Consider the following 72,089-nt stretch of genomic DNA (forward strand, 5'->3'; position numbering starts at 1 on the left):
GTGACCACACATAATCAGCAACACTTGTTGGGTTGGAATGGCCCCATCTGACAATAGGACTGCTCTGCCCCTTCCCAGAATGGCAAGCCCATTGGCAGCACTGCTAAAAATTCTGACAAAGGTATATTCTGCAGGCATTAAATTGGATCGAGTCATTTCTAATTCTTGTTGGAAGCAGTCAGGGTATAAAGTATAAATAAATTGAGTAATGCAATCAGATTAATTTAGCAAGTTAGTGATTATAGCAATGCATTTTTAAAAGTCACTTAAGGAAAACAACTGGATTGAATGGGAAGGGCTGTATAATGAGAATATAGATCAAATCTTGACTTTGTCATCAACTAGTAGGCTAATTCACTCAAATTATTACTCTCTTTGACCTTAGTCTCCCCATCTGTGAAATGTAGATAGAAAATAAAACGCTCACTTATAGAATATCTTACTGAATGGCAGGCACCCTCACAGGTGGCACCCCCTTTATTCCTCTCAAAGGAGAGGCATTATTATGTTACTGATGAAGAAGCTGCAGCTCTTCATCATGCAGAGAGGTTCCACTGCGTGCCAGGCAGCAGCTACCATGCGGTGGAGACAGGATTTGAACCCAGGTCTATTAACCCCAAATTCCATCATCTCTTACTCTTCCACAGTGTATCAGACATTACCTACTCTGATGACCTACAGCCACAAAGAGGAAATGCAGTAGTAGAAGAGAGAATACTTTATAGATGGCTATGTTTATTATTATGACTCGGGTCTGAAAATCAGTTTTATTCAGAAACAATTGTCTATTAGGAAAAAAATATTAAATACCAAAAAGATATTAAAACACAACTCTTAGATTTGTTCACTAATCTCTCAGCCATATTTCTGTCTTCCACACTATATAAGAAGACAGTGGTTAGTCTTTAGCATGCAGTCATGTCCCTGCATCCTTTTCTTCCTAACCACACTTCAAGCTCCTAGATTGGTTTCCTATTGCTGCTGTAACAAATTACTACAAGGTGGTAGCTTAAGATAAGACAAATTTCTTACCTTACAATTCTGGGGGTTAGAAGTCAAAAATGAGTCTCACTGGGATGGAATCAAGGTGTTGGCAGGGCTGTGTTCCTTTCTGGAGGTCCTGGGGGAGAATCTATTTTCTTGCCTTTCCAGATTTTAGAGGCTGCCCACATTTTTTGGTTCATGGCCCCATCCTCCATCAGTCACATCTTATTCTGACACTGACTCTTCTGCTTCTCTTCCACATTTAAGCACCCTTGTGATTACACTGGGCCCATCCAGATAATATAGGAGAATATTCTTACATTAAAGTCAACTGATTAGCAACCTTAATTCCTCTTGTCATGTAATATGACATATTCACAGGTTCCAGGGATTAGAAGGTAAACATATTTGGTAGGGTGTTATTCTGCTTAACACAGTTCTCCAAGGGGAAAGCCTGGATCTTAGACATCATTGATTAACTCTAGAGGGCTAACCATATCATTGGGCACTGCAATAGCATGGGCCATTGCAGAAGAGTATTCTGATTAAGAGTGTGGTTCCTAGAGCTATACACCTGGGTTCAAGTCCCAGTTCCGGTACTTTCTAGCAGTGTGACCTGACCAATTACTTCTATATGCCTCTATTTCCTCTTCTGTAAATAAGGAAAATGAGAGTAATAAGAGCAAATACTTATATAGCACTTACCATGTATCAGGCACTGCTCTAAATCCTTTTACATATATTTACTCTTTATTGATCAAAACAAGCCTCAAAGATAGTTTCTATTATTATTTCCACTTTACAGATACGGAAATCAAGGAACTGAGATGTTCACTAACTTGTCCAAGGTCACAGAGCTAATAAGAAACAGAATTAAGGCTTGCGCCCAAGCAATACTGCTTCAAAACCAACACAGCAAACGTTATGCCAACGAAGATGAATTTGCATTGTCCTCACCAAGTTAAGGTCTATCAAGTACTTTGAAATTTTATCTGTGGGAAGCAGCTTTCAGTAAGTTCTCTCTAATTTACCCGCTTATTCAAGTCTCAGCTAGGTTCCCCTTACCTTGAAGCCAACCTTTGTTCAGGAACAATTCTGAGATATGCACAATAAGGGAGAACATGAGGAGACAGAGAAGTTTACTAAATCAATGATGTTCAAATACCTTAGTACTCTCTAGCACTAAGATATAAATGAAAATTTAGACTTGGCCTCTGCCCTCCTGGAATTAATGTATAGAATTTTCATTCATTCATTCTTTCATTCTTCATATGCATTTAGTCAGCTCTTGGCACTTAGTGAGCCCTCTGGGGAAAAAATAAAAATATTTAGTACAAAGTGTTTGCCCACTAAAAGCTTATAGCACAGTTGACACATGAACTGATCATGGTGCAATCAGACTGAATGAGTAACATTTGTTTATTTAATGGAATAGAATGATACATTATGAAGAGCAGCCCCTTCAAAACTAAGCTTTGGTTCCCAAAGCTACTCCATTCCTAGATCAGTGGTTTTGAACCAGAAACCATCTTGCCACCCAGGGGATACTTGGCAATATCCGGGGACACTAATTGTCACAACTATAGGGAGGTGACCACTGACATCTAGTCAACAGAGGAAAAGGATACTGGCAAACATTATAGCAATACAATGCACAGGACAGCTGCCCACAACAAAGAATTATCTGGTCAAAAATGTCACTAGCGCCGAGGTTGAGAAATCTTGCCCTACGTGTCAAGTCCTCATAAGGTTGGTCAAACTAAAGCAATACTGCAGGAGCTACCTCTAACCTTTTATATATCCTTGCTGTATTTTTTTTTTTAATAAATGAATGAAAATGAAGGAAAATCCAGAACTGGAATTTGGCATATCAAGATGCTACTCTTAACTTTTCAAAACAAATCAAAATGGGAGGAGGGTGGTGGGAGAAGGATTCAGTAATTACAGCATTTCTGAATTAGAAGCAAGAGCAAAGACACCCAGAGAAAAGTATAATTTAGTGCTTAATCAACTAGCTGATTGAATTCTCCATAAGATTATGTTTGAGGCCCAAATGAATTACAGTGGTGATCTTGGGCACAGGCTTGAACAACTATCAGTCATACATGAGGTTGGGGCAGTGAGGAGATTTCAAATATTTAAAAGCTTCTGTAATTAATTCAATGAATTATAACAATAGGGGCAAAGTATAAAACTGCTTAACACAAGGCAACTCCAAGAAAAAATTGGCAGATAATTCCTGTCTCATCCTGTTGTGCTTGTGGATTGCAGCACATATGGTCTTGCACCAGGGGTTGTAGAACGGTGAAAGATTCTAACACCATATGTGTGGAAATCCTGCACCTTGCAGAGAGTGAAGGAGTGAGGAAAGCTTGTCCTTGAATCCTGGACCCTTATGGCCATTCTCTTCCTGGCTCAATAGCAGATTTTGTCCTCTCCATATGGTATTTTTAACATACTGTATTTCATCTTTAATGTAGTTTTCTTGGGGATTTTAATTGCTTATTTCCAGTACTAATTTCCATTCCTGTGAATACAAAGGAAGTAGATTTGCTTCTCTTTCAATAATATAAAAAGAAAATAATTATGAAAACTACCCAGCATGAATAGTATTTATAGTTTTCCAATGAAAGGTCTGCACTCTGTCAAATATATACACCTGTATGCATATGTATATCTTTAAAATTCTGTATTCAGATTTGTGGGTGTTTGCTGGAAGGAAATGCACTATTTAAATGCACTAAGACTACTGTTATTTATCTAATAGTTTGGGACCTGTGGATTTGGAGAGGACAATTTTCTATCGTTAGAAAACTTTATTCTTTTTCACATTAAGCTGAAATAGTTAAGGATATTATAAAATTAAAAGGATCAGATAGTGGACTTTTTAGGGGATACAACATAGTGATGTTTTAAGAGATTTGTCTATAATAGCATCCTAAAGTAAAAGAGGTCGGAAGAATTAAAATGATAGCTCATTGAAAGCACTTTACCAATATACCAATACTCTTACCTCTATTGGGCCTTCCCTTTTGGCTCTATCAACACCAAATATCACACAATAGTTAACTCTAGATGGTCTGTAAATTCATGGTCTCTAACTTGAGTTGAACTCCTTGGCAGTTTCTACTCCTATTCTCTTTACTTGCCATTCCAAAGCTTTAGCAAGTGTCTCAAACCACTCTAACTTCCATCCCACTTGCATTCTGATAATGATCTCAGCTCTTATTATTTTGAAGAACTGAGGCTGTCAACATTCAGTTTTCCAGTTTTTGGCTTCCCCATCCACACATGTGCTTTTATTTCATAATCAAGCTCTCCCTTTCCTCTAGCCACAGATGGCTGTTCAGGGCCAAACCCTTGAAGTGATTCATTCCCATCTCCTCTGGAACCTGCTGTGCTCCATCAATGGTCTTCTCTCCATCCTACATTTACCTTTCCATCAATGTGGCTCTTTTCCCACAGCCTATAAACATGCTTAGGTCTCTCCCACACTAAAAATTATAATCTTCTCTTTAACCTGAGTCTTTCTCTTTCCCTTCCTTTTCAGCCAGAGTTTTTGTTGAAGGACTGCCACTGTCACCATTTCCTTTCTTCCCACTCACTCTTCAACCAATAGCAATCTGGCTTTTCTTCTCATCATCCCATTGTAGCTGAGTTTGTGAGAGCTGTCGATGACTTCCCTTCTGCTAAATACCATAGACCTAAGCAAGTGGTTATCTTTCTTGAACTCACTGCTGCATTGGCATTGTTGATCCCTCATTCCCTTTAGTTCCTTCATTTGCCTTGACTTCTCTGATACTTGGTGCTCCTGGTTCCCTTCTACCTCCCTAACTATTCCTTCCCAGTCCTCCTCTCTCCTTGGTTCATTGATCTTTTTCTCTTCAGGCTCTATTTGGTTAGTTTCATTAAAGTTCTTATAGAACACTACTCTCTGTATGCTGATGTGTCCCACAATTTTGTCTTAAGTTTCCATACCTCCTGTGAACTTAAGACTCACAGAGTCTTTTGCACAACACCTTTTGAAGTCCCACTGGCTTTTCATACTTAGTATATTCAAATCTGAATTCATTACATGCATCAAGACTCTGTCTTCCTCACCTCTATCCTCCACAAACTTCCTCATCCCCCTATATTCTGACCGCAAATAATAGAGCCTAAATCCACTTGAGCATCCAAGCTAGGTATCAGGAAGTCCCTCTCTTCCCTCTCTACACATCTAATCATTAAGTTCTATTTACTTTACCTTGCAAATATTTCTTGAATATAAACCCCCCCTCCTTTAACGTTACAACCACTCCCATAGTTCCCCCTTTAACCATGGCTCTTGGGGACCACTACAGTGCTTCTATAACTGCCTTCTCCAACCTCAGTTTTGCCCTCATAAATCCATTCTCCACACCACAGCCAAAGTAATCTGTGTAATATGCAAATCTAACTAGGGAGGCTTCACTGACTCTCTACTATCTACAGAATGATGTCAAAGTTTCTGAACATGCCACACAAGACCCTCCATGACCTGGCTCCCACAGATGTCCTCAGAATTTCTTTCTACCACTTTATCTTTTATCTAATTTATCTTTTATGCTCTTATAATAATGATCTGCGCTAGATCTCTAAACACACATGGTGTTTCACACCTCTGGATCTATTCCTTCTTTCAGGATCACCCTGCCCACCTTTCCTCTTTTAACTAACTGAAACCTATCTTTCAAACTTCAGCTCAGTTCTTATGATGGTTAATTTTTTCTTTTAAATAAATTTATTTATTTATTTTTGGTTGCATTGGGTCTTCATTGTTGCGTGCAGGCTTTCTCTAGTTGCGGTGAGAGGGGGCTACTCTTCGTTGCAGTGCGCGGGATTCTCATTGCGGTGGCTTCTCTTGTTGCAGAGCATGGGATCTAGGCACATAGGCTTCAGTAGTTGTGGCTTGTGGGCTCTAGAGCACAGGCTCAGTAGTTGTGGTGCATGGGCTTAGTTGCTCCGCAGTATGTGGGATTTTCCCAGACCAGGGTTCGAACTCACGTCCCCTGCATTGGCAGGTGGATCTTAACCACTGCACCACCAGGGAAGCCCTTATGATGGTTAATTTTACATGCCAACTTGGCTACGCCATAGTATGCAGATATTTAGTCAAACATTATTCTAGATGTTTCTAGAAAATATTTTTAGCTAAGATTAACATTTAAATCAGCAGACTTTGAGTAAAGCAGATTATCCTCCCTAATGTAGGTGGGCCTCACTGATCAGTTGAAAGACTTAATAGAAAAAAGACTGGGCTTCTCTGGTGGCGCAGTGGTTGAGAGTCCGCCTACCGAGGCAGGGGACATGGGTTCGTGCCCCGGTCCGGGAAGATCCCACATGCTGCAGAGCGGCTGGGCCTGTGAGCCATGGCCGCTGAGCCTGCGCATCCGGAGCCTGTGCTCCGCAACGGGAGAGGCCACAACAGTGAGAGGCCCGCATACCGCAAAAAAAAAAAAAAAAAAAAAAAAAGAAAGAAAAGAAAAAAGACTGACCCTCCTGGGGGAAGAGGGAATTCTGCCAGCAGACAGCCTTTGGACTCAAACAGCAACTCTTCCCTGGGTCTCCAGCTGGGTCTCCTGTTCTAATCCTGCAGATTTTGGATCTGCCAGGTTCCAAAATCATGTGAGTCAATTCCTTAAAATAAATCTCTCTCTAACTAAATTTTACTCATAACTCCGTTTTCTCTTTTCATCTCGTTGGCTTAATTAATTTTCATTATAAAAATTATCAAGTCAAAATAAACTAATTTATTTGTTCATTTACAACTTAATAATTTTCCTGTTGGATTATAAACTCCATGAAGCCAGGGTCCTTATTCTTTGCTGCATCTCAAGTAGCTGGCACATAGTAATCATCAAAACTCATTTTAAATGAATGCAATAAGGATTTACTTGTTTCATAACTCCATAATGCTGGTGGGGAGTGATTACAAAAACATAATTTTTAAAAAATTTATTTATTGTATTTATTTTATTTTTGGCTGCACTGGGTCTTTATTGCTGCGTGCAGGCTTTAGTTGCAGCGAGCGGGGGCTACTCTTTGTTGCAGTGCGTCAGCTTCTCATTGCGGTGGCTTCTCTCATTGTGGAGCACGGGCTCTAGGCACACAGGCTTGGGTAGTTGTGGCACGCGGGCTTGGGTAGTTGTGGCACGCAGGCTCAGTAGTTGTGGCTCGTGGGCTCTAGAGTGCAGGCTCAGTAGCTATGGTGAACGGCTTAGTTGCTCCACGGCATGTGGGATCTTCCTGGACCAGGGCTCAAACCCACGTCCCCTGCACTGGCAGGTGGATTTTTAACCACTGCGTCACCAGGGAAGCCCTGAAAACACAATTCTTGCTACTGAATATCTTTCAAACTACCTGGGGTGTTGAGGTTAACACTGATGAAATTCTCAAAGAATAAGGTAAGACAAGAGAGGTGACAAGTTGTGTGATGTGGATCAGGGCTAGAGGATTCAGTGGAAAATGAGATCTGTGAGGCTAGAGACATCAGGCAGGAAGCAAGACCCTGTCCTGGCCTCGTTGAAAGTGTAGAATTTTAATAAGAACAGAGAAAAGTGAATGAAAACAGGGAGACCTACATGAAGGGTAAATTAACCTGAGAATGAAAACATAGTAATTTTGACAGTGGAGGTTAGAAGCACCAGAAAGCGGCAAGAAAATTAGCTTGCAAGGAAAGGTAAGGCAATTGATTAAACAAGTTTAATGTTTGCTTTGGTAGCCAAATAGAAGCCATTGAATGCTTTTGGGAAGAGAGACCTAAAAAAAGTGAGAGGTTGGTTTATGAAAAATTAGCCTGATAGTGCTAGGCAGTGTGGATTGAATGGTAAAAATTCCAGAGTCGGGTAAACCTAACTTATCTCCCTGCGGTCTGTCCTTGCATCAGTTCATTGGTACCTTCTTTCTCACTGCCCATGGCATTGTCGGGAATCTTCCCCCAGGCCTGCTTCACCCGGACCTGAGCTGGGTACTCCTGTTAGGTGAATGAGTGTGTTCAGCAACTTGTCTCCCTTTTCTCCTTTCTTATTTTTGCCTCTTTCTCTAGTACAGTTAACAGGAGCCTCATACCAGCCCAGGGTGAACTGGAGTCCTATCCCAGATCTTTTCATCACTCATTGATATGTAATGTCCTAATCTTCAGGAATCTCTTAATATCCCATTGCCAAGTCTGACATCAACTCACAACTAAGGCTACTTAACCTTAACTCAATGTTTTCTGTTTGTACCTCTTTCAGAGGGTAAGCCTTCCCAAATTCAGGAGGTTTGGAGAATCCTAGTACAATAATCTGTCAGTTCAGACTAAAGTCAGGCTCATTGACAGAGTAGCTATGACCTTAGGGCCCAATTCCTGTAGACGGTTTTTGTCTTCTTTCTCATTATGTCCTGGGTTTGGCAACATCTATCTGTTCGTAAGTGGCGTAAAATATTTAATATTCTTAGGAAAGACTGCTCAACTCTGAATTGGCAAGGAATTATCAGACCCATTATGAGCCATTTTGAAATGACTAGAATACACATAGTCCAGGTAAAACTAAATAATCAAAATAAATAAGAACCATTTGAAATCAGGACTACTTTTCAATAGCATAATTAAGCTGTAACCCAAAGGAACTAGCCAGAAACCTTTGCTCTTGTTAAGACAGGTTCACACTGGCTTGCTGGCTTGAAACAATTTGATCCAGTTTTCAAGTGGTCATATTCAAACTAGTTTGATTTAGTTGAATTCAACTGGAACAAAAAAGAACTAGTTTAATCCAGTCAAAACCTCCCTGGGATGTAAAATTATACTCTCTGTAGACATCTTTGAACCTCCAGTATCTAATCCCCACACAGAGTAGGAACTTAATACATGTAGTTACAACCATGGATGACCAAACCTGAACAACTGAATATTAACCTGGTGGACAAGGGGACACAATGCACCCCAAGACAAGGGGCAATGACAAGGATTTTTCTCTCTGAAAATACAGCAATTGCTCTGTACAATACCATAGCCACTAGCTACATGTGTTTTGAAATGTGGTTAATCAGGATTTAGCTGTGCTGGAAGTGTAAAATACACATCAGATTTCAAAGACAATTTAAAAAAGCAAAATATCTCATTAACTTTTTAAAATTGTTTATACAGTCTAATAATATTTTGGATATATTGGTTTAATTAAAATATATTATTAACATTGATTTAATGTCTTTCTCTTTGCTTCTTTTTAAGAGGACTGCTAGAAAATTTTAAAACACATCTGTGACTCATGTTTCTGTTGGGCAGTGCTGGTGTGCAATGTCCTGCCACTGCTCACTCATTAGAAGCATCCATCACCATCTAACCAAAACTTGTGCTCACAACAGGCCCAAGACACTTTTCCACACACATTAGGAATGTGCACTTGAGTAACTTCCATTCTTGAATTCAAGGACTATCTTACCTGTTCTTCTAAAAACAAAAAACAATGAAACAAAAACAAAAACCTCTTCTCTCCATCTGTCATCAAATTCTCCTGCTTTTTCTTTTAAATATTTCCCAAATCTGCTTTCTCTTTCTTTTCCACTGGATTTGTATACTCTTTGCCTCACCAAACTCCCCACTTCTAATATATTTATACCTTTGATTATGTCTCTTAAAATGGAAAAAATAAAAGCACATTAAATTTAATATCATAGGCAATTTGTGACCTCCATGATACCCAGTCTCTCCCTGGACCACCAATTTTTTTTTTCATATTTCATTTAACCAACAACGGTGATTACTACATGCCAGCCACTGCCCTAAACACTTTTCCAACATCAGCTCATTCAGTCCACATAGCTCCATTATGAAGATCATTCTACTGTCCCCATTTCACTGATGGGGAAACAATACAGAAAAGTTGTCACTTGTTCCAGATCATGGCTGGCAGGGCCAAGATTTGAACCAGGTAATCTCTTTATTATTTACTTAGCATCTTGTGGCAGAGGTGGTCTTCCCTCCTGGTAGATTCATCTCTCAAGGGTTTGCTCTACCCAGGAAAGGATGAACAGCAGCAGCTCTCAGCCATTCCCACGCTTTCCCTTGATCATGATTTTCCTTGCTTTTATGATTCATCTGTTCTCTGTTTCATTCTGCCAGGGTCCTTCCTTTTGATTTCCAAGAGCAATAATCTAATGCAGATTTTAATCCAAATTATGGCACTAATAACTCTAAATAATACAGTTTCTTACACTGTAAAGGGTTTTCAGTTTACAAGGTACTTGAGGTACAATTATAAATTACCAATGTGTAGATGGGAGAAAATGCGTCCACTTTGATCCTGATGTTTTGGAGAAACTTACTTATCTCAGAGAAGTTTTTCTAATGGTGGGATTTCAGGCACTGTGATAGATCACTGAGTGGGAGAACATTGACATCACTGGGATCATTGCTTACCCTCCCCTCCCTGAATTTTTATATAGTTCTATATTTCTTCGTTTATGCATACATATCCTGTTTTGCTCACAAAGGGATTTGAGGCAGTTTTCAAACATAAATACAATGTAACAGGATTAAATAAATTGATGAGGAAACTGCCACTGTTATTCATTTTCTCAGTGGTAAGAATCCAAATCTGTGTTCCAGTTGCCTCACATATCCATGATGGCCTGAAAAACAGAGGCACAAGGCACCCTCCAGGCCCACAGACACTCTTCTCTACTACGGCTTTGCCCCAGATGACCTGGTGAGCTGAACTAGAGTTATCGTGGGTACTGAGTAACCCTGGCTCTTATTTATTTATTTATTTTTTAGTTTTATTGAGATATAGTTGACATGTAACATTGTATTAGTCCAAGGTATACAACATAATGATTTGATATGTGTACATATTGTGAAATTATTACCACAATAAGCCTAGTTAACATGAATCACCTCAGATAGCAACTATTTTTTCTTGTGATAGGGACTTTAAGATCTACTCTCTTAGCAACTTTCAAATATGCAATACAGAATTGTTAACTACAGTCACCAAGCTGTACATTACATCCCCAGAATATATTTATCTTATAACTGGAAGTTTTTATCTTTTGACCACCTTCACCCATTTCTCCCACTCCCAATCCTCCACCTCTGGCAACCACCAGTCTGTTCTTTCTTCTTTAAGTTTGCTTATTTTTTAGATTCCACATATAAGTGAGATCACACAGTATTTGCCTTTCTGTCTTATTTTACTAAACATAATGCCCTCAAGGTCCATCCATGTTGTTGCAAATAGCAAGATTTGTTTCTTTTTTATGACTGAGTAATATCCCATTGTGTATATATGCCACATTTTCTTTATTCATTCATCCACTGATCAACATTTAGGTTGTTTCCATGTCTTGGCTACTGTAAATAATGCTGCAATGAACATGGGGGTGCAGATATATTTTGATATAGTGATTTCATTTCCTTTGGATATATACTCAAAAGTGAAATTGCTGGATCATACAATAGTTCTAATTTTAATTTTTTGAGGAACCTCCAAAACCTCACTGTTTTCCGTACTGGCTGCACCCATTTACATTCCCAACTGACTACTTTTAAAGATGAGCCTAGAGTCCAACATAATCAGCCGATATGAGCTTTCTTTTTTCTGGGCCCTTTTCAGATTCCTACTTGGCCTTCTAACACAGAGCACCTCCTAAGCAGAAGGCGCTTCTAGTCCTTGACTCACCACAGCAATTTCTTAGGAGGCAAGACAGAAAAAAAAGGAAAATGAAGAAATAAAAGTGATACCTTCCATTTTGCTTTGTCTTTAATTTGGTTAGTCCACTCACTAAAATCTCTACCTCCTCCGTCACTATGGTAGCCTAATTTAATTAAGCTGGGAATTACACTTTGACTTTGAACTATTTTAGAGCCACCCCTTCCCTGGGGATGGAGTAAGGCTTCTAGAGTCCCTTTGGAACTGGAATTGTTGGGTACATGGCAGGGACCAACTGAGCCAGCAAGAGAAGAGCTTACACATGAAAAACAAGGATTATGGGAGGAATATAAAAAAGCCACATGGAAGATGAACAAACAAGAACACACACCCTAAGATACTATACACTTGCTGGAAGCGGTCTACAAATTTGGTTCTGAGCTTTCTAGCAGCCAAAGAAAAAGAAACGCAATGATTTATAAGAGTCAAAATGTCCATATTATAAAGTCAACACAGTTACTCAAAGAAATACAGCTTTTTTCTGGAATTGAGACCATTAAAGGGATTTTGTCCCTACATTCTTACTAAGGGGCCTGCATGGTATAGAGTGCAATGTTCTCAATAACATGCCTTTATTAAGTTTCCTAGAACTTATCACATCTCTTGCCGTGAATGCAAATCAGTAAAAGCAAATCTAAAAGGGCTGTTTCCTCTGGGTAAGGTAGTATACAATATAGCCAAAATTTTCTTTCATAACTAATAAATCACTGGACTCACTAATAAATGAGGTTTGCACTTTTACATTTTTAAATTATTTCTATCAGAGAAAGTTAATTAATATCGACAATTTAGGTGCCTCTTTCCAGCCTTTTTTCCCCACTGTTGGAGTTTGCCCTAGTAAGGGTCTTTCTGTCCATGGGACCCTAACCTTGTAATATATCCACAGGTAATTAGATCAAGGTAAGCTAGGCTGAGCTGAGTTAATCAGATTCCTCCCACCAAGAAATTAAATTAAAAACACAAATCCTGCTGCAGTGATTTACTCTGGAGAAAGCAGCTGAAAGCACTAGAGTGAGTTTCATGGACAGCCAAACCAAAACCACACCAAAGTTGTAGAGAAACAGAACCTCTGACCCTTGAGAAGGAATTTAACTTCCATATATTCCTGCTGCATCGCCTGTGAGTGTCTCCTGTCAGAGGAAAGAAGAAAGACATTCTTTTCTCAGACTTTCCACCCTATCATTTCCGCAGCCTCCATATTTTCAGACAAATCCTGCCTTGGACATCCTTTCTAAGAAAATGGCAGGGTACCTAGGGGCCACTGCCCTGGTGAGGGCAGGATAAGGAGGCAGGTGCTGGGATAAACCAGTAAGTGACTGACTGAGGTGATTATCAAACTGGTGATGACATGGGAGGGTCTGATGTTTACACTGTTAAATTTATTTATTTATGACAAGACACATCGAGCACTCTGAAATGAAATCTTCAGGACAATCTCATGCACTGTGGGAGACGATGCCCCAAGATCCAGAAGGAAGAAATGGACACTCAACATCAACAGGATGTTAAGCATTAACCTGAGTTCTTGCAGATTAAGATGGCCATTTGCTACAGCAGGAGACCCAGGGAAATCAATACTGCAACAATTACCTCTCTAGTATTAGAGCACCTGCCAGTAAAGTGCCTTTGAGATCCCATTTCATGCTACAGACCAGCAGCTGCATTTCCTAATGGACAAGCATTTCAGCTCCTATTGCTTAGGTCTTGAAAACAGTAGTATCCTTTCAAAAGAGCCTGTAAGGCTCTTACTGATATCCTGATAGATGGCTATGAAATAGCCTGCTCTGGGAAAGAGTCACTGGCCAGAGTGAGCACTTGCTTTACCAGGAAGCAATGTCTGAGTCGGCTGAGATAATCAAGGCACAGTTGAAGATGCTGCCCAGTCTCCACAACCACTATCCATCTGAGGGTCATATCCCCCTCCTGACAAGGGGCTAAGCAATTCCTCATAATGGTGAGCTTTAAGGATAGCTGCAATGCGCTGAGAGTGTGCCACGACTGGAATGAAGGACACTCAGTTCCAGACAGATCCAAACTGACCACTCTGCCATGTGCCATGGGCACCCCTTCAGTCACCTGACATCCAAACAGCCCCAAATACAGCAAGAAGAGTAAAATGGGAAAATAGTAGGAAACCAGGATAAAACAGGAAAGTTTGGATAATTCACCAAGAGGACATTCTGGTTCCAAATAATGGAAGATGGAGGAATAGAGTGAAGTGTTAGCCAAGTTACACACCACATTACTCTTTTTAGACAGAAGTCTATGTTCTGTGGAGAAAGATTATTTAGTTCAAGTGATAAAGGATGCTAGTTTTTAAGGCAGTCAGTCTTCAAACTAAGATTCCAAAAGATTTCTTTTGGTTTGTGCAAAACTATAGCAGTAAAATGTCTTGAAGAAAGCTCCATCTTTTGTGGAATCAAAGCTTCAAGAAAGAGGTCAAGAGGGATTTACTAGATAGACATGTGTCATTTGGGACTGACAGCCACAGGTTGTGGTTCTGTAAGAAACTTAGGGACTAATAGTTCCATGATCACAACCAAACATACTGGAAAAGAAAAAAACCTGACCCCGCATAAAAGAAAGAATATAAATAAACAATATCAAAAGAAAGTAAACCAGATGCTCTAATTGTAGTTAGAGAGAAAGTATGATGTAGAGAGGAAAGCCTGCTCTGGTTGTACCATGGAGCTAGTCCTGGAGTAACTCTTGCCCTTATCACCTATTATCCCAGTGACATTGAGCACATTACTTAGATCCTGTGGCTATTAGCTACACATTTGTAAATAAGGAGAGTAATATATTCTATACATGACCACTGTATAGATTAAATGAGATCAAGAATATAAAAAGTTTGGGTTTGTAAAAGGCATTCAGTACATGTTTATTTCTCCATTTTGATGTTGGTTTGATGAGGTCAAGAGGCATGAAACATCACAGATCCTAGAATCAAAAGGAATATTAAAGACTGCACTAGAGAGGACAACTGTATACCCTGTTCATCAGTTCTCCTCCACGTTCCCTCTGAGAGACCTAGCTCCTTTTACAAACACTGAGAAAGTGGTCCTTTGTTTTGTGTGGAACTGAACAACGTGGTGACAAGGGCAGGACAAGGGCATCTTCCCAAGTTTTCACTGATGCTTCTTAAGATAATATTCCTATGATTGGCTGCTTTAATTCATAGCATATTTATCCTCCTAGCTTTTTCTGGGATTATCTCCCTACACTTGGTTCTGTCTCCCAGTAGGACACCTGAGTTGAAGGTGTTCATAGTCAGTCTGGGCTGAGAGCCTATAGAATCTGGATTCTTCTTTCTAAACATGGCACAAAGTAACAATGTTATATGCGTAATAACAAATATGTTATTATTTTTAAGTAAAATATTTTTAAAACTCAAAAAACGCAGAAAATATGTATATATATATATATGTAACACACATATATATATGCTATATGCTTACTTTTTGACCACTTACAGGTTGCCACCTATGGTTAGAAATACATCATTAAGCAATGGAATACTAATCAGCCATAAAAAAGAATGAAATAATGCCATTTGCAGGAACATTGATGAACCTAGAGATTATCATACTAAGTGAAGTAAGTCAAAAAGAAAAAGACAAACACTATATGATATCAGTTATATGTGGAATCTAAAATATGACACAAAAGAACTTATTTATGAAACAGAAACAGACTCACAGATACAGAGAACAGACTTGCAGTTGCCAAAGGGGGTGAGGTAGGGGAGGGATGGATGGAGAGTTTGGGATTAGGAGATGCAAACTATTATATATAGAATGGATAAACAACAAGGTCCTACAGTATAGCACAGGGAACTATATTAAATGTCTTATAGTAAACCATAATGAAAAAAATATGAAAAAGAATATGTATATACATATAACTGAGTCACTTTGCTATACATCAGAAACTAATAAGCTAACACAGCATTCTAAATCAACTATAATTTAATAAAAAATAAATTTAAAAAAATATATCATTAAGGAAGTGCTTCCTGAGCAAGTTGGACAGAAAAGCCTCTCCTCTGAGTCCTGTGCTATCTTGTCCTGAGGATGTTTGCTTAATTCTCTGTTCTCAAGTTCAAACCCCCTCATACTCCCTCACAGGCTCTAGATCAGAGGAGAGACACTCTATATGGCCAAGGCTTCTAGGATCTCCAGAATCTGCCCTAGCCACTTCTAATCTTACAGGATTTGGGACTAGGCCATGTTATTAGCAATAGTTTGCTGAACAGCTAAGGAAAGTAAGAATTTTCCAGAAAGCTAAGATTTTGCAGTGAGGTGGGAGGAATCTGACAGATAGTGGGTTTTTAAAACTATTTCTTATATGTATGAATGAAAGAGTCAATAAAGGAGTGAAGAGTTAGAAAGAGATTTTACAGTGTGTTTCTAAGCTTCAGCCAATTTCATTTTTCAGAGTCATTATTATGAAATTTACTACGTAAAGTAGTACACTTGAATGACTTTTTAAAAATCTAATGATTTATGTCTTTCTTTAATTCTGGAAAACTCCCAGTCTATTATCTCTTGTAATAATTTCTCTCCCACATTCTGATACTCACTCGCTCATTGGACACATCAATTATACATATGTTGGATTTTCTCAGTAATCCTCTATAACTTTGTTTTTATTTTTTTATGTATTTATCTTGTTTTACTGCATTCCAGGTGATTTCCTGTTTACTCATGATAGGCTATACTACAATGCACAAGAGAAACAAACAAACAAAAAAACTCAGAAAGCAGAACAACAATTTACTTCTTGCCTATGTCATGGTTTAATGATGTTTGGCGGCTCTTTGAACAGATCTCCTCCAACCTATGACTTAGAAATGTATTGTGTAATGTTGTGATACTGCTATCATCAACATGTGGTCTTCAGTATCTCCAAGGAAGGAGAAATGCCTGGAGGATCACACAGGGTATTTTGTGGCCAGACCTAAAAGTGATACACATTAATCTCACTCATATTCTAATCACATAGCACCAATATCAATCCAAGGGCATTCAGGAGTGGTTTTCTTATGTGCCCAAGAAAATGAAATGCCATTGGTGACTATCAAGCCAGCCCCTACCACATTTATTTAGTTTTCTCTTCCACTATACTCTTTCTCATTTACTTTATATAGTCTACTATTTATCTCATCTACTAAGTAATTTACTTAATTTTAATTTTCAATATTTTTGGTTAATTTGTATATATGCCTTTTAAAATTTAATAAACTGTTACCATTTTAAGAATGCTATTTCTTCAAAAAAAAGAAAAAGGTCACGAAGAACCTAGGGGTAAGACAGGAATAAAGACACAGACCTACTAGAGAATGGACTTGAGGATATGGGGAGGGGGAAGGGTAAGCTGTGACAAAGTGAGAGAGTGGCATGGACATATATACACTACCAAACGTAAAATAGCTAGCTAGTGGGAAGCAGCCGCATAGCACAGGGAGATCAGCTTGGTGCTTTGTGACCACCTGGAGGGGTGGGATAGGGAGGGTGGGAGGGAGGGAGATGCAAGAGAGAAGAGATATGGGAACATATGTATATGTATAACTGATTCACTTTGCTATAAAGCAGAAACTAACACACCATTGTAAAGCGATTATACTCCAATAAAGATGTTAAAAAAAAAAGAATGATATTTCTTCATTTATCTCTTCCAGGATTCTAACCAAACTTATTTTAAACAGGTTGGCCATTCCCTTCATTATTACTTTTTCTTAGTCATGACTTGTCCTATTTGTTGGGTATGCCAAGTGACTCTCATTATTATAAATTTATTTATGCGCTTTGTAATGTTTGTATGAAAGCTGATTGTGCATAAGAAATTTTTCCAATTTCTCCCTCAAGTTAAAGTCCATTGCTATTACAACAATTTTTTCTTTTGATGTGCTGATTTCAAAATTAATATGGAACTACAAAAGGTTAAGAATAGTCAAAACAGTCTTAAAGAACAACAAGAAGTTGGGAAGACTTTACCAAAGAACTTGAAAATTTGATTAATTTGGGGTAAAATTAACACACTGAAAACACTGAGTCTTTAACCTATTGCTACTGAGTCTCCCATATCTTAACTTCCTTAAATACTGTTTTTATAGTTTTCTACATAGAAGTTTATTACATTTATCCTAGATATTTGGCATTGTTATGCTATTGAAAAAGGTGTCTTAAGATTTTACTTTTTGGGAAACACAAAAGATGCTGAATAGCCAAAGCAATCTTGAAAAAGAAAAACAGAATTGGAGAAATCAGGCTCCCTGACTTCAGACTACACTACAAAGCTACAGTAATCAAGACAGTATGGTACTGGCACAAAAACAGAAACATAGATCAATGGAACAGAATAGAAAGCTCAGAGATAAACCAATGCACATATGATCACCTTATCTTTCATAAAGGAGGCAAGAATATACAATGGAGAAAAGAAAGCCTCTTCAATAAGTGGAGCTGGGAAAACTGGACAGATACATGTGAAAGAATGAAATTAGAACACTCCCTAACACCGTACACAAAAATAAACTCAAAATGGATTAAACACCTAAATGTTAGGCTGGACACTATAAAACTCTTAGAGGAAAACATATGCACAACACTCTTTGATATAAATCACAGCAAGATCTTTTCTGACCCACTGCCTAGAGTAACGGAAATAAAATCAAAAATAAACAAAGGAGACCTAATGAAACTTAAAACCTTTTGCACAGTAAAGGAAACCATAAACAGGACAAAAAGACAACACTCAGAATGGGACAAAATATTTGCAAATGAAGTAACTGAGAAAGGATTAGTCTCCAAAATTTACAAGCAGCTCATGCAGCTCAATATCAGAAAAACAAACAACCCAATCCAAAAACGGGTGGAAGACCTAAATGGACATTTCTCCAAAGAAGACATACAGATGGCCAACAAACACATGAAAAGATGCTCAATATCACTAATCATTAGAAAAATGCAAATCAAAATTACAATGAGGCATCACCTCACACCAGTCAGAATGGCCATCATCAAAAAATCTACAAACAGTAAATGCTGGGGAGAGTGTGGAGAAAAGGGAACCCCCCTGCACTGTTGGTGGGAATGTAAATTGATACAGCCACTATGGAGAACAATATGGAGGTTCCTTAAAAAACTAAAAATAGAACTACCATATGACCCACTACTGGGCATATACCCTGAGAAAACCACACTTCAAAAATATACATGTACCACAATTTCACTGCAGCACTATTTACAATTTCCAGGACATGGAAGCAACCTAAATGTCCATCGACAGATGAATGGATAAAGATGTGGCACATATATACAATGGACTATTAGCCACAAAAAGGAATGAAACTGAGTTATTTGTAATAAGGTGGATGGACCTAGAGTCTATCATACAGAGTGAAGTAAGTCAGAAAGAGAAAAACAAATACCGTATGCTAACGCACATATATGGAATCTAAAAACAATGGTACTGATGAACCTACTGGCAGGGCAGGAATAAAGATGCAGATGTAGAGAATGGACTTGAGGATACAGTGGGGAAGGGGAAGCTGGGACGAAGTGAGAGAGTAGCATGGACATATATATGTTACCAAATGTAAAATGGATGGCTAGAGGGAGGCTGCTGCATAGCACAAGGAGATCAGCTTGATGCTTTGTGATGACCTAGAGGGGTAGGACAGGGAGGATGGGAGGGAAGCTCAAGAGGGAGGGGATATAGGGATATATGTATACTTACAGCTGATTCACTTTGTTGTACAACAGAAACTAACACAAAACTGTAAAGCAATTATACTCCAATAAAGATATAAAAAATAAATAAATAAATAAATAAAATTTTACTTTCTGCTTGTTTCTAGAATATGGAAATTCAGTTGACTTTTGTATATTGACCTTGTATCTGGCAATCTCGATAAACCCAGTTTTGATTCCAATTCCAATTCTTTTGGATTTTTTATATATACCATCATATTATTTATGAATAGTGACAGCTTGCTTCTTCCTTTCTCTCCTGATACCTTTCTTTTCTTCTTCTTGCCTTAATGTCCAGCCTAGTATGTTAAGTACAGTTTTGAATAGTGGTGGTTGTAAAAGGCTTCCGTGTCTGCTTCCTTTTCTCACAGAGAAAGCTTCTCACATTTCACCATTAGTTAAGATGTTTACTGTAAACTCACTGTCACTACACTTTATCAAATTCTATTCTTTCTACTGATATTTCTAGTATGCTAATTTTTAAAATACGGGAATGAATGTTTTCCCCAGAGGATCAACTAAACAAAATATTATGTACTAAAACCTGAAAGAGTAGCTAACATTTATTGGTGTTTATTTTGAGTCAGGTATTACTCCAAGTATTTTACTTATATTAAATAATTTAATGGTCATAACAACCACTGAGGAAGATTCTATTAATATAAACATCTTTCAGATGAAAAACCTGAGGCCCAGAGAGGTTAAGTACCTTGCCCAGGATCACACAACTTGTAAGTTGAGGAGCTGAGATTTGAATCCAGGAATCTCTAGGTTTAAAATCTCTATGCAATATTGTCATTTCCATAACCCTCCTACACAGTATTAATATATGAGGTAAATTATATTAAGCCCTGGGCATAGAACCACATGCAAAGTAGGTGTTCAATAAATGCCAGTTCCTTCTGCTCATCTACTGTCCTCTGAACCAGCAAAACAAAACAAAACAAACAAAAAAGTCATATATTCCAAAGTTTAAGGCTTAATTTGAACTGATTCTACTCTAAAGTTTTCACCTCTTGGCCTGTGAGAAGAGAAGATACAATCATGAACTTATTCCAATTAAGCAAATGATCTCAGTTTCTAAAAATTTTTGACTCAGAGAGATGGAGATCCTGACCACACACTCTCCTTCCATCTTTCCCTGCTTCATCCTGAGAACAGCAGACAGGACATGTGTCATTCTAGCTACATTACTGTCAGACTGTTTTATCTTCAGAACTCATGTTCCACCTGAATGCAGCATGATCAAATGAATGATATTTAAATGGTAATACATCAAGCAAGTTCCTGATATTCCATTAAAGTTGGCCAGAACGTCATAATTTCCCCTCAAGCATTCTTATAGACTTTCCTTGCTTTCTCTTTTCTATTATATACACACACAGTTTCAAGTACTTTGTTTCTCGAGGGTTTTTTCCCCTTATGTTCTTATGACTATTTGTGTGCTTACAGTTAAAATTTATACACACTATTTTATAAATATTTTTTTCCACATCTGCCTTTCCCATAGAAATGTGCGTACCTTGATAGAAGGCACTATTTTATGTTTATTTTTGTATCCCTACCACCTTGCACAGAACATGACAATAGTCATAGCTAAATGAATGTTAGTTAAATGGATGGATGGATGAATGAACCTAACCAAGAGTGACACTTTAGAGCTCCATTTTGGGTTCTTCACCGACATTCTTTACTTCTGTTGCCCAGATCTCTCTGGGCATGAAAATACATCTATTTGTCTTTCTAAGTATTACCCCTTTTCTTCATGCTATTATGTTGAAATTGCTTCCCAGACGATGGACAGTTTGCTTTTTTTCCCACTGGCTTACCTAACATGACACTCTGTGGTTTCTTAGACATGTTACCAGTCTCCTTTCCTTTCCTTACTGATTTGCATTGAGCAAGTGAATGAAAGCAAGGAACTGCTTCAAAGGAGTTCAACTTCTAATGCGCTGCTCACAGGGCTGCCAGAAATTACAGGTGGTGCCTCAATGCAGTCCTCTGCAAATAGACATCTAAACACTACATAAGTCCATGCTTCTGTAATTTTAAGGTTTTAAGTCAGAACAACAAGGAACTGTCATTGTTTATCTATTCAACTCCCCCCAAAATGTCTGAGGTTGAAATGCAGCTGGTTGATCATTTTGTCTCAACATCTGAGTCCTGACTTTGGGGCCTGGGTGGATAGATAGAGGGCATCCAGAAAGCAATCCTACCTGCTGTACTTTCAGCCTAACAATATATTTTTGTGATTAAGTGCTTTTGTGGTGCATGTTTGCATGCAGTCATTGGGGGTGTGTGTATGTGTGTGTGCGTGCTTAGTGGAAATATGGATGTTTTCTTTCATTCACCTTGAATGTAAATGCAGCTCCCTGAATCGCCTCGGGGTACTTTTCAAATTCCCTGTGATATCACCCAGTTGGAATTATGCACACTCATTTTCTAAATTCTGCAAAGAAAATTGTTGAATTCTCTGTGACATTTACCATAACTCTGAAAATTTATGCTGTTTTTTTTCTCTTCTCCCACCCCTATCCCCTTTTCAAAAGTGTTCGTCTCCTCCTGGCTCCATCTCCTTGAGTGTTAAATGCTTTTAGAAAGCGTTCATTTTTATTATCAGCCATCTTGCTCTATTTTATTTGCTACAGAATTATTCCATAGTCTTGTCTGTTTCTTGGCTATAAAAAGAGAATACCATTATTTGGTACATCCCAGTCATGAATCGGGGATACCGTATCCGTCTCATGTGTGTTAAGTTTTAACTCAACAATATCAAAATCCTCTATAGACGGATATAATATATTCTAAATTCCTGAAGTAAAGGAAACACAGTGTATGGAGTCTTAATCTCGGCTTTTCTCATGATTGTCCCCACTTAAACATTTCCCTTGGCTTTCTATTAACAGCGGTTAATAGAAAGCCAGGGATTCTCACGCTGTAAGGTACCTTAAAATCTCCCAGATAGATTGTAAAAACTGTAGTTTCCCCACAACCTACTCTCAGAGATTCTGATTCAGAAAGTCTGCGTTGGGACCTTGGAAGCTGCATTTCTAAGAAGTAATCCTACTGGGTTTGATGCAGGAAGCACAGGGATCACATTTTGAAAAGCACTGATGTCTGGATGAAATCCAACCTTTTAACATTGCACTACACCTTCTATCAACTATCCCCTAACACTCTCTTCTCTTTACCTGACACTGTCCTAAATGTTCACAGTCCATCTTTTCTGATCTTCTCACCACCTCTCCAGAGGTCCCCATGCCCATATAACTTCTTCATCTTTGCATGTGCTCAGAATGTCCTTTCCCTCTGCCCAGAGGGATCCCTACTCATTGCTTCAAGATCTATTTGCAATATCCCCTTCTTGGTGCAGCCAGAAGCCAGCAACTTTCTTTGTTATGAATGAAAAAATGAATCAATGAATCAACAACCACTTATCAAATACCTGCTAAGTGCTAAATGCTTAAATATTTGCAATCTCATTTACTTCTCCAATCTTACAAGGACCATTTATCCTTCTCATTTTACAGATGAGGTCACTGGTGTTGGAGATGATAAGTGACTTTTCCTAAAGTTAAAGTTAGTTATCAGGATGGATGATCAAACCCACCTCCAATGATTCCACAGTCAATACTCTTCCCTCCCCTTCACTGCCTTTCATAGCTCCTGTTCACTGAATTTCCTTATCACTTTATCTGTGACTCACTGTGACCCTAATCAGACTCCACTGTACTTATTTCTTTACAGGCTTCCTTTATGTGCTATATGGTATTCTCTTCAAGGTCAGAGGCCAAGCTCTCTGCTCAGTAGCTAGACATAGTAGACATGCATTATGCTAGTTGACTGAATGAATGAATGATACACTGAGTAAATGTAAGCCTATATTGTTGAGCACTTACTGTGGTGGATGTTGTCACTTTAAAGCCACTCAATATGCATTTCCCCTTTAAAATAGCTTCCTGATTTACTACTGGGATATTATCTTTTCCGCATTGTATGTAATTTTGTAGGCAGTGTAATTCTAGGCAACTCTCTTACACAAAAGAAACTGAAAAAGGAGACCTCTTGAGTGGTGACTCAAGGATTGGGGAAATTTTGTTAAGTTCCTTTATTTTAGCAATGGCAACAGTTCAGATTATTGAGATAGCTTCAGGGCTCCTGCCTCCTACTTTCTGGAGCTTCTGTGGTTCCCGTCTATCCTCAAGCCCCATCCCCCAGCATCCTAGAGACCTCGTGAATCCTCCATGCCCAGGCAATAAATTCCCTTTTATAAGACACAGACAGATTCTGCTGCTCTCAGTCAAAAATCATAACTGATATGCCTATTCTTCAGAGAAGCCATTTTAGCTTTCCTTGCTGCACAGTATGATTTTTACAAGCAAGCAAAACCTATGGAATAGAACTAGATAAGTAAAAATTGCATGCTGGTCTTAGGACGTGAGCTGTGATAAGCAACCTGTAACATCAAAAGGCTTTTAAAGGTTTGTTTTGAGTTGATTATTCATGTTGACCCTTCTTAACAGAGTGGAAGCAGGGTTTTTACTCTCATTTTATAAGACAGGCCATTTATGGTGTCCAGAGGCAATGTAAATTTGTGATTCATATTTATAAACGGCAATAGTGGCCACTGAGCTTGACATTATTTTCCCAAAGGGAATAATAAGATTTTATGAGTTTTTGCCAATACTTGCTTACTTGCAGATGTGCTTAGACAAGAGCAAGTGCCTTCCCGGTGCAAAGACTCTGTTAAGGGAAAACAAAGAATTGGAGTTCACAGCATAATAATAATAATAATAATAAAAGCTTATAGAGATTAGTGTACTTTGAAAGGGAGTATTTACATGCCCAGATAAAAAGCTCAGATTTGAAAGGTGTTTTGTTGCTACACAGAATAAGAGATGAAACTATTTTCAATAAACCTAGTGGCTAATAAAAGCTCTCAAAGAAGAGGATATTCATTCATTCATTCTTTCATTCTTGGAACCAACATTTATTGAACACTGGATACGTGCTAGGCGCTGGGAATGAAAAGATGAACAAATACAGTCCTACAGAGGAGGTAATATCTGATCTTCATTTAGATAAATGAGCAGATTGTTTCAGCCCAAGTAGCAATAGCTTGGTACAGTGGAACCATTAATTCTATCTTTTTCTCAATCAATAATTTATCAGAAATATGCAGTTAGCTTCTTCTCTGAGCAAATTATTATGTTAGATCCTTTGACATAGGCAAAAGACACATCAAAGAAGCCTAAATCATGGTTCCTGCCCTATAGAAGTTTATAGTCCATTTAGAGAGCTAATATAAAACTTCATAAAGTAAAAGGGAATGACATGAGAGAATTTGTATCTCAGTAACTTGTGTAGTAAGTGCTGCAAGTGCTGTAAGAGTTCAGAGAAGTCAAGTTAGCGTATGATAGCACGTTTGGGGAAGGAATCATGAAGGAAATGGGATTCAACATAGAACTGAAAGGAAAAAAAAAGCTCAGAACTGGAAAGTGAGCTTAGAGATATTTCATGCACCTCCTTGCCCTTGCCCTGCATCCTCTCTCCTAATTTTACAGATTAAGAATCTGAGATTCAGAAAGGTTAAGTGATTTGTAGAAATGTAGACAGCTAGCAAGTTACAGAGCCAAGATGAAACTTACAATCTTAAAAGATTTTGATAGGAAGACAGAAAAGGGAGAGTTGTTGAGACTGTGTTGGGGAGTAGTGGGAAATTTAAATGGGTACGTGGGGGAGGTGACCATGGAGGTTTTTGAAAGCAGGAAGAGTAGACAAGACTTGAGGTTGCAGGAAGGGAGATGTAATTGGAAAATTCTGAGTGCACAGTGGTCCTACCAACTTGGGAAGCTGGTTTGGAAAGATGAAAAGCAGAAGAAGATTAATTATAGACAAACTGAATTTGAGATTATAGCAAAGTATCAGCAAACAAATATCCAGCTTTTTTCCAATATATTATATTATAACATCAACAGTTGGCAACATTCAAGAGATCTGACAATATTTACTTATCATTTAATGTTTCATTGCAGTCTAACATTTTAATGTTAAAAGACTTCTTTTTCAGAAATCCAACCACAAAAAAATGTAGCACCATTATATAAAAGAAGAATCTGGTAGGCACACTGTATTCTGAGTTCCAGCAACATACCTCCCTAGCCTCCAGCAACAACAAAGTTGGGTTTCCAGGCAAGTCGAGACAAAAGACCAAATTTGCTAACATTCTTATACAGAATTGCTCATGATGTCTTACTGAATAAATAGCCATTTGAATGAATAGGTGAGTGGATGGAGGGGTAGATAGATGGACAGAAGGGTGAATATGAATGAAAAGTCACCATGGCAAAGTCTGGAAGATTATTAAAAAAATTTCTGAAACATTACCTTGCCCTAAGTAGCAAATTTTATGTTTTCCCTCAAAAGATAGAAACCTTTTCAAAAATGTATTTACTCTTCCGATGGATACCCAAAGGAAGAGGAAGAATGAGCTTCATTTGGATTTAGTTGGTGTCTGCTTGATGGCACTCTTCTAGTAAGAGGCAAGAGAGGGGTGATAAATCAGTTGACTGCATAATTCATAAACATAAAATTTGAAATAAGACATAAGTGTTTCAAAGGACACTTTTTAAGCAAAGTAAATGGAGAATCCTTACTACATAATAATTTACTATTGATTGCATTTGAGAATATCGACAGGCACAATGCAATAGGTACACAGGATACACGGAGTTTCTCTTATAAATAGTACAATTTTCCACAAAGAAAACTGAGTATAAAATGATAGTTAAAAAAAAAAACTTAGGCAAGTATAAGCACTTAGTAAGGTATATCATAGGAGTAGGTACTGAGAAACCAATGTTGATGTTTTACCATACTATTTGACTTGTTCATCATAAATATTTAGCTTGTTAAGTCACATTTAATAATCATAAAATGTAATTACACAGTAGTTACCAATGTCATTTTAAGTTTATTTCAAATCAGCCAGATTTACTCTACACTGCATAGATACTAAATCACAACAGAGCTCTTAGAACAATCAATATTTAATTAACTTATAATTACTCATACTAACTGCCTTTTAAATGTAAATTAAATGCTACCATGTGACATTTAAAGGGATTATCATTTTTCCTATTAGGTCACTGTATATTATGTTTATTGCCATAATTTATCCTTATTGCTAGTGAGAGTAATTGTAGTCTCAGAAGATGTATAAATTTGCAGAACATTAAGAAAAACAAGGCACTAATAACTGTGTTGTATTATCTTCTAAAGCCATAATTTAGAAGGAGAATAAATAACACTTTTTTTTATATTTAGCAATTCTGATCTTGTTCACGGGGACATACTGTCTGCTTGCTGCTCAAACTTCCCAGGGGCTCAAAGGAATTCCCCCGTTTACAACAAATGTCCTGGTACCCTGCGGCGACCAGTCAGGGTCCAGGTGTGAACAGATTGCACTGATCCAGTTAGATGATGCTCTCTGCTTATAGATTCTATTCCCTTGAAAACTGTAGAAATTTTTTCAGGCCTCGGGGTGCCATTGAGAAGGAAGCTGTTTCAGTGCACTAAGTGGTACTCTACAGGTTAGAAAGCATCTATTAAGTATGTATCCAGAGTGGCAGGACTAAGGAACAAGAGATAGCTTCAGCTAGTAGATTGGAAATGGCTTCTAATTCGATTGTTAATTTCTGAGAGGGCTAGTAATCAGTCTTATATTTTTGGTATCCTTCATGGCATCTAGATCTGTGACTGGTTTATTGCAAGCACGCTTCTATTACTTAATTTGCTACACAATGGGAAACCCCAATAATTTATTTTTAAGGAAGGTCCCTTACATTCAACACCAAACCACTCTAGCACTAGAGTCAAGCCACAGTTAAGAAAACTGAATTCAAAGATGCCTATGAAATCAGGAGATCCCAGGGAAATGCTACAGTTTTCAACAGGGAGACCCATGCCCTATCTACTAGAACATGAATTCCAATGAGAACAGCACCTGGCTGTAGCTTCAGGAGAGGCTCCATTTGCAGAGATGTCCTCAGGTGACATAAATCTCCAATGGTATGTGGCTACTGACACCGTGTTCCAATATTACAGATGTAAGAGGGATAACTGGAGACCATGGTGACTAGGAAAGCAGGCCTCATCTATAGGGAACAACTGTTACTAACTCTAGCCAACTGTTAGCATACCTTCTCAATTTTTCAAAAAATTATGGAAATCCAGATTTTTATGTGAAATCAGATCATATGGCAACTAATCTGAATTTTTTTCAAGTATGAGTTTCCATTGTACAAGCAACATGAATCACAGCTTTGGATTCTATGTGGCTCATGGTGGTTAGTTAGCAACCTCCACTCTGTTGTGTCTAACACAAACCCTTCACTCCAATCCAACAGCTTCCCAACAGATCTCCAAGCCCCTTACTGCTCCACACCTGCACACCTGTCATTTTTATCCACTACTTCTAGATCTGAATACATCATTCACTGGCTTCAATTTCTTCTGAGCTTCCCTGTTGTCTGGAATAAAGTCCAAATCTTTGGTGAACTCCATTAGGTCCTATCTACAGTCTTAACTCTAACTACCCCAGAGCTCAAGGTTCCTGTATCAAAAAACTCCAAACAATTCACAGTTTCCCAAGTATGCCATGACATTTTGCACACATATGTGAATGCACATGCTATTCTAAGTGCAATGCCTCCCTGCTCCTGCCCCCTCTGCCTGGACGATCCCACTTAGTCTCCAAGCCTCACAGTCAGTGACTCCTTTTCCATGAAGATTTCCCTACTTGTACCAATACTTTCTCCTTAGCTCCTTTAGCATTTATTACATCAGATTGTAAATATGTATTTATTTGCCTCTCCTTATCAGACTGTGAATTCTTTGGGAGCGAAGAATAATCCTTTCCATCTTTGCATTCTCTGTGCCTAATAAAGTGCCTGGTTTTTATTAATATTTTATGAATAAATGCATAAATCCAATATTGACACCTTGATATTTTATTGGCAAAGCACAGATTTTGTAAAATATGAACTGTATTTAGGGAGTATGCGTAGATATGTATGTGTTCATGGAAGAAGTGAGTTAATAAGTAAATGTATCAGCCAAAATACAGCAGATGGGCTCTAAGAAATACATGCCAGTTACTGGACATTCCAGAGATATGCTGAAATGGCATTGAAGCAGGGCTGAAGAAGACTGTAACAGAAGCCTGGCATTAAGGCCGTGAATCAATGGCCATGAGATAGATGCCAATATAAAAGTCTGAGAGATTGAAAAGCAGTCTGTGGGAGAGTGAAATACTGGGTAGTACCCAAGTTTTGACTGCTCTAAGCATTCCACAGCCTGTCATCAAGTAGAAGTGTCTCTGGAATTTTGAACCTGCCCCTGAGACCCACCCATGAGAAAAGGAAATAAGGATGGGTTGGCAGACGTGCTGGGGGAGACAGGGATGAGGCTGGATAAAAGGTGATGATCGTGCTATGGCCTAAATGCTGAACAGGTGATCTGGACTTTGGTCTACACTGACTCACTGTGAACTTCAGGCAAAGCATGCACAGCATGTAAATTCTCTTGGCCTTTATGTCTCCATTTGTAAATAAAGGATGTTGATACAATATTCTGAAGATCCATTCCAACTCCCTAGTCTGTGATTCTATTTAGTCTATGAATGTCTAGTTTCCCACTAGTTTCCCACATCTGGGGGAAACTTCTCTGAGTCTAGAATTGCTCAACCCTAGGGGTTGAAAAGACACAGACGTACTGCAATAATACCAGAAGGTGAGCTCTGTGGGGTCAGGGATTTTCATCTGTTAGGTTCACTCCTACAAGACCTGTATCCAGCATAGTAACTGGCACATACTAGGCTCTCAGTAAACATTTGTTGATTAATGAATTGGGGAAGTATCTCACAAAGACACTCCAAACCCTATTCTAAGCCTGGACAGGCTGTCTATATGCCAGTCTTACCAATAAGCTTGTGTGTGTGTGCGTGTGCGTGTGCACGTGCGTATGTGTGTGTGTGTGTGTGTGTATTCACCTGGAAATCTAGGTTATTCTTTCCTGTACCAACTTTTGGCAAAACTCCTTCTCACTGTGTTTTGGAACAATTCTATGCAGTGTGTGGTTATTTGTGCCACACAACTACAGCATGAATGTGGACACAGCCACGTGTCAAATGAGTCTCATTCTGTCCTAGATCTACCCCCAAATGTCCATCAAGACTCTCCCAGGCATTGTAGGTTCCACTCCTGGAATCAAAGTGAGCCCAGCCAAATGGATAATAGCACCTTCCTCCCTAGAAAGTACGGTCTAAACAATTCCAGCTCAGCAGTTTTCAAACTGTGCTCTTCATGGCCCTTGAATTCCATGAAATCACATGGAGAACTGAGTGGGTAGGGCTTTGAGCTCTCCATCTCCTACACTAACTGGAGAAATATGTTTATCTACCATGTGTTGAGTTTCCCATAAACTTTTTAATTTGAAGAAAGAATTCACTGTTTTAAAAATGTTTGAAAACCCTTGAATGGTCTACTCAAAATATCCAAGTGCCTATAGGTGAATAATGGTAATAGCTAATACTAAGGAGCACTTACTATGTGCTATGTTCTGATCTAAGAACTTTACACGTATTCATTCATTTAATCCTCACAACATCCCTAAGGCATAGGTATTGCTATTACTCTCAGTCTTCAGATGCAGGGGCACAAAGAGGTTAGAAAACTTTCTCAACGTCATGCATAGCTAGTAATTAAATTAGCAAGACTGATATTCAAAGTGAGGCTCCAGAATTCATGCTCTTAACCACTCCATTATACTACCTAGGAAAAGTCAAAAGTAAGCACTCTCTGCCGGCTTCAAAGTAGGTTTTGCTTCTGGAAATCTCTCTAATAATTTTTGCATGATCCTCCTTGATAGACAACAAAATTTTCAAATAAAAATAAAAGCATTATCTGCCCTGGAACTTTAAAACTGCATCTTGCTTCACTTCCCTCAAACTCGTGGAATTAACAAGTTGATATGGAACTTGAATTTGTCCCCACGCCATTTGGACTTAAAGGTTTAACTTAATATGGGGCAGCACCTCTGTCATACACCTAACTGGCTCTGGCCCTTTAAGGCAACCCAAATACTCAGGTACCATATACTTATCAATGAATAATGACAAGCTAAAAATACCCTAAGTTAATCATGGCAATCCCCCTAGATCCTGCTTGCTTGTACCTCACCTGCTGCCTCTCTAAGCCCCATCTCCATTCTGCTGTGAACTCTTGGCTCTGAAACCCTATTCCATCTTGCTCCAGGACCCACGGCCTTAGTGTTGCTTCTTGGCTTGCCAGAACCTGATGGGCTCAGATTTGGCTTGTTTCTATGGCTCTCTCAGCCAAGTACTGTCTCATGTTTGAATCCTACTGTAGTCCCTGTCCTTTGGAATACAATTTCCAACACTAACCAGTGTCCTGGTCTAGGATGCCCAAGCCCCTCTCCTTTAGGGCTGTATGCAGATGTTGCCCTCCTCATTTTAGCCTAAATTCTAGTTTATCCCAATTCACTGTGCAGGAGCTTTTAGCATTCGCCACAGCCAGAGTTGGGTCATTTATAACATGATTGGAGCAACTGAGTAATGACAAGGTGAGACTGAATGAGTCTTTTAGAAACTCTAAAAAATGAGTAAGAAGATTGTAAAGAAAGCCAGGGAAAGGTAATTGTATTGCCTCACTTCCAACCTGTTACAACTGTAAAGAATTTTTAAAGAGGGGTTTCAAAACCGAGGCTCAGAGAATTGAAAACTGAAGATGTGCTATGGAAAGGTTCTCACCACTGGGGGATGGGTCACTGGAGGAAGCCCTCCCCTAGGTATTAATACACTTATACATTTAGTACTTTATGTAAACTCAGAAATTTAATGAAGTTATTTTTTTAAATTCAGATATTTACGATTCACATGGCTGCTACTAATCCTCCACTCTTCAAACAAAGGAGAGCACGAATCATAGAAAATGGCCTGGATGAATCTTGCTGCATGTGGATTTCCAAGAATTTGTAACTGTATTTTCCAGCCCTAAAAGTCATTCAACTTGATGCACAACTATTAACTCCAGAGTCATAGGAAGTTAAACTGGGGTTAGGGTGCTTATAAATTACACTCTATTAGAATGAGAGAGAGATGGAGTGCCCTATGCTCTCCGCTAACCTATGCTGATTTTAATCCAAGTGTAATATTGACAAAATCGATATGCCTGGCAGTTACACTTTAAAGGCATCATCTGAGTGGCATTTTGCAATAAATGATTAGCTGAATAGCTTGCTCCCTGCTGGGCCACTAGAGTTTGTATTGTTTTATTAGTTATTAGTCTGCAACATTTAGAACATGTGACTTCTGAAAGAGACCCAGGATGTACTCATACTTAGAACAAAGAATAGAAGGGGTATGCAAGGGCTTTGAGGATATTTGTTTTTCTTTCAGAAGAATAGGTTAGGCAGAGGAGTCATAAGCTTTTATTGAAGCCCTACTAGTTCTAGACACTGCCCAAGGCATTTGTCACGGTCATGAACATGTCCCTCAGATCTCTGTGAGGAGAATGATTGATCTAGGCCTCAGCTGCTACACTGTGAAATCTATCACTGCCTTCTGTGGAGGTCATGTTTCCCATGAGCTGTTTCTAACCAACTGACTATGGTTGGATATTGAGGTAGGTCCATTTCTGGAAGATGAGGAACTCCTCTGGTGGGAGACTTTGGCTCAAGGACTTTCTTAGAACTATGCTGCAATCTAAGACTCTTCCACCCATGCCTCCTTCCTTCCTTCCCTTTCTCCTTCACAAGAGTCATATCTGCGCTACATTCTGATGGCTCTTCCAACTACACTTCCTTCACTGCTTACCCACTTTCTCTTACAGTCATTCCTCTAATAAATCTATTGCATACCTAATCCCTTTTAGTGTCTGCTTCTCAGATGACCCAGACTTACACAATAGTTTCATATACATTGATTTAGTTTACTCCTTACAAAAAGCTTATGAAATAGTTTATTAATCTAACTAATTTTAAAGCATATATAACTGATTCTTTTTAAGAAGAAAACATGTTCAAGAAATGGTAACAGGTGGGAAGAGGTCTAATTTTTGTGTGTCGGAAAAGTCCAGGGGAAAACCCTCAGGCATGGCTGGGTCTAAAGACTTGATCCATGTCATCAAGAATTACTTTCTATCTTTTGGCTCTAAAGTTCTCTGTTTTGACCCTATTCTATGAGAGCTTATGCTTTTGAATTAACTCCAGGTTTACACCCTCCTCTTAGCAACTCCAATGGTAGAGAGCTTCTATCTTTCCAACAACTCCAGTCAGACTCCTAGACATGGCATTGATTGACCTGAATCAAATCACATATCCGTACCTGAAGTAATCATCGTGGCCTGGAGGATAGGATACACTGATTCTAGCTTAATGCTAGAACATGATCCCACCCTGAACCTGGGGAAAAGATCAGCCTCATTTAGCCACATGAACTGAAAATAGGGAAGAGGTGAGTTCCATAGTGGAAAATTAGGATGTTCTTTTCAAAAGAAGGGGAACAGTTTCTGAGCATCATATGTTGATCACAGAAATATGTTACAGATGGGAAAATGGAAAACCAGGAATGTTAAACCATCTGCAAAAGGAAGTGGTTCTTAAACTTTAGCGTGCATCAGAATTACTTGGAGGGCTTGTTAAAACACATATTCCTGGGCTTTACCCTCAGAATTTCTGATTTACTAGGTGTATATTGAGTCACAAGAATTTGCATTTCTAACAAGTTCCTAGGTGATGTTGATGCTGGTCTGAACCACTGCTCTGAATAAGTAAAAAGTGTTAACCCTTTTGAGTAATTTCTAAGTTCCAGGCACTGTTATAAGGTTTACATACATTATCTCATTTAGTCTTCACAATAATGCTAGGAGGTAATTCCTATTATTATCTCTATTTTAAGATTTTGGGAAGCTAAGGAAAAGCCTAAGTAACTTTACCAAGGACACATATTAGAAAGTGCCAATGCTGGAACTGAAACTCAAATGGTTCCTTAAACTTTCCTAAGACAAACAGCCAGGAGGATGACATCTGCCTTGGGAAAATAGAAACCAACTAGTTCCCCATTATTGGGTTATCCATGGCCTATGTGATTTGAAGTTTAAAAATCAATTAACTACCATTTCTCCAAGATCATCCATGTTAATTATATCTTAAGCACACACAGGCACATAAAGTGATTATAAAAAAAATGGTAATGGTTTCACACCAATTTATAACCCAGACCAGAATCCACACTATGGAAAACACCTAGAAAGAACATGTTTCTCTCAGATATTTCCTCTTGAGTTCCTGCTGCAGTGTGAAATTTTAATATCTCATCAACTATATAGCAGTCATAAACCACCATCCCTTTTTATCTAGTTTCTAATGCAAGAAAAAGCACCTTCTTAATAATGACCTAAACCTATCTCATGAAATAATGCTCAAGGATGATGAACTCTAAATTATGAGTGATTACTTTAAATTCATGGCAACTTTCCTGAGCATTTTTACTACCTGCTTAATTTCTCCAGCAAACCATAGTCATTGTTACCCATAATATAAGCAATTCATCTAGAGGAAAGAATTCCTAGTTTCCTTAAAGGTTTATTGAATTTTAAAGAAGAATTTATCACATCAGACCATGGCACATCCTGCTGTCAAGCACAACCTGTGTTTACCAAAACTGAAACATATAAAATTATTAATTCCAGCCTCCAAATAGCCTGCATTTGAAGCAGGGAAACCACAAAGATCAGACATGAAGGGAAAAATAAAAGAATTCATGACAACTAGGATTTTAAACTCTGAATATTATGAACTATAATTCAATCTCAGGAGCTGCATTTATTCAATAAAGAATTGTAACAAATTTGCTATGCACAAGGCCCTGTGCTAAACATTGCAGAGGATGCAAAGAACATTAAAACATGAACACTTCCCTTAAAGAAATAACAGTCTGATAAGGGAATTGATACAATACCTATGTTTTTTGAACAGCTATAACTAGATGGATCTCAGACTAGATACCTAGTTAGGGTAACGGCTATCGTGTTCTATCAAGGATATTCAAAAATGCAATAGCTCAAACAAGTTCTCCAAGGATGGGTACCTGGTCTCTGCTCCAAGAACCAATAAGGGACCCTGGGCTAAAAAGATACATCTGCCATCCTAACAGCATCTAGAATCTAGGATCTTGCCATCTGCGTGGACAAAACACAAAGGTGCCACTCTGTCCTGGTTCCACCAGGAAGAAAGAAGAAAGAGAACATGGAGACAACAGGCACAATGCCTTAATGCCAGAAGTGGCATATATTACCTCTGTTTACATTCCACTGGAAAGAATTTAGTAATAGGGCTAGGCCTAATCACAAGGGAAGATAGAAAATGAGGGAGGAAGAAATTTGGTTGTCACCCAGCCATCTCTTCTCCAATACTTCACGTTTTATTTCACTTGGTGCTCACAACTATACAACGACATCGCTATCTTTATTTCCACATTATATATGAGGCTTAGAGAGGTTAAACAACTGGTACAAGTTCTCATTAAGCCATTGAACAGAAGAACTGGAATTCAAACCACAACACACCTGACTTCTTGCCCGTGCATGCAGCCATTATGAAAGGGAACAGCTATGATACACCACCTTCTCATCACTCTAAACACGATTGGCATTTTTTTGTTTTGTTTTGTTTTTTTGTTTTTTGGCTGCGTTTGGTCTTTGTTGCTGTGCGGGGGCTTTTCTCTAGTTGCGGTGAGCAGGGGCTACTCTTCGTTGTGGTATGACTGGCTTTAATATTGGGTAGAGTGTGAAAAGAAGTTCTTTTTCTTTTAATGTGAGAGTAGTTAATTAGTAATGATGTATATATGATTTCATAAAAGTTGTGAATCTTGATATGAGGCCAAAAAAGTACAGTCTGTGACCCACCTACCATGGACAGAGAGTCATTTATTTCTCTACAGCTTGTGTCCTGCTAATCTTTTCATCCGGTTTTTGTATTTTACTGGGGATAGTGTCGGGTAATGTTATTATAATTAAGTAGCCTCCAAATAGAAGGTGTTATTTGGCCAGAGCCAAGAGGAATCGCAATCAAGGCAGAGCTGGCTGTGAACGCTAAGCTGAAAACTATAACTGAGCTGCATGACATTTGAAAGATTGGGGAATTGTTTTTATTGTCGTTTTGTTTCACAAGCACCATTTGATTTCTATAGGTTTTTTTATTCCCCATATTTCAAATGTCTGCCACTATGTACCAAAGCAGACAGATATGTGATGCCTGCAAAGGGAATCGTGAGCTGTCTGCCACTTGGAATGTGAAGACAGGCATAGTGGCTCTTTATTTCAAAAGGGTATCTGCCACTTTCTGAAGGTAACTCATGAACATCTGCAGGATTGGGAATACAAAGAGAAAAATAAAAGGAAGGATAAGAGAGGGCATGCTGGAGCAAGGAAACAAAAACTTTGGTAAATGACAGTGTTTAAAAAATATCTAAGTGAGTATTAAAGAGCTGAAGAACCATTTTGGATATCTGAGATTTTTTTTAAGTTCTTTAAGATGAAAGAGAATTCAGAACCCAGTGATTTTTACTAGACAGCTCATCACTTTCTGCTTAGGAATGACATCTGCTAGGCAGCTAGCATTCAGGACTGGAAGGAGTGATTAGCTTGGGCTCACTACACTGTCATACAACTTTACCCATGGCTGGCAGAACACCTATCAGTGAAACAGCAGCAGCAGCAGCAGGAGACCTGTCATCTCACTGAGAAAGGACGGATGGTGTTGGCTGATAAGTGACAGAAAGCTTGACATCTGGCCATATATCATTTGAAAAACTCCACCAGACAAAAGGAAGTGCAGCAGATGTGCGATCTGAGGACAATTCAGGTGAAATAAACCATCAAATCTCCCCCTCCATAGTTCATATATGCATCCAGAGCAATGGGCCAGGAACTACACCACACTATGGTCTTTTCTTCCACCCTGGGGTCCTCCAAATGTCTTCATGGCCGTGATTCACTTCCACTGTGTCCTATCAGGTAGGTACATAGTCTTGTTCTTTCTTATCCCAATATCCTCTCTAAGGCTATGGATCTACTTTAAGAGGCAGAGGAAACATTAGACAAGAAGTAGTAGCTCTTCTCAGATTGATTGAAGTGTCTATACACATTGGAAAATTCATCAGAGGCCAAGATGGGGTAGAAACAAGATATGGATATTATTGTGAGACAATTCTCCATGGATCTCTCACAATTCTGCACATCTTGCCAGCAGAGACAGCTTTTGTTCCAGACTATTTGTTAAATAGTATCTACCTAGCAAAGAGCCTTGGAAGATAGAGATAGTTTCTCCTTATGAAGGAGACAGCGGGTTTGTTTACTGTCCAGTATAATAGAGATAATGTCTACCCTGGGACAGAGGTTGGGTAGGTCTATTTGCAGGCTGTTATGAAGGACTTAGATTTCCTCATCTTGGGGTTCCTCAACTGTGACACAAACCCACTGCATGTACTGCATTTCTTTAGCTTCTGCATCACCCCTGTGAGACTTGGGTGCAAAGAGAAACCGATACCAATATGAAGCTCATGTTGTTTGAAGTGCCATGAGTAAGAAAGTTCTTTGTCTGTAATCCAGGAGTCTTGTCTTTTCTGCTTGCATCCATGAAACTATATAGCAGGCTGACTTGTTAGGTTGTCAGTAGGGTAAAACTGCAGATCCTTCCCAGTCTGGACAAGCAGCTCTCTGTAGTTTTGTCTAACACTTAGTCTCAACTTAATTCCAAGAAGACTTTATTTTTCCCTCATCTGTGTACCACTGTTGTTTATACAAATCCTATTATGACACGATTGAAAGTCAATATTCAAATGAATGTCTTTCCCTCCCATGCTTTCTGCTCTTAAGACAAAGGTCCAGGCCTTAGTCCTTTGTTGTGTGTGTGTGGTACGAGGGCCTCTCATTGTTGTGGCCTCTCCCGTTGCGGAGCACAGGCTCTGGACGTGCAGGCTCAGCGGCCATGTCTCACGGGCCTAGCTGCTCCACGGCATGTGGGATCTTCTCAGACCGGGGCAAGAACCCGTGTCCCCTGCATCGGCAGGCAGACTCTCAACCACTGCGCCACCAGGGAAGCCCCCTTAGTCATTTTTGTAGCTTCAACTACTAGTATAAAATAGATGCTTAATAAATGAATCAAGTTAGGGTATTTGAAACAGCCAACTGGCATTCCTCAGATATTAGTTGTCTTCTTGGCATACTAAACTCTCCATCTGGTTCCTACTTATGGATGAAGTTGTAAGATATTTTTGTCCAATCATAGATTCAGCCATCATGACAACCGTTAGCGCAAGCACTCAATTACCCACAATTTCATCTGGTGGTGGCAATACTACAAGAATGATCTATAGCTGAGAGGCACAAAGAGACTACTGCAGTGATTCTGCTTGTTGGAAAACCCCAGCAAAAAGTCCTGCTGCAGTTGAATATTTCTCCAAATGTCTTTGCCTATATTCTACGGCAAACACAATCTGGGAATAAAGTGTTCTTAGCAGGACTATGGCGTCTTTTCTGAGATTCCAATGTTCCTACCATAAAGAAGGTAACAGTACCATGGTTTCCAAGACTAACTGTGATTCCTCCATAGTTTTCCCAAGAAGGACAAACTTATTTCTTTACCCTCCCATAACTCTTGATTCTCTTCAGCACCCTCCTCTTCCCCTCTCCCCCGACTAATGGGTAGATCTGAATGACAGATGTTCAAGGAAGCAATGATGGTTTCTGCTGTTCCCACCAATAAAATATGGTGTCATTTTCTAAAAGGGGACATTGAGAACAAATCTCTGTGGGAAGAGATTTATAGTTAGAGTGAAATAGGAACCTTTTCTTTTCTCAAGATCTTTTTCCTGAAGGGAAATAAAAATTCCCTCTATGCAAGCATAGTTTGATCATAACTATTGTATTAGGCACAATTCAAAAGCTCATCTTCCACCAAAGTAATGAAATATATTTGAAGCAGCTTCCTCAATCCTCTCACTCTCACTCTCAAGAAAAACCAAAGGGTATAAAATTTTTCAGATTCTACAATACCCTTGAGTTAAAAGAAACTGGACACATGTGTAAAACAGATTTCTAGAGATGTATAAATAAATGTTACTAAATGAAATCAGTCTCCTCAAAGTCTATAAAAGATATTCTTAAGTACTGATGAAAGACAGTGTCTTTATTTCCACCTTTGAAGAGAGATTATATTTTAATTAAACAGCTTTATCCAGATTACCATATTTTAAGAATGAATAATTCACCTTCATTGCTTCTTCTGTTTCTTACCCCTCACTGATAGCACTCTGTGATTTAAAATGATTTGGGACACTGCTTTCTAATATGAAAGAAAAAAGGAACAAACAGTATATTCTAATAACCTAAAGGCCTGTGCTTGACTTTCAACTCAGCCACTTACTAATATGGGGCAAGTTTCTTCATCTGTAAAGTATCAAATATATAGTATCAATATTAAGGGTTTTGTGAGGGTTAAATAAAATAATATAAAAGTGTTTCCACAGTACTTGTTACATGGTGAGTGTTCAAAGGTTAATACTAGTTACCATTTTGTGAGACTTATGACATGCCAGGCACAATGCTAAACACTTTACTATTTAGTAGCTTATTTAATAAAATATGTATTATTAAAAGTCCTATTTTACTAATGAGGACATTGGCATCAGAGAAATTACATAATTTACCCGAGGCCATAGAATTAGTCATTAATAGCACAAGGATAGAAGTCCAGCCACATTTGCTGACTTTGGGTCCAGGACTCTTTCCAATAAATATAAACAACTGGGACTAGATATGAACTGGTTCCATTTCATGCTTCAGTCTAGCCAAACAAACTGCCACTTACTTTCCCACAAACATACCCCAAAGGGTCACATCTTTACAAATTTCATGAATAAGTCTGACTTGGGATAATTTCTGATTCAGGGGCTGAGATGTACTGGTCTCTGCAGTCACCTTTGCTTCCTGAGGCAGAACTTGAGATCAAGGGCACCTATTGTAATGGGAGATAATAACTATCCTTAGATCTGAGTTCAGTAAAGCATCAAACCCCACAGGGGTTTGTTTGACTCTCTCCTCATCTGCCTGCATTTGAGTCTTAGGAATAGTCCACTGTGGACTTATTTCTCCCACTCCCAACCTTTGCATGTTGAATCTTTCCCCCTTTCCAGTCACATTCCTCCAAAGATAGTTCATGCTTCTTAAATGTAAGTGGCTCTTTTCATAGTGAACTTATGGCTGGTACAGATGCCATCCTATACCCTTACTCTGGGCTTTATATTTTCACTGATGTTTGTATCAAGGGTCTAAGCTCTAGCCTGATCTCCATTATAATCAAGTTCATAGTTTCATATTTATATATTTGTGTGTATATTTAAAAAATGCCTAAAGGATTTTTTGGTAGTAAAAATCATTTATATTTCTTGGAAATTTTTCAAACAGTATAGATACCAAAGTGGAAGTCAGCCCTCCTAATCCTATTCTACTTCTTGAAGGTGAACACTATTAATAATTTAGTGTGTATCATTCTAGACTCTTCTGTATATAAACATCTACCCAATTGCATATAAATATGTATATGGTATATTGTATAGTATAAATATATATAGTACATTGTATATGTATATATAGCAAACATATACATACTATATATATTTTATACTTATATAATTTCTTTAGATAGATGGAATCATAGATTCTGCAATTTGCTTTTTTCAATAAACAATATATCATAGATACCTTTCCATGTCGATACATATAGATATACCTAATTATTTTTGATAACAGTATGATACTCTACTATATTATTGTACTATATTTAACCAATTTCCTACTGATGGACATTCAGGTTGTTTCCAGTTTGGAAGCTATTATAACTAACACTGCAATAAATATCCTTGTAAATAAGTATTTAAGTACTTGTTAGAGTATTTTTATAGGATGGATTCCTAGAAGTGGAATTGCTGAGTCAAAGGGTATATATACACAGTTAAAATTTTGATAGACATTGTCAAATCACCCTCTTACCCACTGTATTTGAGAGTACTTATTTCCCAAAATATTCTCCAACATTGAATATAATCAACTTTTTTTTTGACAATCTGATAGGCATAAAAATTTTAATTTATAACTAATCAACTATTAATGAAATTCAATATTATAGTTTCAGTTCTACCCCACCCCCCCATGAAGCTCTATTAGTGCTACATCTTAATTCCAGTCTAGGTATTCTGCTGATGTCCCTGACAACTTCACCCATCACTACCACACTTAAGACAGACACTTTGATCATCTACCATCCCCATCACTTTATACAAGAAACTGACACCCAAAGTGGTCAGACACATGCCAGAGTTCAAGCTGATATACAGTGAAATTGAAACTGAGGAGGGTCAATGAAGTTACCTTCTTACTAGTTACTGTCCTAGACAGATACCAAATTCTTATTCATTTTTATGTCCCTCCATTTGTGTCTGACATGCTGTAGTAAGTAATAAATAATTTTTTATTAAATAAATGAATTGAAATAAAACAAGCTCTTTTGTTCCCTCATGGTAAGGAGATGTATCAGCAGATGTCCCTAGTGATTGCGATATTGAAACCAAAAAGACAATACTAGGTTTTTATTTATTTCCTGTAATGTGATATCTAAATCATATTTGTGGTAATATGGAAAAAGACACATACATATAAAATGTTCAACAGACAAGATTATTCAACCAAGTAGGTAATTATCAATCACATAAAGTGTTACTTTGTAGTTAAAAGCAAAGCTCTCAGAATGAGAACTAGGGTCCAGCACCATAGCAAGAATAATTGGAATAGAAGGATCTGGTTAAATTACTTAAAGTAAGAAATGGTCAGACTCAAATTGTTCCCAAAAGAAAATCAGAGCAACACAGTGGAAGGAATCTAGCTATGAGCAAATGCAGGTAGCTGAGCTCTAGGAAACAGCTCGGAATTGGGCCTGAGAATCTCCTTCCTCTTTTCTTCCTGCACCCATGTAACCTAATAACCACACCATCCTCCATGTCCCATAATGTTCCATCACCCACACCACTCCCCTCATTATAAGAGAACATCAATTAATTGTACTCATTTATATTCCTGTAAAATTACCACAAACTTAGTGATTTAAAACAATACCCATTTATTACCTCATAGCGCTTTAGGTCAGAAATCCAGCCATGGCATAGCTGGGCCTGGGCTCCTTGCTTAGGGTCTCACAAGGCTGAAATCAAGGTGGTGGCCAGGGCTTTGTTCTCATCTTGATCTTGGAGTTTTCATCCAAGTTCATTCACAATGTGGGCAGAATTCAGTTCCTTGTAGTTATAGGACACAGGTGCACATTTTCTTGCTAGCTGTTGACTCTTAGATCCTAGAGGCTGCCCTCAGGTTATAGTTATGTGGCAATATGCCACATGGCCATATGGTAATACATCATATGGCCATGTCACAGTATGGCAGCTCACTTCTTCAAAGCCAACAGGAGCATCTCTCTCCAGTCTGCTTTGACGGTAATATATGTGACATAAGGTAATCATAATGAGAGTGACCGTCATCTTTGTCATATCATGTACCTTAATCAAGAGAGTAACTGCCCCATCATATTCACAATTCCCACCCACACTCGAAAAGAGGGGATTATATAAAGCATGAACTCCAGGGTGTGGAAATCTTGGGGACTGTCTTAGAATTCTGCCTGCCACACAAATATAGCAGATAGAAGCCCAAAGTGACTTTGGTGAACTACTCATAACTAGCAGGCATGACAAAAGATGCTCAGCCCCATTAACAGCCTAGGAAATGGGAGTAACAACAATAAGACTACAACTTGGAAAGGTTTTAAACAAGGAAAGAATATGGTCTGAAAAGTTTGAACGTATTTTGTTGGTTTGAAAATGATCATCTATGATATATCTTAAGACGTAAGTAGTTGAGATTTCAAAGTTTTCAAAACATCAAATAATGGTATTACATCAACAAAAATACCAGTATTTAGTTACTTAAAAAATTCAATATATCAAAATACTAAAAACCAATATTATAATCACAAAATGTCTCCTGGACTTGAGGAAATAAATCAATATCAATCTTTTAACTTATCCTCCTATAAAAATTGCTACCTAAACATTAAGTAAGCTTATTCATTTTCTAAATACATAGGCTTTTTTCACATCCATGAAAACTCTGTCCTATTTCTTAGTCAGCTTACATTCTTTTACAACTGATAATGGAGCACTTCTTTTTTTTGTACTCTTCCGTATTTCATTAAAATTGTATTCTTGGAGGAACCTTCAAGATGGCAGAGGAGTAAGACGTGGAGATCACCTTCCTCCCCACAAATACATCAAAAATACAACTACATGTGGAACAACTCCTACAGAACACCTCCTGAATGCTGGCAGAAGACCTCAGACTTCCCAAAAGGCAAGAAACTCCCCACATACCTGGGTAGGGCAAAAGAAGAAAGAAAAAACAGAGACAAAAGAATACGGACGGGACCTGCACATCGGGGAGGGAGCTGTGAAGGAGGAAAACGTTCCACACACTAGGAAGCCCCTTCATTGGCGGGTGGAGGGGCAGCCTGAGAGGCTTCTCTGCTCCCCCACCAGGGCAGGTGGGGGTTGCTGAGGCTCGGGATTTGGAGGTCAGATCCCAGGGAGAGGACTGGGGCTGGCTGCATGAACACAGCCTGAAGGGGGTTGGTGCGCCACAGCCAGCCAGGAGGGAGTCCGGGAAAAAGTCTGGAACTGACTAAGAGGCAAGAGACCATTGTATCGGGGTGCATGAGTAGAGGGGATTCAGAGCACCACCTAAACGAGCTCCAGAGACAGGAGTGAGCCACTGCAATCAGCACAGACACCAGAGATGGGCATGAAACGCTATGGCTGCTGCTGCAGCCACTAAGAATCCTGTGTGCAAGCACAGGTCACTATCCACAACTCCCCTCCCTGGAGCACATGCAGCCCGCCACTGCCAGGGTCCCATGATCCAGGGACAACATCCCCCGGGAGAACACACAGAGCACCTCAGGCTGTTGCAACGTCACGCTGGACTCTGCCACTGCAGGCTCGCCCTGCATTCCGTACCCTCCCTCCCCCCAGCCTGAGTGAGCAAGAGCCCCCTAATAAGCTGCTACTTTAACCCCCGCCCATCTTGGAAGGGAAGAGACGCCCTCAGGCGAACTACATACCGAGGCGGGCCAAATCCAAAGCTGAACCCCGGGAGCTGTGCAAACAAAGAAGGGAAAGGGAAATTTCTCCCAGCAGCCTCAGGAGCAGTGGATTAAATCTCCACAATCAACTTGATGTACCCTGCATCTGTGGAATACCTAAATAGACAACAAATCATCCCAAAATTGAGGCCATGAACTTTGGGTGCAACTGTAGACTAGGGGTTTGCTTTCTCCATCTAATTTGTTTGTGGTTTTATGTTTATTTTAGTTTAGTATTTAGAGCTTTTTATCAAAGGTAGATTTGTTTATTGATTTGGTTGCTCTCCCTTTTTTAAATACATATATATATATGCTTTTTCCTTTTTCTCTTTTTGTGAGTGGGTATGTGTATGCCTCTTTGTGTGATTTTGTCTGCATAGTTTTGCTTTTACCATTTGTCCTGGGTTTCTGTGTGTCCACTTTTTGGGTTTTTTTTAGTATAGATTTTACACTTGTTATCATTTGTTTTTTGGTTCGGTTGCTCTCTATTTTTTTAAGTACTCTTTTATTTTCTTATTTTTAATAATATTTTTTTAATTTTTTATTCTAATAACTTTATTCTATTTAATTATTTTTTCTCCCTTTTCTTCTGAATCGACTGGCTGACAGGGTCTTGGTGCTCCGGCCGGGTGTCAGGCCTGAGCCTCTGAGGTGGGAGAGTTGAGTTCAGGACATTGGTCTACCAGAGACCTCCCAACCCCATGTAATATCAAACGGCAAAAGCTCTCCCAGAGATCTCCATCTCAATGCTAACACCCAGCTCCACTCAATGACCAGCAAGCTACAGTGCTGGACACCCTATGCCAAACAAATAGCAAGACAGGAACACAACCCCACCCATTAGCAGAGAGGCGGCCTAAAATCATAAGTTCACAGTCACACCAAAACAACACTGGACGCAGTCCTGCCCACCAGAAAGACAAGATCCAGCCTCATGCACCAGATCACAGGCACCAGTCCTCTCCACCAGGAAGCCTACACAACCCACTGAACCAACCTTACCCATTGGGGGCAGACACCAAAAACAATGGCAACTACAAACTTGCAGCCTGTGAAAAGGAGACCCCAAACACAGTAACTTAAGAAAATGAAAAGAAAGAGAAATACACAGAGATGAAGGAGCAAGGTAAAAACCCACCAGACCAAACAAATGAAAAGGAAATAGGCAGTCTACCTGAAAAAGAATTCAGAGTAATGATAGTAAAGATGATCCAAAATCTTGGAAACAGAATGGAGAAAACAGAAGAAACGTTTAACAAGGACCTAGAAGAACTAAATAACAAACATACAATGAGGAACAATACAATAAATGAAATTAAAAATTCTCTAGAAGGAATCAACAGGAGAATAACGGAGGCAGAAGAATGGATAAGAGACCTGGAAGATAAAATACTGGAAATAACTACCATAGAGCAGAATAAAGAAAAACTAATGAAAAGAATTGAGGACAGTCTCAGAGACCTCTGGGACAACATTAAAAGAACCAATATTCAAATTATAGGGGTCCCAGAAGAAGAGAAAAAGAAAGGGACTGAGAAAATATTTGAAGAGATTATAGTTGAAAACTTCACGAATATGGGAAAGGAAATAGTCAGTCAAGTCCAGGAAGTGCGGAGTGTCCCATGCAGGATAAACCCAAGGAGACACAAGACAAGACACATACTAAACTATCAGAAATTAAATACAAGAAAAAATATTAAAAGCAGCAAGGGAAAAGAAACAAATAACATACAATGGCATCGCCATAAGGTTAAGAGCTGATCTTTCAGCAGGAACTGTGCAAGCCAGAAGGGAGCGGCAGGACATATTTAAAGTGATGGAATGGAAAAGCCTACGAACAAGATTACTCTACCCAGCAAGGATCTCATTCTGATTTGACAGAGAAATTAAAACCTTTACAGACAAGCAAAGGCTAAGAGAATTCAGCACCAACAAACCAGCTTTACAACAAATACTAAAGGAACTTCTCTAGGCAGGAAAAAACAAGAGAAGGAAAAGACCTACAAAAACAAACCCAAAACAATTAAGAAAATGGTAGTAAGAACATACATATCAATAACTACCTTAATGTAAATGGATTAAATGCTCCAACAAAAAGACATAGACTGACTGAATGGATACAAAACCAAGACCCATATATATGCTGTCTGAAAGAGACCCACTTCAGACCTAGGGACATACAGACTGAAAGTGAGGGGATGGAAAAAGATATTCCATGCAAATGGAAATCAACAGAAAGCTGGAGTAGCAATTCTCATATCAGACAAAATAGACTTTAAAATAAAGAGCATTACAAGAGACAAAGGACACTACAAAATGATCAAGATATCAATCCAAGAAGAAGACAAAACAATTGTAAACATTTATGCACCCAACAGAGGAGTACCTCAATACATAAGGCAAATGCTAAAAGCCATAAAAGGGGAAATTGACAGTAACACAATAATAGTAGGGGACTTTAACACCCCACTTTCACCAATGGACAGATCATCCAAAATGAAAATAAATAAGGAAACACAAGCTTTAAATGATACATTAAGCAAGATGGACTTAATTGATATTTAGAGGACATTCCATCCAAAAACAACAGAATACAATTTCTTCGCAAGTGCTAACGGAACATTCTCCAGGATAGATCACATCTTGTGTCACAAATCAAGCCTTGGTTAATTTAAGAAGATTGAAATCGTATCGAGAACCTTTTCCAACAACAATGCTATGAGACTAGATATCAACTACAGGAAAAAAACTGTAAAAAATAAAAACCCATGGGGGTTAAACAATACACAACTAAATAACCAAGAGATCACTGAAGAAGTTAAAGAGGAAATCAAAAAATACCTAGAAACAAACTTCAATGAAAACATGACAGGGCCTCCCTGGTGGTGCAGTGGTTGAGAGTCCGCCTGCCGATGCAGGGGATACGGGTTCGTGCCCCGGTCTGGGAGGATCCCATATGCCGCGGAGCGGCTGGGCCCGTGAGCCATGGCCGCTGGGCCTGCGCATCCGGAGCCTGTGCTCCGCAACGGGAGAGGCCACAACAGTGAGAGGCCCGCATACCGCAAAAAGAAAAAAAAAGAAAAAGAAAACATGACAACCCAAAACCTATGGGATACAGCAAAAGTAGTTCTAAGAGGGAACTTTATAGCAATACAATGCTACCTCAAGAAACAAGAAACATCTCAAATAAACAACCTAACCTTACACCTAAAGCAATTATAGAAAGAAGAAAAAACCCAAAGTTAACAGAAGGAAAGAAATCATAAAGATCAGGTCAGAAATAAATGAAAAAGGAATGAAGGAAACAATAGCAAAGATCAATAAAACTAAAAGCTGGTTCTTTCAGAAGATAAATAAAATTGATAAACCCTTAGCCAGACTCATCAAGAAAAAAACGGAGAAGACTCAAATCAATAGAATTAGAAATGAAAAAGGAGAAGTTACAACAGACACCACAGAAATACAAAGCATCCTAAGAGACTACTACAAGGAACTCTATGCCAATAAAGTGGACACCCTGGAAGAAATGGACAAACTCTTAGAAAAGCACAACCTTCTAAGACTGAACCAGGAAGAAATAGAAAATATAAACAGACCAATCACAAGCACTGAAATTGAAACTGTGATTAAAAATTTTCCAACAAACAAAGCCCAGGACCAGATGGCTTCACAGGCAAATTCTATCAAACATTTACAGAACAGGGCTTCCCTGGTGGCGCAGTGGTTGAGAGTCCGCCTGCCGATGCAGGGGACACGGGTTCGTGCCCCGGTCTGGGAGGATCCCACATGCCGCGGAGCGGCTGGGCCCGTGAGCCATGGCTGTTGAGCCTGCGCGTCCGGAGCCTGTGCTCCGCAACGGGAGAGGCCACAACAGTGAGAGGCCCGCATACCGCAAAAAAAAAATAAAAATAAAAAATAAAAAAAAAAATAATAAAAAAATACATTTACAGAACAGGTAACAACCATCGTTCTCAAACTGTTCCAAAATATAGCAGGGGGAGGAAAAGTCCCAAACTCATTCTACAAGGCCACCATCACCCTGATACCAAAACCAGACAAAGATGTCACAAAACAAGAAAACTACAGGCCAAAATCATGGATGAACATAGATGCAAAAATCCTCAACAAAATACTAGCAAACAGAATCCAACAGCACATTAAAGGGATCATACAACATGATCAAGTGGGGTTTACCCCAGGAATGCAAGGATTGTTCAATATATGCAAATCAATCAATGTGATACACCATATTAACAAATTGAAGGAGAAAAACCATATGATCATCTCAATAGATACAGAAAAAGCTTCCGACAAAATTCAACGCCCACTTTTGATAAAAACCCGCCAGAAAGGAGGCATAGAGGGAACTTCCCTAAACAAAATAAAGGCCATATATGACAAACCCACAGCCAGCATCGTTCTCAATGATGAGAAAGTGAAACCGTTTCCACTAAATCAGGAACAAGATAAGGTTGCCCACTCTCACCACTCTTATTCAACATAGTTATGGAAGTTTTAGCCACAGCAATCAGAGAAGAAAAAGCAATAAAAGGAATCCAAATTGGAAAAGAAGAAGTAAAACTGCCACTGTTTGCAGATGACATGATACTATACATAGAGAATCATAAAGATGCCACCAGAAAACTACTAGAGCTAATCAATGAATTTGGTAAAGTAGCAGGGTACAAAATTAAAGCACAGAAATCTCTGGCATTCCTATACACTAATGATGAAAAATCTGAAAGAATCAAGAAAACACTCTCATTTACCACTGCAACAAAAAGAATAAAATATCTAGGAATAAGCCTACTTAAGGAGACAAAAGACCTGCATGCAGAAAACTATAAGACACTGATGAAAAAATTAAAGATGCTACAAACAGGTGGAGAGTTATACCATATTCGATTGGAAGAAGCAACATTGTGAAAATGACTCTACTACCCAAAGCAATCCACAGATTCTATGCAATCCCTGTCAAACTAGCAATGGCATTTTTCACAGAACTAGAACAAAAAATTTCACAATTTGTATGGAAACACCAAAGACTCCGAATAGCCAAAGCAATCTTGAGAAAGAAAAGCGGAGCTGGAGGAATCAGGCTCCCTGACTTCAGACTATACTACAAAGTTACAGTAATCAAGACAGTATGGTACTGGCACAGAAACAGAAATATAGATCAATGGAACAGGATAGAAAGCCCAGAAATAAACCCACGCACATATTGTCACCTTATCTTTGATAAAGGAGGCAAGAATATATAATGGAGAAAAGACAGCCACTTCAATAAGTGGTGCTGGGAAAACTGGAGAGCTACATGTAAAAGAATGAAATTAGAACACTCCCTAACACCATACACAACAATAAACTCAAAATAGATTAAAGACCTAAGTGTAAGGCCAGACACTATCAAACTCTTAGAGGAAAACAGGCAGAACACTCTATGACATAAATCACAGCAAGATCCTTTTTGACCCACCTCCTAGAGAAATGGAAATAAAAGAAAAATAAACAAATGGGACCTAATGAAAGTTAAAAGCTTTTGCACAACAAAGGAAACCATAAAGAAGATGAAAAGACAACACTCAGAATGGGAGAAAATATTTGCAAATGAAGCAACTGACTAAGGATTTTTCTCCAAAATATACAAGCAGCTCATGCAGCTCAATATCAAAAAACAAACAACCCAATCCAAAAATGGGGAGAAGACCTAAATAGACATTTCTGCAAAGAAGATACACAGACTGCCAACAAACACATGAAAGGATGCTCAACATCACTAATCATTAGAGAAATGCAAATCAAAACTACACTGAGGTATCACCTCACACCAGTCAGAATGGCCATCATCAAAAAATCTACAAATAATAAATGCTGGAGAGGGTGTGGAGAAAAGGGAACCCTCTTGCACTCCTGGTGGGAATGTAAACTGATACATCCACTTTGGAGAACAGTATGGAAGTTCCTTAAAAAAATAAAAATAGAACTACCATATGACCCAGCAATCCCACTACTGGGCATATACCCTGAGTAATCCATAATTCGAAAAGATTCATGCACCACAATGTTCATTGTAGCACTATTTACAATAACCAGGACATGGAAGCAACCTAAGTGTCCATCAACAGATGAATGGATAAAGAGGATGTGGCACATATATACAATGGAATATTACTTAGCCATAAAAAGAAATGAAACTGAGTTATTTGTAGTGTAGTGGATGGACCTAGAGACTGTCATACAGAGTGAAGTCAGAAAAGAAAAAAAAATACCGTATGCTAACACATATATGTAGACTCTAGAAAAAGAAAAAGGTTCTGAAGAACCTAGTGGCAGGACAGGAATAAAGACGCAGATGTAGAGAATGGACTTGAGGACATTGGGAGGGGGAAGGGTAAGCTAGGACGAAGTGAGAGAGTGGCATGGACATACATACACTACCAAATGTAAAATAGATAGCTAGTGGGAAGGAGCTGCATAGCACAGGGAGATCAGCCTGGTGCTTTGTGTCCACCTAGAGCGGTGGGATAGGGAGGATGGGAGGGAGACGCAAGAGTGAGGAGAAATGGGAATATATGTATATATATAGCTGATTCACTTTGTTATACAGCAGAAACTAACACAACATTGTAAAGCAATTATACTCCAATAAAGATGTTAGAAAAAAATAAACTATGATTAAAAAACCCCAACTCTATTCTCATTCTCCTTCCTTTGGTTTTTAATGATGTCAGTCAGTCCTTCCCCTTTCCAGTTAATTTTTTTTTTTTTTCTGGTACGCGGTCCTCTCACTGTTGTGGCCTCTCCCGTTGTGGAGCACAGGCTCTGGACATGCAGGCTCAGTGGCCATGGCTCACGGGCCTAGCCGCTCCACGGCATGTGGGATCTTCCCGGACTGGGGCACGAACCCGTGTCCCCTGCATTGGCAGGCGGACTTTCAACCACTGCGCTGCCAGGGAATCCCCCAGTTAATTTTTTGAATAGAATTTCAGTGGTGCTAAAACACTCATTACCTGCTGTTACCTACAGGCAAAATCCTTACCACCTATGGTAAATGAATAAATTGAATATTTCACGCAAATAAACATAAACAATTTAACTTGTGACACATTCTGACTTTGAATTAGTAATTCATTAGCTTGGCTATATCCTTGGTTAGGCTGAGTTGAGCTTAGCAATTTAAACCTGTTGCGCAGCAGAACAGAAATGTAATGATGGTTCTGTAAGGTAAGCATAAGTGCTGCCAAAGATTGTTTCTTTATTTCCTTTTCCTCAAATTATATCTTACTGAGCATGGGATCTAAAAACTCTTACTATTTATTTTTGTAAATTTTATTTTAAAATTTTATTATTGAATTTCAAACATGAACACTAATTGTGGTAATATTACTATAAACTCAATGTGGCCATTTCATCACCTAGTTTCAACAACATATTAACATATGACAAGCTTGTTCTACTATACTTTTACCCAATCTTCCCTCAATTATTTTTAAGCAAATCCTACGTATCGTATCATTTCATATCACAGAGATATTTCAGCATGTATCTCTAAAACTGGAGGTTCTTTTTAGAAGGCATAAAAAATACAATCATCCCTAAAAAATTAACAATAGTTACTTAATATCATCAAATATCCAGACACTGTTCACATATACTGACTGTCTTATAAATTTTTAAGACAGATAAGTCATTAAGTCAAGATTCAAAATGTCCATACATTGAGATAGCTGGTATGTCTTTTAAAGCCTTCTCCTTGTTTTTATATCTTGAACTTGTTGTTGTTGTTGTTGCTACCAGGACTAAGATACTAAGTAATTTATCCTGCAGAGTTTTCTAAAATATATTATGCTAATTACATAGCAGTGATGTCATTTATAGAGTTCCTTTGTCACCTATACTTCCTATAAATTTGCAGGTAAATCTAGATGTTTGATCAGATTCAGATTATATTTTTCATTTCTGGGCAGATTTCCTTCATGGGTAATATTGCATACTTCTACCAAGATGTATACATTGCCTCTCTTTTTTGATGTTATCAACTACTGAGGATTACTTCTTAGACCCATTAATACATTGGCAGGGTGACAAAATAATGATATTTGTCATTTCTTCTCTATTTATTAGCTAGAATCCTCCCAAACAGAGAAATATTCCCTCACTAATTATTTGGTTACTGAGGTAAGGTTATATAAGAATGGAGGACAAATACTTGATTCTTTCTCTTTAGACATTTTCAAAAAATAAATAAATAAAAAGAATCACCAGAAGCCATCAATGAGTTATTTTTAATACCATCATAAACCCATGAAATGAAGCATATCTGATGTATCCACTGTAGTTTTTGTCTTAACTGATGCTCAAATAATTTCATCTTAGACCAGTAGAAGCTTATTCAGGTTGCCTTCTGAGCACTTTTGATATCACCCAAAGTCTTTGATAGTTACCTTGTTTTCCAATACTAGAGGATATTTCAGGCTCACTTTGTACATTTCTTTTTGTCCCATAACTAGAATCAGCCATTTCTCAAAAATTAAAACAAAACAAAAGTTCCTTTTAATGTAAGTGGTAAAGACCACGATCTGGATACCAAAAAGGTAGTCTTTGCTATTGGGTTGGTCATTGTTTTTAGACATTCTCAGTGTATAGAAGTAGGAAAAAGTTTTTTAAAATAAAATAGGTGTGTGAGTTTTTTGTCTGCTTGTTTGTTTGTTTTGGATAACACCATTATTGAGATCTAATTCACATATCATAAAATTCCCCCTTTTAAAGTATACAATTCAATGTTTTTTAGTATATTCAGAGTTGTACAACCATCACCACAATCAGTTTTAGAACATTTCCATCACCACCAAAAGAAACCCTGTATCCTTTAGCTATTATCCCCCAAGTATCCACATTCTCTTTCCCCCCACTAACCCTAAACACAAGCACTAACCTACTTTCTGTCTCTACAGATTTGTCTACTGTGGATATTTCATATAAATGGAGTCATATATCAATAATATGTGTTTTTTTTTGTGGTTGAGTTCTGTTACTTAGTATTAGGTTTTTAAAGTTCATCCATGTTGCAGCAAGTATCAGTACTTCATTCCTTTTTATGGCTGAATAATATTCCATTGTATGGATAGACCACATTTTGTTTATTTATTCATTCATCAGTTGATGAATAGTTGGGTTGTTTTCACTGCTTGGCTATAATGAATAGCTGCTATGAATATTAATATACAAGTTTTTATGTAAACATGTTTTTATTTCTCTAGAAGTGCAATTGCTAGATCAAATGGTAAAAGTATGTTTAACTTTTTGAAGCACTATCAGATAGTTTTCCAAGTGACTACATCAAATTACATTCCTACCAGCAGTGTATGAGGTTCTGATTTTTCCACATCTTTGACAACATTTGTTATTATCTGAATTTTTTGTTATAGCCATCCTGATGAGTGTGAAATGGTCTCTCATCGTCATTTGGGTTTGCATTTGACAGCTAATGAGGTTGAGCATCTTTTCATGTGCCTTATTGGCAATTCATATATCTTATCTGGATAAAATTCTATTCAGATCTTTTGACCATTTAAAAAAATTGGGTTATATGTCATTTTTAACTGAGTTGTAAGAGTTCTTTGTATATTTTAGTTATAAGTCCCTTATCAAATATATAATTTGCAAATATTTTCTCCCCTTCTGTGGACTTTCCACAATCTGACCCTAACCTACAGTGCCAGCTACATCTCCTGACTCTTATCATGATAAACTCTTTAAGCCTAACAGTGGCTTATTTTCTGGCCTTCTATTTAGAGTCCCTAAATTCTAACTGAAATTTCCTCTCTCCCTCATAAACTCTAACTAAACTTCCAGAAGAGTGAAGCCTTCTCCAGATAACCTCAAGAAGATGATAATCCTATTATCTTTTCATATATACAACTCCTGTAATATCTAACCTGGTCTTTGAATTTGGTTGACACAAGTAAAACTTAATTAATTATGAGATAACCTGCATGCTGTTGACCTATTGACTCTCAGAACAATTGAAGTTCAGAGAAAGATCAAATAAATGTGGCCAATACAAGTCAGAGAAAATATCTTCCTGGAAGATGTAGAACTTGAGCTAGAATCTTATATAAACAAGAAGTTATCTTTTTAAAGACATAGTTATATATTCCAATGGCTAGCAATACTCATTCCCCTGCCAATCTCATTCAGAGTTTAACTTATTTCCTAAAGTACAGCCTTAGGAAGAATAAGTACAGCTCTTTCATAGTCTCTATATATGAAAGCGCTTATGAAATTACTTACAGCCAATGTTTTTACTCCAGGTTCCAGCTCACTTCTCCAGTTATCACTCATGTTCTTAAAAGAACCTACCAGGATCTTCCTTAGCCTCATCCTACAACACTTACTTATCCCAGGAATTTTGGATTATGATTAGATTTATTTGAGAACTGAAATAGCCACCTAACTAAACCCTGTCCGTTTATAAATAGGAGATAGCATAGCATAATAGTTATAGAAGATTTGTTAGCCTTTCCAGAATCTTATTTTTTCCAATTTCCCTTTTTAAAATAACTGTTGTTCATGAAGACCTACCCCAAACTATGATTCTGCATTTACATCTGCAAGACCTTTCAGGATCCTGATGTATAACTTTATGACTCTGAAGAAATATGCTAGTTTATAGCATCTAAGTGCTCTCCCACGTCTGATCTTGCTTAAATTTCAAATACTCCTTAAACATGCTTGTTCTGCTATCTCCAGTTTGAAGTTCATTTCTTCAGAGTCAAAAAGGAAAAAAATCTGCAGTTGGTAAAAAGAGTGGTTCAAACAGTATACAATTGAGAACTGAAAAAGTGAGATGTTTTCCTTAGTTTAATCACACTCTGTCTGTGACTTCAGCCAAAGCTCACAATCAATACTGACCCCATTTCCTCATCTGTATAAAGAAGCAAGAACAGGCAACTACTGGAACCTTCCTCCATGTTTGTCCTCAGTAAGTGTACTTCCCACTATCCAGTTGAACTACAAATCTTTTAATATTCAAGTGGCTCCACACCACCATCTTCTTTGGTAAAGTCAATTTTCTCCTACCCTGAGGTTTTTCAGCCCATGTTATTGCTAGACAACCTACAGAATTCTCATAAAGCCTAAGAATCAGTCATTTTCCTCACTCGTACATGGAAATTTCACAATCTTTTGCTAGAAGTTCTATAGGATTGCTGACTTTGATCCCCACCATTATTGCACACCTTTGTCATTAAAACCCAAACAACTTGGGCAGTGTGAAAGAGGCTATAACTTCCATGAGATGCCAGTCACCAGAGTGGCCTAGAAGTCAAAGGCAAGAATCTATAGTCCTCATAACTTCAGACCCACACTGAATGGCCCCTCAAGGGGCAGGGAAGACTACTCTTCTCTCTGGGTCTTGCAAGTACACACAAATAAAAACTTCCTGAGCCCTTCTGTACCGTTGCCTGTTAACAAACTCTTTTGCACTACATACATACACATACACACACACACACACACACACACACACACACCCTCACAATGTGGTTGAGTCAGAAGGGGCTTCAATATCAGACACAAGAACCTCTAAAACTAAGTGCCTCAGATAGCAGAGAAATCCTCTTTCCCCTTTCCCATGGCCTACTTTATTTAATTTTGAAGCTTTATTGACATATAACTAACATAATAAGCAGTACCTAATTAAAATGTACAATTTGATGTTTTGACTTATATATACGCCTGAAGAGTCATCACCACAATTATGATAAGGAACATAACCATCATCATTAAAAGTTTTTTCCAGCCCTTTTAATCCCTCTATCTTACCCCTTTCTCATGTACCCCTCTGCTGTTTCAGATATTTATAAGATGTGGCCATCCTTTGGGACTGGGGACTAGAAATCCTACTTTTAACTGGCTCCCCAAGAGATCTCCTACATACCAAGGTTTGAAAACCCCTGCCTTGGGGAAGGAACTTCACATCCTCTTTGAAACATATTCAATTTTGGGCTTCCATCCATGAAAACATATCTTTTTTTTGCTCTAAATGTTTTTAAAAGTCTTTTTTCCTATTGTTTATGATATATGTTCAACTATTCCCATCATTCTCTTCTTTAATTTTTTTAGAATTCCAAGTCAAGGTAGTCTAATCATTGTAAATATATAGAACTGTGACATATAGTTCTAAGAAAAGATGGAGGATAATACAAATCTCTGAACTTTACAAAGTTCAGAGTAATTTTATAAAAGGCTTACATTTTATCATACAGAAATTTTCAAACATTACTATATACAAAGTTTCCAAAAATGTACCACATATATTTTCAGGAGAACATGATTCACCTCACAGTGCTAGATAATTTAGGAAGTTATTTTGTGAAAAGCGTTCATCATGGTTTTGTAAGTCAAAATTTCATTTTATTTGGACTTCACTGAACATATGCAGTCATCCAGTTCACACGGAGCTTCTCCTCAATGGGAATATATATGGGGCATGAAATGTAATTACCAAAAACATTAAATAATTTATCCTAGTAATATTAACATTGTTGACATTTTTCTTTACACTATTCTTCAAAATGTTCCTAAAGGGAATCAAATAAAAGTACAGTATTTGGAAAGTCCATTGAATGTGTTTATTACTTGCTGTTGTAATAAAAGCAAACTGAAGTCCCACCCCCATTATTAATGCTTTAAGGTCTTATTTATTCTTTTGATGATTACCACCCAGGCAAAATTTAAAAAACATAAAAAACCCTTAAATTTCATATAGAAGCATTATTATTTTACTTTTGAGTAAAGGAAAGCACCATGAGTCACTGCCATCAAATGGAAAAATGCCTTATGGTAAATAATGTTTCCTTTTATTGCTGGTGTAAAAGTACCAGCTCTGAGAGTAACCTAGGAGGCATTGCAAGTGATTTTCTGTGAAAAGAAATAAAACTAAATGATCAATGTGGAGACTAGAGTGTAACCCAGACTCAGAGTTAAGCAGGAATTCTCATAGCCTAGTTTTTATTGCCAGGCTGCCAAAAGATGTTAAAATTATATGGGGTAAGTAGGAATGAGGATATAACTGAAGAGTTTGGGCTTGGTATTCTCCCTCTCAAGGAAATTATGCAACCTCTCAAAGAAATTTGTTTTACTCTTTGATTATATATCCAAAATGCTTCTCTGAATTGTATAGGTTTATTAAATCTCTATAACAGAGTAAAGCACTCTCTAAGGTACTTCTGTGATTTCTAGAAGAGTTAACTGAGTATAGCAAGATCCTTGATCACAGTGTTTTGACATTTCTTAACTAAATGATTCCACGTAACACCAAGATGTCTCAACAGCATTTCATTTTTAAAAGCTAATACGTTAAAAATTTTGTTGGAAAGATTTAATCATTATCCATTCATTCATTAAACAAAAATGTTTTGAATGTCCACTATGCCCACCTATAGGGTGCTGGAAGATTTAACACTCCTACTTCTTATTTTCACTAAGCTAGTTTATCCATTGTTGCTCTAAAAAAGGACAGCAGAAGTCTTTATTACTTACCTCTCATTCAACAAGTGTCTCTTCCATAAAGCTTTCCCTGATCATCTCAGCTAGAAATTACGCCTCTCATCTCTCTACCATATGGTCATATATCAATCTTGTACTGTATTTTAATTAATTAATTAATTAATTTTGTGGCTGCGCCTTGCAGCTTGTGAGATCTTAGTTCCCCGACCAAGGATCGAACCCGGGCCCCCAGTAGTGAGAGTGCAGAGTCCTAACCACTGGACCACCAGGGAATTTCCAATCTTGTACTGTATTTAATTTAGTTTCATATCTTATCTTTCCATTTAGTCCATAAGCTCCTAAACAGCAGAGGCCCTAACTCTACACCCCTATTCTTTCATTCATTCATTCATTCAACAGGAAAGATACTGAGCCAGGCATTATATGAAATCTTAAGATAAATAAGACACAGGTACCATCATCAGTTTGATTTTAGTTCAACTGGTGAAATAAGACATGTACACAATTACCACAACATGATTCCTATGAATTTTTGTACATCTAAAAATGTGTTGAGTTGAAGGCTTTTCCCAGCATTCCTGGCCCCTGCTTCTTTATATACCTCACATAATTTAACACGATGGCATGAACAAAGTAGAGACTAAATAAATAGGTGCTGGATGAATATTTGTTGAGAGTACTTTTTAAGATGTTACTGTTAGGCCCATCAAATTTACCTTTTTGTTCATGCATTTCATAAAGCTACCCACTGTGATACTTTATTACATTTGTATTTTCAGATTCTGGAGGCTCTTAAGTATTATAAGGAGACAGAAATCTTAATAAAAATGTGAGGAAACTACATGTAGCAAGAAGAGCATTGAGCTTTGAGTCAGGGAATCCACTCTGGACTTTCGTTCCTCCATTTCCTAGTTGTATGACTTGCATCTTAACCTCTGACTCTAGCTCTCAGTTTCCTTATTTGTAAAATAGGAATAACAATTGCCACTGGACAATGCTGTCATAAGGCACAAATGAAAGAATGCATTTGGAAGCACTTGGAAAACTGCAAAACATTTTTGAAATGATACTGTGAGCTCCCAGACTGCTTATGGCTAGTAAAGAGTAGCATGTAGTCAAGTACAATGAGAACTTTCCTTGCTGCTACGGATTGTCAGGCTGACTTGCCATTGACACCTTATCAATTTAGAAAAGTCACAATTTGTCGTTGAATTTCAGTCTTTCTAGACACAACCTGAAAAGATGCCTTATACAGATAAAAGCTTAGTGGGATCCAGCATTTGATGATCCTAACAATAGCTGTAAAATCTTCAGAAATCTTTATAATAAAGGTAATAGACAAATATAGCCTTGCTAGTCACACATTTATAGTAGCTTTCAATTAGAGAATATTTTTACAAGTGAGGCAGTGTGAAAAGTGCTCTAAAGACATTTTCTTAGCATGGTATGTGGATAGAAATCTCAAGTTCCAGTCAGAAGATGCCACATCACTTGGACTGCATCACAGTATACAATGGGTTCTGGAGTCTGAAGACCTGGACTCAAGTCTAGTCGCTTAAAACTAAATGATTCTAGTACATGGCTTCTCATCCATTTTTTAAAAAATGGCATGCTGTTAGTCTCTGCCACATAGGTTATTATGAGGATTGAATCTAATAATTCAGTAGAGCGTATGCAGAGTGTCTGGCTCAATTAGTACTTTTTTTCATCTCTTTCACCTCATATCAAATTACCCTGAGCAAACTACTTAACCCTACCAGACTTCAATTTCCTTATCTGTAAAATGTGGATAATAATAAAACTTTGTCACTGTACTGTTGTGTTAAATTAGATAATGTATAATCGGGAAAATGACACAGATATTTTAATTCATATTATCACCTCATCCTCTTTCTCTTCTGCCACTTTGCTCTTCATAATAACCACAGTAAACTACCAGGATACGCTCTCTGGAAGGAAATTCTGGAATAAATTAAAATTCCAAGAAAACTGCATTTTATCACCAAGAATAGTTATCTCCCTTGGGCTATGTATGTTTCACATCAACAGCAGCCCCAGAGCCATCTAACTTGACAGTACAATTCCGTGTGGATTAGCGTCAACATACCTTGAGATACAGTTGGCTGCAGGACACCTGAGGCCCATCTCCTCTTCTGCTGATTCGCTGGACAGCAAAGTACAGCATTCTCAGATGTTCAACCACGCACCACCCACCAGGCCTAAAAAAGATTACAGGGGGGATGAATATGAGTTCCTTTCTCATGACAGTAATAAAGAACAAGGGAGTAGAGAGGCTTCTTGTTGAAGTGAATAAGTGTTATGGGAAGAACTGAAATAATTAAATCATTTTTTGCTCACAGCTCTAAGGGTCTGGGTTTACTGACTTGTACTTTGACAGCACTTCCTGCTCAGCTGTGTATATACATCAGACTTCCAAGTTAAGAAGATTCAAGACATTATGAAGTGTCATTTCTTGAAGAGAGGCCACACTATTTATTCCTCATCTAAGAAATGCCAGTACCAGACAAAAGGAAATACATATACATACAACCAAAGTTGTATGTGCTTAATAGCTCACGTACAACTCCTTGAATTTGATGAATGTAAACATCAGTACTAGACTGAAAGCAGGAGCAAGATGGCAGAGTAGATGGACATGCACTCACTCCCTCTTGTGAGAGCACCGGAATCAACTAACTGCTGAACAATCATTGACAAGAAGACACTGGAACTCACCAAAAAAGATACCCCGCATCGAAAGACAAAGGAGAAGCCACAATGAGACAGGAGGAGAGGCGCAATCACAATAAAATCAAATCCCATAACTGCTGGGTGGGTGATTCACAAACTGGAGAACACTTATACCACAGAAGTCCACCCACTAGAGTGAAGGTTCTGAGCAACACGTCAGGCTTCCCAACCTGGGGGTCCGGCAATGGGAGAAGGAATTCCTAGAAAATCAGACTTTGAAGGCAAGCAGGATTTGATTGCAGGACTTTGACAGGACTGGAGGAAACAGAGAGTCCACGCTTGGAGGGCACACACAAAGTAGTGTGTGCATCGGGACCCAGGAGAAGGACCAGTGACCCCATAGGAGACTGAAACAGACCTACCTGCTACTGTTGGAGGGGCTCCTGCAGAGGCAGGGGATAGCTGTGGCTCACTGTGAGGACAAAGACACTGGCAGCAGAAGGTCTGGGAAGTACTCTTTGGTGTGAACCCTCCCAGAGTCTGCCATTAGCTCCACCAAAGAGCCGGTAGCCTCCAGGTTGGGTCGCCTCAGGCCAAACACCCAAGAGAGAGGGAACCCAGCCCCATCCATCAGCAGACAAGTGGATTAAAGCTTTACTGAGCTCTGCCCACCAGAGCAACAACCAGCTCAACCCACCACCAGTCCCTCCCATCAAGAAACTTGTACAAGCCTCTTACATAGCTTCATCCACCAGAGGGCAGAAAGCAGAAGCAAGAAGAACTACAACCCTGCAGCCTGTGGCACAAAAACCACATTCACAGAAAGACAGACAAGATGAGAAGGCAGAGGGTTATGTACCAGATGAACGAAAAAGATAAAACCCCAGGAAAATAACTAAATGAAGTGGAGATAGGCAGCCTTCCAGAAAAAGAATTCAGAATAATGATAGTGAACATGACCCAGGACCTCAAAAAAGAATGGAGGCAAAGATCAAGAAGATGCAAGAAAGGTTTAACAAAGACCTAGAAGAATTAAATAACAAATGCCTAGAAGAATTAAACAACAAACAAACAGAGATGAACAATATAATAACTGAAATGAAAAATATACTAGAAGGACCCAATAGCAGAATAACTGAGGCAGAATGGATAAATGACCTGGAAGACAGAATGCTGGAATTCACTGCCAAGGAACAGAATAAAGAAAAAAGAATGAAAGGAAATGAAGACGGCCTAAGAGACCTCTGGGACATAACTAAACGCAAAAAACCATTTGCATTATAGGGTTCCAGAGGAGAAGAGAGAGACAAAGGACCCAAGAAAATATTTGAAGAGATTATAGTCGAAAACATCCCTAACATGGGAAAGGAAATAGCCACCGAAGTCCAGGAAACGCAGAGAGTTGCAGGGAGGAAAAACCCAAGGAGAAACACGCTGAGACACACAGTAATCAAACTGACAAAAATTAAAGACAAAAATTATTGAAAGCAGCAAGGGAAAAACGACAAATAACATACAAGCGAACTCTAATAAGGTTAACAGCTGATTTCTCAGCAGAAACTCTACAAGCCAGAAGGGGGTGGCATGATATATTTAAAGTGATGAAAGAGAAGAACCTACAACCAAGATTCCTCTACCTGGCAAGGATCTCATTCAGATTTGATGGAGAAATCAAAAGCTTTACAGACAAGCAAAAGCTAAGAGAATTCAGCATCAACAAACCAGCTCTACAACAAATGCTAAAGGAAATCCTCTAAGTGGGAAACACAAGAGAAGAAAAGGACATAGAAAAACAAACCAATAACAATTAAGAATATGGTAATAGGAACATACATATCAATAATTACCTTAAATGTGAATGGATTAAATGCTCCAACCAAAAGACAGGCTTGCTGAATGGATACAAAAACAAGAGCCATATATATGCTGTCTACAAGAGACCCACTTCAGACCTAGGGACACATACAGACTGAAAGTGCAGGGATGGAAAAAGATATTCCATGCAAATGGAAATCAAAAGAAAGCTGTAGTAGTACTACTCAGATAAAATAGACTTTAAAATAAAGAATTTTGCAAGAGACAAAATAGACTTTAAAATAAAGAATTTTGCAAGAGACAAGGAAGGACACTACATAATGATCAAGGGATCAATCCAAGAAGAAGATATAACAATTATAAATATATATGCACACAACATAGGAGCACCTTAATACATAAAGCAACTGCTAACAGTTTTAAAAGAGGAAATCGACAGTAACACAATAATAATGGGGGACTTTAACACCTCACTTACACCAATGGACAGATCATCCAAACAGAAAATTAATAAGGAAGCACAAGCTTCAAATGACACAATGGACCAGATAGATTTAATTTATATATATATATATATATATATATATATATATACACACACACACACACACACACACATATATATATAGGACACTGCAATCAAAAACAGCAGACTACACTTCTCAAGTGCGCATGGAACATTCTCCAGGATACATTACATCTTGGATCACAAATCAGGCCTCAGTAAATTTAAGAAAACTGAAATCATATCAAGCATCTTTTCTGACCACAACCTATGAGATTAGAAATCAATTACAGCGTAAAAAAAGTAAAAAACACAAACACATGGAGGTTAAACAATACGTTACTAAATAACCAAGACATCACTGAAGAAATCAAAGAGGAAATCAAAAAATATCAAGAGACAAATGAAAACAGGATGATCCAAAACCTATGGGATGCAGCAAAAGCAGTTCTAAGACCGAAGTTTATAGCAATACAAGCCTACCTCGAGAAACAAGAAAAATCTCAAATAAACAATCTAACCTCACACCTAAAGGAACTAGAGAAAGAAGAACACACAAAACCCAAAGTTGTTGAATGAAAGAAATCATAAAGATCAGAGCACAACTAAGTGAAGTAGAAACAAAGAAAACAATTGCAAAGATCAATAAAGCTAAAAGCTAGTTCTTTAAGAAGATAAATAAAATTGATAAACCATTAGCCAGACTCATCAAGAAAAAGAGGGAGAGGGCTCAAATCAAGAAAATTAGAAATGAAAAAGGAGAAGTTACAACAGAAACCACAGGAAACAAAGCATGCTAAGAGACTACTACAAGCAACTGTATGCCAATAAAATGGACAATCTGGAAGAAATGGACAAATTCTTAGAAAGGTATAACCTTCCATGACTGAACAAGGAAGAAATAGAAAATACCAACAGACCAATCACAAGTAATGAAATTGAAACTATGATTAAAAATTTTCCAACAAACAAAAGTCCAGGACCAGATGGCTTCACAAGTGAATTCTACCAAACATTTAGAAAAGAGCTAACACTCATCCTTCTCAACTCTTCCAAAAAATCGCAGAGGAAGAAACACTCCCAAACTCAATCTATGAGGCCACCATCACCCTGATACCAAAACCAGACAGAGATAGTACAAAAAAAGAAAATTACAGACCAATATCACTAGTGAATATAGACACAAAAATCCTCAACAAAATACTAGCAAACAGACTCCAACAACTTATTAAAAGGATCATACACCATGGTCAAGTGGGATTTATCCCAGGGATACAAGGATTCTTCAATATATGCAAATCAAAGAATGTGATACACCATACTAACAAATTCAAGAATAAAAACCATATGATCATCTCAATAGATGCAGGAAAAGCTTTGGACAAAATTCAACACCCATTTATGATAAAAACTCTCCAGAACGTGGGCATAGAGCGAACCTAGCTCAACATAATAAAGGCCATATGAGACAAACCCACAGCAAACATCATTCTCAATGGTGAAAAACTGAAAGCATTTCCTCTAAGATCAGGAACAAGACAAGGATGTCCACTCTTGCCACTATTATTCAACACAGTTTTGGAAATCCTAGCCATGGCAATCAGAGAAGGAAGAAATAAAAGGAATACAAATTAGAAAAGAACAAGTAAAACTGTCACTGTTTGGAGATGACATGATACTATACATAGAGAATCCTAAAGATGCCAGCAGAAAACTACTAGAGCTAATTGGTGAATCTGGTAAAGTAGCAGGACACAAAATTAATGCACAGAAATCTCTTACATTCCTATATACTAATGATGAAAAATCTGAAAGAGAAATTAAGGAAACACTCCCATTTACCATTGCAACAAAAAGAATAAAATACCTAGGAATAAACCTACCTGGGAGACAAAAAACCTGTATGCAGAAAATTATAAGACACTGATGAAAGAAATTAAAGATGATACAAACAGATGGAGAGATATACCATGTTCTGGATTAGAAGAATCAACATTGTGAAAATGAGTATAGTATCCAAAGCAATCTACAAATTCAATGCAATCCCTATCAAATTACCAATGGCATTTTTTACAGAACTAGAACAAAAAATCTTAAAATTTGTATGGAGACACAAAAGACCCCGAATAGCCAAAGCAGTCTTGAGGGAAAAAATGGAGCTGGAGGAATCAGATTCCATGACTTCAGACTATACTACAAAGGTACAGTAATCAAGACAATATGGTACTGGCACAAAAACAGAAATATAGATCAATGAAACAGGATAGAAAGCCCAGAGATAAACCCACGCAAATATGGTTAACTAATCTATGACAAAGGAGGCAAGGATATACAATGGAGAAAAGACAGTCTCTTCAATAAATGATGCTGGGGAAACTGGACAGCTACATGTAAAAGAATGAAATTAGAACACTCCCTAACACCATACACAAAAATAAACTCAAAATGGATTAGAGACCTAAATGTAAGGCCAGACACTATAAAACTCTTAGAGGAAAACATAGGAAGAACACTCTTTGACATAAATCACAGCAAGATCTTTTTTGATCCTCCTCCTACAGTAATGGAAATAAAAACAAAAATAAACAAATGGGACCTAATAAAGTTTAAAAGCTTTTGCAAAGCAAAGGAAACTACAAACAAAACGAAAAGACAACCCTCAGAATGGGAGAAACTATTTGCAAACGAATCAACGGACAAGGGATTAATCTCCAAAATATATAAACAGCCCATGTAGCTCAATATTAAAAAAACAAACAACCCAATCCAGAAATGAGCAGCAGACCCAAATAGACATTTCTCCAAGAAGACATACAGATGGCCAAGAAGCACAAGAAAAGCTGCTCAACATCACTAATTATTAGAGAAATGGAAATCAAAACTACACTGAGGTATCACCTCACACCAGTTAGAATGGTCATCATCGGAAAATCTACAAACAAATGCTGGAGAGGGTGTGGAGAAAAGGGAACCCTCTTGCACTGTTGGTGGGAATGTAAATTGATACAGCCACTATGGAGAACAGCATGGAGCTTCCTTAAAAAACTAAAAATAGAATTAGCATATGACCCAGCAATCCCACTACTGGGCATATACCCAGAGAAAACCATTAATTCAAAAAGACACATGCACCCCAATGTTCACTGCAGCACTATTTATAATAGCCAGGTCATGGAAGCAACATAAATGCCCACTGACGATGAATGGATAAAGAAAATGTTGTACATATATATAATGGAATATTATGCAGCCATAAAAAGGAACGAAATTGGGTCATTTGTAGAGATGTGGATGGATTTAGAGACTGTCATACAGAGTGAGGTAAGTCAGAAAGAGAAAAACAAATATTGTATATTAAGGCGTATATGTGGAACCTAGAAAAATGGTACAGATGAACTGGTTTGCAGAGCAGAAATAGAGACACAGATGTAGAGAACAAACTTATGGACACCAAAGGGGGAAACGGGCGGGGGTGGTGGTGGTGGTGTGATGAATTGGGAGATTGGGATTGACATATATACACTAATATGTATAAAATGGATAACTAATAAGAACCTGCTGTATAAAAAATAAATAAAATTCAAATATTCAAAAAAAAGAACATTAGTACTAGGCTCTAAGAATGGTTGCTCTTATAAGAACAGAATTTACTTAAACATCATTTTGAATGATGTTTTCATTTTTGGTTCTGGTTGAATGAGGTACTGAAAAGACCCAATGTTGGTAGACAGAAGAAATGTGGGCATCCACTGTGTAAATTAGCTGCCGTTTTGCAAGTCATGAACATCTTACACACACACACACACACACACACAGACACAATCATAAGCTGCAGACTCAGTGGTAAATTATTGTATCATTTTTAGAATACCCTATGTTAAATCATTTGAAAGCCTCTATTTTTCAGGTTCTAATTATATAAATCATCTATTAATATTAATACAGTCATAAGAATAATGTATGTAAGAGCATTATTTAACTGCAAAACATGTTACTGATGTTAGTTATTACACCTCTTAACACTGCCTTGAGACAATGAAGTCAGTTATATTTACATGTTATTCAGCAGTCCACACAGTAGGCTTCTTTTAAGGTTCAACTTAAAATATTCTTCCTCCTAGATTTAACTTATATGCCTCCATTCAATTAGAAATCTTTTTTTCCTACATTCTCACTAAATCTTCTTACTACCTCTGTTATAACATTTGTCACAGCCTACAGGTATTAGATTTATTTATGCATATGCTTAGCTTCCAGATAAGATTCCAAAAGCCAAGAAGGCAGGTTCTATCCTGCTCATCTTTGTGTAAGCTGTCCCCTCCACTTGTCTCCATGAGAAGTTAGTACCTAGCTGGTCTTTAATGATTTTTTTTTTTTTTTTTTTTTTTTTTTTTGCGGTATGCGGACCTCTCACTGCCGTGGCCTCTCCCGTTGCGGAGCACAGGCTCCGGACGCGCAGGCCCAGCGGCCACGGCTCACGGGCCCAGCCGCTCCGCGGCATATGGGATCCTCCCAGACCGGGGCACGAACCCGTATCCCCTGCATCGGCAGGCGGACTCTCAACCACTGCGCCACCAGGGAGGCCCTAATTTTTTAAAAATGATTTTTAAAAAATGTTGCTAGTCATTCTCAATTATATTTTAACTATGGAGCTATTTATTCTGACTGTTAAAGTAAGACAGTTATGTAGCCCACCCTCCCCCTTACAAAAACATGTGGTTATCTACTAGGGACACATGCAACCAGATTTGTTTTATGCCTTTTTCTTAGCTACATGGGACATTCCCTCCTGCAGTTCTTAGGGTGATACTTTCTCTCCATGCTGTCTGTTGCAAGTGGCAAGCAGTGCTTTACCCTAGTGAGAAGGACGTCAATAGGCTGTATTTTACTATGACAGCTGGGCCATTTGACTTGAGTCTTATTACACTTGATAGCTACCTTCTGGGAATGTCTTTTTCAACTGTTTATTTTCCAAGCCTCTTGTCAGTTCAAACTACAGAAAACAAAAGGGGAACCCACATTTTACTAATGTGCACTCATAACATGGAAAGCACTTTATCAAACATTGGCCTGAGAAGATATTTCACTCCAATGAAATCCACAGATATTTACCAGATATTAATAACAATATGAGAATGATACAAAAATTAATAAACTCTAACAATCCACTCATGGGTATTATATTTAGGAAATACTAAGTATACAGGTATATATTGATAACTTTGAAATTATCTGAATTACTTAAAATAGAAGACCTTCCAAAATGCCAAGAATACCCAATTTGGGCAAGGTTTTAGTAATGGGCACTCATTTTAGAAAGGCACTTTGTCTGTACTTGTCAAGACATTTACTGAGTTTTTCAATGGGGAAAATATTGACATTTCAGCAAAGCAATCTTTATTGCATAGGGCTGTTAAAAGCATTACTAGAGATTCAGTATCCCTGGCCCCTGGACACTGTCATTATGACAACCAAAAGTGCCTTCTTACTATTTCCAAATGCCCTCTAGGGTAACAATGCACAGTTGTGAACCAAGTGTACGAGTCAAAATAGGTTAAGTTATGCTATAGTAACAAAAAACCTCAAACCTCAGGGACATAATATAACAAAAGAATAAACTTTTTCTCTTACTCTGCATATACAGAACAGGTCAAGAGGTGTATTCTGCTCATTATAATGATCAAGGGACCAAGGCTGATGAGACTCCACTGCAACATGTACACACGCAATCACTGTAGCAGTGGTGATCACACAAGGGGTGTGTCTGAAAGAAGAGACAGCAGAGTGAGGGCTTTATAGTTGCAGATATCAAAATGAGTCAGCAAAGCCTAATTTTTGAAGGTGAAGGGCACACCTTGAGCTGCTAAACTTAATCCCTAGGTTCCCTAGAACTAGTTTTATTCCTTGAAGAAAAGAAGGTAGAGTTAAATAAGGAATCCCACCAAGAAGCCATGTATGCAGGAAGCACACTGTCTCTATGGCAGTGTAGAAGGAAAAAGACATGATTAAAAAAAAAAAGAAAAGAAACAACAACAACAACATAAAACAACACTGCCTATTCCATTCACTGAGGAGAAAAGCAGGCTATGGAAACTCACATAAGACTCCCTGAAACATGGGGATAATTCCAACTGGCCTAGAATTCAGTTCTGGCTCTGTCCTGATGTAAACCTGCTCCTAATGGCTGAGAAAACTCACCTTTTCAGAAATACTTAATAAACAAGGGAGCAAAATCAGGATATTCAAAGATATACTGAGGAAAAAGGACAATAATGTAAGAAATGAGAAAAAATACATGGTAGATTCATAACATCCAGAAAAAATATTGTAATGGAGCATGTAAAAATTATGACCAAATATTTCTCCCTGAATCTTAAAAACTTAAGAAGCAATCGACTTGATGAAGTAAGAGCTCAAAGCACAAATAAAAGAACTTACAGACAAGATGACTGGACAGCAGGAGAAGATAAAATATATAAGTTGCCAGAGCTCAAGAAAAGCAGCGGCAGAGAAAATAAAATCATCACATTTTTAAGGACAAAGTAGAGGAATATGAGGGAGAACAGACACTGTTATAAACACACTAAGGAGAAAAGCTAAACTAAAGAAGAAAACAAATGAAAAGGATTTGTAAGAAAATGAAAAGAGATACAACAGCATATATAATTGGGATTTTTTTTAAGAAAAAAGAAAAAATAGAACAAATATTTAAAGGGCAGATCCATTTTGGCAACAGTACAGCATGAAAAAGGCCTGCTGGGCCCACACCAGGCCCGCAGGGCACAGGTGAGGGATTACAGCATGTCACACTGCACTGGTGTTCTCCTCCACATGCTGATGCTGCAGCCATAGCTCTCTGGCCTTTGCCCATCCCAAGGTCTATGAAAGTAATGAAGATTCCCTCAAACATACTCATCAACAAAGTAAAATAACAGATTGTTAGCTGCAGGGAAATAAGTAGAGGCTATTTCTTGTCACAGAAAGGCAGACATATATCTTTCTCAATCTATGAGCTGACATGGTCTGAACAGGCTCATTTATCACTGGAATTGCAAACTGATCATTGCACAAAGCAGCTACTGCTCATTCTGAAGACGTGGAAAAAGAAAAGTATTTGAAGGTATGAAAGTCCAGAAGAATATGGACTAGAATGTTGCTCTTCATCTTCAGGCATCTCCAACCCTCTGCTGTGGAAGTTAAAAATCCTTTTCTTTTCTAGAAATGGAGGCCCAACACAGAGACAGACCTATAGAAATCTTGGGTGGGGGGTCTTTTATGAGATCTACTTTTTAATTCAGCAACAGAATAAGCCGGCAGAACCATTCATTAGAAGCAAAGCTCCAAAAAATGATCAAATACCTATAAATGGGCATCTAACCAAAACTGTATATCTAAAAAGGCATATGGAGAAAAAATTAAAAATAAAGAGTCATGTGGAATGCTTTGAGCCTAAGAATGAAAAAATAAGAAAAGAAATAAACAACAAAAGGCTGAAAAGGTCTTCACAAAGTTCTAATAAAAAAAGAAGCCATAGGTAGATGCTGCTGATTCTCTAAAAAAAAAAAAAAAAAAAAAATCAGAGTTATGGAGCTTGCCATCACATTTAAAACTTCAACATCATCAATCTGGCAGAAGTTTGCAGCAAATATAGGGAAAGCTAGGCACATACCAAGACCCAGTCTTATTCTCTGTAATTTTTTTTTTTTTTTTTGGCTATATGCGGGCCTCTCACCGTTGTGGCCTCTCCCGTTGCGGAGCACAGGCTCCAGACGCGCAGGCTCAGCGGCCATGGCTCACGGGCCCAGCCGCTCCGCAGCATGTGGGATCCTCCCAGACCGGGGCACGAACCCGTGTCCCCTGCATCGGCAGGCGGACTCCCAACAACTGCGCCACCAGGGAAGCCCCTCTGTAATTTTTCATCTCTAAAATTTCGTAGAGGAATATTCTTCAGAGTGTTCTGAATGGAGTTATAATTAAGTAAAATAGAAGAGCATGTCAGAGGAGGAAAGGAGGAGAAATAATATAGTTCATAGACAATAATAATAATAAAAACAAAAACACACAGAAAACCACCATGCCAGGGATACTCCCTAAAAGTGCATAATCTGTCAGTACTTCAGGAGAAAAGGCAGACCCATGACTTAGGAAACTGTGAAATATGTGGCATATCTGATGTTTTGAGTCAAGCTAAGGATTTCAGATTTGGTAGACACTAAACTCTTAGAGGTTCAGTTTATCCTATCATAAACCAAATGGTTACTGGGAGATCTTTTCCAAGAAACAATTATTTTTCTCTTCTTAAGCTTATAAATGTATGGAAATATATCTTATATAATAATCTATAAGGTCATAAAAGATAGTTCAACACCAAATTTTAACATGAAAGCCTAGGGCTCTCTGTACTCATTTTGTTATGCAAATTTTATTCATTCATATGAGGTGTGTAAATTGCATACCTTTCTAGATGAAACTATGTGTACCACACTCTGAGCTACTTTAACATAAAGATAACATTAAGACTAACAGAATGCTTTAAATGTCTATTTATGAGGAAAGAAACAAATTGGTTTTGCTCTTTTCTTAATTACCATTTTACATAATTAATTGAGCTACTTTTGTAAATTTAATTTTTTTTGTTATATAGTGCACTATTTTAAAATATCCAATGAATTATCCTCTTGTCTTTAATGATGAGTGAGTGGAAGTAATACTATTTGGCTGTATTTGGTTATGAGAAAACAATAAGTGTGCTTTAAAAAAGATATAATTCAGATAAATATTCTTGGAATAAAGACAACAGAATATATATATAGTTGTTTGTGCCTGGAAAACTGAGCTAGAATAGTCCACAAAGATATATATTCTAGTAAAGATGTTATTGGACTTCAACAACTTTAAGAAGGAAGGAAGAAAGGAAGGTAGGAAGGAAGAAAAAAAAGAAAATCATTTGGGCAACTAGGCAAAAAGATCTAGTCACTTACATCAGAAAATAAACTGGCCTGGCCTCAGAGTTCTCCACAACAATATCCAATGTCAGAAGATAATGAAGTAATACAAAATCCTTAAGAAAAGAAAGTACTATCCCAAGTGGCTATACTTTGCTGCCTTAACCTAGGTTCTTCAGAGTGCAGACTCTGGAACAAAAGTTTAATTGAGTGCATTTATTAGTTTCCGGTGGCTGCTATAACAGACTTAGTGGCGTAAGATAACAGAAATTTATTCTCTCACAATGTCAAGGCAAGAGCCTGGAATCAGTATCACTGAACTGTAAACAAGGTGTTAGCAGGGTTGTACTCCCTCTAGAGGCTCTGGGGGAGAAAATGGCCCTTGCCTCTTCCAGTTAGTTTCTGGAGGCTGCCAGCATTCCTTGGCTTGTGGCCACATCACTCCTCTCTCTACTTCTGTAGTCATATGGGCTTCTCTTCTATTGTGTAATCTCCTTCTGCATGTTACTTATAAGGACAATTGTGATTGCATTTAGGACCTGCCCAGATAATCCAAGCATAATCACTCCATTTCAAGAACCTTAATTAGATACATAGAGACTTCCGGGTAAGATGGCGGAAGAGTAAGACGCAGAGATCACCTTCCTCCCCACGGATACACCAGAAATACAGCTACACGTGGAACAACTCCTACAGAACACCTACTGAACGCTGGCAGAAGACCCCAGACCTCCCAAAAGGCAAGAAACTCCCCACATACCTGGGTAGGGCAAAGCGGAGAGATCCCCACACAGAGGATCGGTGACGAGCGGCACTCACCAGCCCGAGAGGCTTGTCTGCTCGCCCG

The sequence above is a fragment of the Mesoplodon bidens genome, assembly GCF_964165515.1.
Source record: "Mesoplodon bidens genome assembly, chromosome: 6".
NCBI classification, from domain to species: domain Eukaryota; kingdom Metazoa; phylum Chordata; class Mammalia; order Artiodactyla; family Ziphiidae; genus Mesoplodon; species Mesoplodon bidens.